The 72,089-nt window shown below is 44.8% G+C and overlaps 3 protein-coding genes across 6 annotated transcripts in view; 1 reads left to right on the forward strand and 2 right to left on the reverse strand.

Annotated features, from left to right (window-relative positions):
- Nucleotides 1-5,508: 5,508 nt before the first annotated feature.
- TMEM254 (transmembrane protein 254) lies at nucleotides 5,509-22,573 on the reverse strand. 4 transcript variants are annotated; one of them, XM_038743904.1, is made up of 4 exons: nucleotides 22,461-22,573; nucleotides 14,230-14,333; nucleotides 12,611-12,670; nucleotides 5,509-6,221 (listed from the first exon to the last, which is right to left on the reverse strand). In XM_038743904.1, exons 1-4 carry the CDS (start codon nucleotides 22,545-22,547, stop codon nucleotides 6,101-6,103), a joined length of 372 nt encoding a protein of 123 aa, XP_038599832.1. In that variant the 5' UTR covers nucleotides 22,548-22,573; the 3' UTR covers nucleotides 5,509-6,100. The 4 variants fall into 4 exon arrangements, with proteins under 4 accessions (XP_038599832.1, XP_038599831.1, XP_038599833.1 ...); XM_038743903.1 differs by having other exon boundaries at nucleotides 22,395-22,573; XM_038743905.1 differs by lacking the exon at nucleotides 14,230-14,333.
- A 7,152-nt stretch (nucleotides 22,574-29,725) lies between these two features.
- LOC119925209 (homeobox protein orthopedia-like) lies at nucleotides 29,726-37,791 on the reverse strand. The gene is made up of 2 exons (XM_038743302.1): nucleotides 37,657-37,791; nucleotides 29,726-30,699 (listed from the first exon to the last, which is right to left on the reverse strand). The coding sequence occupies exons 1-2, from the start codon at nucleotides 37,774-37,776 to the stop codon at nucleotides 29,869-29,871; spliced, it is 951 nt and encodes a 316-aa protein (XP_038599230.1). The 5' UTR covers nucleotides 37,777-37,791; the 3' UTR covers nucleotides 29,726-29,868.
- Nucleotides 37,792-46,870: 9,079 nt separating this feature from the next.
- Nucleotides 46,871-72,089, forward strand: part of LOC119925260 (double homeobox protein 4-like protein 4) — a 34,322-nt gene continuing 9,103 nt past the window's right edge. The window contains exon 1 of the mRNA XM_038743362.1: nucleotides 46,871-46,961. Coding sequence (XP_038599290.1) covers nucleotides 46,871-46,961 — 91 coding nt within the window. The remainder of the gene's footprint in view (nucleotides 46,962-72,089) is intronic.

Genomic DNA, 72,089 nt, shown 5'->3' on the forward strand with positions numbered 1-72,089 from the left:
TGGTTTCCTCATCAGCGCTTAGAACAGTGCTTTGCACATAGTAAGCGCTTCATAAATGCCATCATCATTATTATTATTATTTGTAAAATGGGGATTCATTCATTCCTTCAATCCCGCCCCTTCCCCGCGAAAATCGAGGCTCCGAGGTCCGCGCGCATCCTCTAATAATTATGGTAGTCGCTGAGCGCTCCCTTGGTGCCCAGCGCTGCAATAATAACAATAATAATAATAATAATAATAATAATAATGACATGTATTAAGCGCTTACTATGCGCAAAGCACTGTTCTAAGCGCTGGGGCCTCCTCCCCATCCCCCCTGCCTTACCTCCTTCCCCTCCCCACAGCACCTGTATATATGTTTGTACCAATTTACCACTCTATTTTATTCGTGCATATTCTATTGATTTTATTTTGTTAATATGTTTTGTTCTCTGTCTCCCCTTTCTAGACTGTGAGCCCGCTGTTGCCAACTTGGACTTCCCAAGAGCTTAGTTCAGTGCTCTGCACACAGTAAGTGCTCAATAAATACGATTGAATGAATGAATACAAGGTGATCAGGTTGTCCCACGTGGGGCTATTTTATTTTGTTAATATGTTTTGTTTCGTTCTCCGTCTCCCCTTTCTAGACTGTGATCCTTTTTAGACTGTGAGCCCACGTGGGGCTATTTTATTTTGTTAATATGTTTTGTTTTGTTCTCTGTCTCCCCTTTCTAGACTGTGAGCCCGCTGTTGGGTAGGGACCATCTCTAGGTGTTGCCAACTTGGACTTCCCAAGTGCTTAGTACAGTGCCCTGCACACAGTAAGCGCTCAATAAATACGATTGAATGAATGAATGAATGAATACAAGGTGATCAGGTTGTCCCACATGGGGCTATTTTGTTAATATGTTTTGTTTCGTTCTCCGTCTCCCCTTTCTAGACTGTGATCCTTTTTAGACTGTGAGCCCACTGTTGGGTAGGGACCGTCTCTATATGTTGCCAACTTGTACTTCCCAAGTGCTTAGTACAGTGCTCTGCACACAGTAAGTGCTCAATAAATACGATTGATTGATTGTTGGGTAGGGCCCGTCTCTACATGTTGCCAACTTGTACTTCCCAAGTGCTTAGTACAGTGCTCTGCACACAGTAAGCGCTCAATAAATGCGATTGAATGAATGAATATGAGGTGATCAGGTTGTCCCATGTGGGGCTATTTTATTTTGTTAATATGCTTTGTTTTGTTGTCTGTCTCCCCCTTTTAGACTGTGAGCCCACTGTTGGGTAGGGACCGTTTCTATGTGTTGCCAACTTGGACTTCCCAAGCGCTTAGTCCAGTGCTCTGCACACAGTAAGCGCTCAATAAATACGATCGAATGAATCTGAGCGCTTACTGTGCGCAGAGCACTGTACTAAGCGCTTGGGAAGTACAAGTTGGCAACATATAAAGACGGTCCCTACCCACCAGCGGGCTCACAGTAAGACACTTGCCTTCCCTTCCTCTAAGACTGGGAGCTTTGTGCGGAACAGGGACTGCGTCCCATCTGATTATCTTGTTCCTACCCCAGTGCTCCCCTCTCAGGGTCGCACCTGGAGACTTTCCAGTCCTCCACCAGTCTCGGCTACAATCAATCAATCAATCGTATTTATTGAGCGCTTACTGTGTGCAGAGCACTGGACTAAGCGCTTGGGAAGTACAAGTTGGCAACATATAGAGACGGTCCCTACCCAACAGTGGGCTCACAGTCTAGAAGGGGGAGGCAGACAACAAAACCAAACATAATAACAAAATATACAGGAGGGAGGGTCAAGCAGAGGCCTGTCCAATCAATCATATTTATTGAGCGCTTACTGTGTGCAGAGCACTGTACTAAGCGCTTGGGAAGTACAAGTTGGCAACATCTAGAGACGGTCCCTACCCAACAGCGGGCTCACAGTCTAGAAGGGGGAGACGGACAAAAAAAACCAAACATAATAACAAAATATACAGGAGGGAGGGTCAAGCAGAGGCCTGTCCAATCAATCAATCGTATTTATTGAGCGCTTACTGTGTGCAGAGCACTGTACTAAGCGCTTGGGAAGTCCAAGTTGGCAACATACAGAGACGGTCCCTACCCAACGGTGGGCTCACAGTCTAGAAGGGGGAGACAGAAAACAAAACCAAACATATTAACAAAATATACAGGAGGGAGGGTCAAGCAGAGGCCTGTCCAATCAATCATATTTATTGAGCACTTACTGTGTGCAGAGCACTGTACTAAGCGCTTGGGAAGTACAAGTTGGCAACATATAGAGACGGTCCCTACCCAACAGTGGGCTTACAGTCTAGAAGGGGGAGACGGACAAAAAAACCAAACATATAAACAAAATATACAGGAGGGAGGGTCAAGCAGAGGCCTGTCCAATCAATCAATCGTATTTATTGAGAGCTTACTGTGTGCAGAGCACTGTACTAAGCGCTTGGGAAGTCCAAGTTGGCAAGTTATAGAGACGGTCCCTACCCAACAGCAGGCTTACAGTCTAGAAGGGGGAGACGGACAACAAAACCAAACATATTAACAAAATATACAGGAGGGAGAGTCAAGCAGAGGCCTGTCCAATCAATCAATCATATTTATTGAGCGCTTACTGTGTGCAGAGCACTGTACTAAGCGCTTGGGAAGTACAAGTTGGCAACCTATAGAGACGGTCCCTACCCAACAGCGGGCTTACAGTCTAGAAGGGGGAGACGGACAACAAAACCAAACATATTAACAAAATATACAGGAGGGAGAGTCAAGCAGAGGCCTGTCCATTCCACTCCTAGCTTACTACATGAAGGCGGCAATAATAAACCACTTTCCATATTTTTACCAAGAAAACCCTCTGGCTACGCTACCGGAACCGATTGCCGATGGAAAGCGGGGCGTTCTAGCGCTTAGTACAGTGCTCTGCACACGGTAAGCGCTCAATAAATACGATTGATTGATTGATTGAGTGATGTGTCCGTGCTGTCGCTATGGATCGGCAACGACGCGACGGCATAAGACAAGACCCCATTGCTCGGCACTTCCTAAGCACTTAGTAAACCCGTTATTATTACTATTATCATCATTATTACTATTATAGTAGCCTATAGAGTTAGGCGTGGCGTAGCGCGTGGGCTTGGGAATCAGTAGGTCATGGATTCTAATCCCAGCTCCGCCACTTAATAATAATAATAATAATAATGACATTTATTAAGCGCTTACTATATGCGAAGCACTGTTCTAAGCGCTGGGGAGGTTACAAGGTGATCAGGTTGTCCCACATGGGGCTCACAGTCTTCATCCCCATTTTCCAGACGAGGGAACTGAGGCCCAGAGAAGTGACTTGCCCAAAGTCACCCAGCTGACAGTTGGCGGAGCCGGGATTAGAACCCATGACCTCTGACTCCAAAGCCCGGGCTCTTTCCACTGAACCACGCTGCACTTGTCTGCCGTCTGACCTTGGGCCAGTCACTTCCCTTCTCTGTGCCTCAGTTCCCTCGTCTGTAAAATGAGGATTGAGACTGTGAGCCCCACGTGGGACCAGGGGCTGTGTCCAGCCCCATTTGCTTGTATCCACCCCAGTGTTTAGTGCAGTGCCTGGCGCATAGTAAGCGCTTAACCATACCATAATTATTATCAGAGAAGCAGATGCCTTAGTGGAAAGAAGACAGGCTTGGGAGCCAGAGGTTGTGGGGCCTAATCCGGGCTCTGCCACTTTGGGCAATTCACCTCTCTGTGCCTCAGTGACCTCATCTGTAAAATGGGGATGAAGACTCTGAGCCCCACGTGGGACAAGCTGATTTCCTTGTATCTACCCTAGTGCTTAGAATAGTGCTTGGCACACAGTAAGTGCTTAACAAATACCAACATCATTATCAGTATTATTATTCTACTAATGCTTTAGAACTCCCAATTATGTATTTTGCTAATTTTTTAATCCTTCATATTCATTTATTCAATCGTATTTATAAACAAAGTCATTAGCACATTTACTCCGTAAAGGGAGATAAGTAGCTTATGCCTATGGAAATAAATCCCCATATTCTTTAGAGGCGGAAATAGAACCACTGGCTATCTTCCCCCAGAGTGCTAATGAGCTCTAATTTGGCTGATCTCTAATCTAGCCCTGCTCCAAAATCAATCAATCATATTTATTGAGCGCTTACTGTGTGCAGAGCACTGTACTAAGCACTTGGGAAGTCCAAGTTGGCAACACATAGAGACGGTCCCTACCCAACAGTGGGATCCAGCAAACTTCTGAACACTTACCTGGGGTCTGACGCAAATCCTCTCTCATTCCAGAGATTTATAATCGAAGCTTTGCACCCATTAGCTGGGCTGATTATCTAGCAGAATAGTAATAATAGCATTTGCATTTCTTAAACGTGCTACGGTAAACACAAGCTAATCAGGTCAGACACGGTCCCTGTCCCACACGGGGCTCAGGAGTCTAAATTGAAGGGAAAGTAGGTATAGAATCCCCATTTAACAGATGAGGAAATGGAGGCACAGAGCAATTAAATGATTTTGTTAGTATGTTTGGTTTTGTTCTCTGTCTCCCCCTTTTACACTGTGAGCCCACTGTTGGGTAGGGACTGTCTCTATATGTTGCCAATTGGTACTTCCCAAGCGCTTAGTACAGTGCTCTGCACATAGTAAGCGCTCAATAAATACGATTGATGATGATGATGATTGGCCCATGATTATACAACAGGCATCTGGGTCGAAATTAGAACCCAGATCTTCTGACTCGGGTCCCTACAACAAGACCCCTTCCCAGAGGGAAAACTCAAATTTTACCAATTTGAAATTTGGTTTATCATGTTGATGCAGAGTAGTGTTAGTACTTAATGCCACTTGTTCACACCTCATTATACTTGGTACCGTCCCCTCTGCACCAAAAGTCTATTATGTTTTTCCCCTCTTTTAGAACAATTTGGCGATAACGTTATCAGCTCTTTTTCGTCTCATTCTTCACTTTTTATTCCCCTAAGTGCTTAGTACGTTACATTGCAAAGTAGCCTCGGGGTAAATTTTGTTATAAAAGCCTGTTGGCAGACAATATCTTGAATGAATCAAGTACGCTTGGGATTCCTTCTATATCAATCCTGCTGTTTTTTCACACTGCAAGTCAATGTGAAGTAATCAAAGCCACTTTAAAGCCCTACTGAGAGTTCACCTTCTCCAGGAGGCCTTCCCTGACTGAGCCCCCTCTTTTCCTCTCCTCCTCCTCCCCTCCCCACAGAAATTGTGTATATTAGTACATATTTATTACTCTATTTATTTCATTAATGATGTGCACATAGCTATAATTCTATTTCTTCTGATGGTATTTATTGACACCCGTCTACTTGTTTTGTTCTGTTGTCTGTCTCCCCCTTCTAGACTGTGAGCCCCTTGTTGGGTAGGAACGCTCTCTACATGTTGCCGATTTGTACTTCCCAAGCGCTTAGTACAGTGCTCTGCACACGGTAAGTGCTCAATAAATACGACTGAATGAATGAATAGTAAACAGTACTCGATATTATAGGTGAGCAAACAGTATATTTATTCCAATACCAAAAGAGAGAGAGGTGGAAAATATGGTCCCTGTTTCAACCCAGAAAATCAATCAATCAATCGCAATTATTGAGCGCTTACTGTGCGCGGAACACTGTACTAAGCGCTTAGGAAGTACAAGTTGGCAACATATAGAGACGGTCCCTACCCAACAGCGGGCTCACAGTCTAGAATACAATCTCTGCATTACCGGAGCACTGACTGTCCTTACAGTAAGTACGATTCTTTGCCAATTGATTTCACCCGCTTCAGTGACAAGCTATAAATTTTCCCCCCTTTTCTGGCTGACTCTCAATCAACCTTCCTCAAGGCTCCCCAAGCGCTTAGTCCAGTGCTGTGCACACAGTAAGCGCTCAATAAATACGATTGAATGAATGAATGAAAGGCCTAATCCCAGAACAATCGCTCGGTCAGCAAGAGGAAAACTGACGGAAAACATTTTCTGAACGGAAATGATCCGAGAAGCCACACGCAGAATCAATTTCAAAGATTTTTGGAAGGGATGACGTTGCCCCGGATATACGGGAAAGCTCTCGTGAGTCGGCGTCTTCGGAGCTTTACTTCTGTTTCTGGCGAACGGGTCGGTAAGCAATCAAGAGGGAGAGAGACGCTATCCCGAAGAGGAAGGTTTGTACGAACCAGGAAAGGCGAGCCTGGCCGTTCGTGATGCCTTTCCGCCTGCAAAAGAACACGACGGGAGTTGACAGATTAGCCCACTGACCGCTTTTACGGTGCTGTATTTAATCGAAAGTGGATTTTCATTCAATCTCTATTTTACTTGTACATTTCTATCCTACTTATTTTATTTTGTTGGTATGTTTGGTTCTGTTCTCTGTCTCCCCCTTTTAGACTGTGAGCCCACTGTTGGGTAGGGACTGTCTCTATGTGATGCCAATTTGTACTTCCCAAGCGCTTAGTACAGTGCTCTGCACATAGTAAGCGCTCAATAAATACGATTGATTGATTGATTGGAGCAAAGATGGCCAGTTATTTGGGCCGGAAGGCTTCCCTTACTGGCTTTGACTCATTCACTCACGGGGCTGCGATGCTCGTGACTTTCTAGACTGTGAGCCCGCTGTTGGGCAGGGACCGTCTCTATACGTTGCCAACTTGTACTTCCCAAGCGCTTAGTCCGGTGCTCTGCACACAGTGAGCGCTCAATAAATACGATTGATTGACTGCCCCGAGCCTGCTGGGGAGTCGGGGGGCCTGTTCAATCAATCAATTCATTGATTGAAGCAGCGGAAGCAGCGTGGCTCAGCGGAAGGATCGCGGGCTTTGGAGTCAGAGGCCATGGGTTCAAATCCCAGCTCCGCCAATTGTCAGCGGGGTGACTTTGGGCAAGTCACTTCACTTCTCTGGGCCTCAGTCACCTCATCTGTCAAATGGGGATGAAGACTGTGAGCCCCCCGTGGGACAACCTGATCACCTTGTAACCTCCCCAGTGCTTAGAACAGCGCTTAATAAATGCCATCATTATTATCATTATTGTTATTATTGATCGATCCTAGACTGTGAGCCCGCTGTTGGGTAGGGACCGTCTCTATCTGTTGCCAACTTGTACTTCCCAAGCGCTTAGTCCAGTGCTCTGCGCACAGTAAGCGCTCAATAAATACGATTGAATGAATGAAATCGATCAATATTTACCGTATCCTCTAGACTGTAAATTCGTGTGAGGACAGAACATATCTACCAACTCTGCTACATTGTAGTCTCCCGCGCCTTCAGTACAGTGAGGAGCGCCTTGGCCTTGAAGAAAGAGCATGAGCCTGGGAGTTCTGGGTTCTCTGCCACGTGTCTGCTGAGTGACCTTGGGCAAGTCCCTTAACTTCTCTGTGCCTCAGCTATCTCATCTGTAAAATAGGGATTAAATCCTAATCCCCCCTACTTAGACTGTGAGCCCCATATGGGACGGGGACTGTGTCCAAACTGATTCTTTTATTACTCTATTTATTTATTCTATTACTCTATTTATTTTATTCCTCTATTTATTTTATTAATAGACCGTGAGCCCACTGTTGGGAAGGGACCGTCTCTATAGGTTGCCAGCATGTACTTCCCAAACCCTTAGTCCAGTGCTCTGCACAAAGGAAGCGCTCAATAAATACGATTGAATGAATGAATTACTCTATTTTATTACTCTCATTACTTTATTTTATTACTCTATTTTATTACTCTAATTATTCTATTACGCTACTTATTTATTTTATTTGTACATATTTATTCTATTCATTTTATTTTGATAATATGCTTTGTCTTGTTCTCTGTCTCCCCCTTCTAGACTGTGAGCCCGCTGTTGGGTAGGGACCGTCTCTGTATGTTGCCGACTTGTACTTCCCAAGCGCTTAGTCCAGTGCTGTGCACACAGGAAGCGCTCAATAAATACGATTGAATGAATGAATTAATTACTCTATTTATATATTTATTACTCTCATTACTCCTCTATTTATTTTATTACTCTATTTTATTACTCTATCATTACTCTATTTATTTTATTACTCTATTCTATTACTCTATTTATTCTATTACGCTATTTATTTTATTACTCTATCTTATTACTCTATTTATTTTATTACTCTATTACTCTATTTATTACTCTATTCTATTACTCTATTTATTCTATTACTCTATTTATTTTATTACTCTATCTTATTACTCTATTTATTTTATTACTCTACTCTATTACTCTATTTATTCTATTACTCTATTTATTTTATTTGTACATATTTATTCTATTTATTTTATTTTGTTAATATGTTTTGTCTTGTTCTCTGTCTCCCCCTTCTAGACTGTGAGCCCACTGTTGGGTAGGGACTGTCTCTAGATGTTGCCAACTTGTACTTCCCAAGCGCTTAGTACAGTGCTCTGCACACAGTAAGCGCTCAATAAATATGACAATGAATGAATGAATGACTATTTATTTTATTACTCTATTTATTTTATTACTCTATTTTATTACTCTATTTATTCTATTACTCTATTTTATTTGTACATATTTATTCTATTTATTTTATTTTGTTAATATGTTTCGTCTTGTCTCTGTCTCCCCCTTCTAGACTGTGAGCCCGCTGTTGGGTAGGGACCGTCTCTATATGTTGCCAACTTGTACTACCCAAGCGCTTAGTACAGTGCTCTGCACACAGTAGCACTCAATAAATATGACTGAATGAATGAATGAATTACTCTATTTTATTACTCTATTCTATTACTCTATTTTATTTGTACATGTTTATTCTATTTATTTTATTTTGTTAATATGTTTTGTCTTGTTCTCTGTCTCCCCCTTCTAGACTGTGAGCCCACTGTTGGGTAGGGACTGTCTCTAGATGTTGCCAACTTGTACTTCCCAAGCGCTTAGTACAGTGCTCTCCACACAGTAGCACTCAATAAATATGACTGAATGAATGAATGAATTACTTATTTTATTACTCTATTCTATTACTCTATTTTATTTGTACATATTTATTCTATTTATTTTATTTTGTTAATATGTTTGGTTTTGTTCTCTGTCTTCCCCTTCTAGACTGTGAGCCCACTGTTGGGTAGGGACCGTCTCTATATGCTGCCAAGTTGTACTTCCCAGGCGCTTAGTACAGTGCTCTGTGCACAGTAAGTGCTCAATAAACACGACTGAATGAATGAATGAATTACTCTATTTATTTATTTTATTACTCTATTTTATTTGTACATATTTATTCTATTTATTTTATTTTGTTAAAATGATCTGCCTTGTTCTCTGTCTCCCCCTTCTAGACTGTGAGCCCACCGTTGGGTAGGGACTGTCTCTACATGTGGCCAACTTGTACTTCCCAAGCGCTTCGTACAGTGCTCTGCACACAGGAAGCGCTCAATAAATACGATTGAATGAATGAATGATCTTGTATCCTCCCCAACGCTTAGAAGAGTGGTTGGCACACAGAAAGCGGTATTATATTATTATAGCGCTCTGAACACACAGTAAGAGCCCAACAAATATGATGGACTGATTGCTTCCAATCAATCAATCAATCGCACTTATTTATTTACTAAGCGCTTCCAGACAAAGTGGGGGTCACTGCACCAATAAATCGTTGGCCTCATTTCTCATTTCTTGTCACTAACTAACCCCTCATTTCCCCGACTCTTTCTCCATCAATCAATCAATCAATCGCATTTATTGAGCGCTTACTATGTGCAGAGCACTGTACTAAGCGCTTGGGAAGTACAAATTGGCAACACATAGAGACAGTCCCTACCCAACAGTGGGCTCACAGTCTAAAAGGGGGAGACAGGGAACAGAACCAAACATACCAACAAAATAAAATAAATAGGATAGAAATGTACCAGTAAAATAAATAAATAAATAAATAAATAGAGTAATAAATATGTACAACCATAGATACATATATACAGGTGCTGTGGGGAAGGGAAGGAGGCAAGATGGGGGGATGGAGAGGGGGACGAGGGGGAGAGGAAGGAAGGGGCTTCCTTCTTCTCCATCGCCTACGCACTTTTATCTGTGACCTTTGAGTACTTGATAGTCACCCCACCCTCGGCCCCACAGCACTTATGGAAATATCTATAATTTATTTTGATGTCTGTCCCCGCTTACAGATTGTATACTCCTTGTGGGCAGGGAAAATGTCTTCCGGATCTGTTGTACCGCATTTTCCTGAGCACTTAGTAATAATAATGATAATAATGATGGCATTTGTTAAGCGCTTCCTATGTGCAAAGCACTGTTCTAAGCGCTGGGGAGGTTACAAGGTGATCGGGTTGTCCCACGGGGGGCTCACAGTCTTAATCCCCATTTTACAGATGAGGTAACTGAGGCCCAGAGAAATTAAGTGACTTGCCCAAAGTCACACAGCTGACAGTTGGCGGAGCCGGGGCTTGAACCCGTGACCTCTGACGATGATGATGGTATTTGTTAAGCGCTTACTACATGCCAGGCACTGTTCTAAGCACTGGGGTAGATACAAGGTGATCAGGTTGTCCCACGTGGGGCTCACCGTCTTAGTCCCCATTTTACAGATGAGGGAACTGAGGCACAGAGAAGTGAAGTGACTTGCCCAAAGTCACACAGCTGACAAGTGGCAGAGCCGGGATTAGAACCCACGACCTCCGACTCCCAAGCCCGGGCTCTTTCCACTAAGCCACGCTGCTTCTCAGCGTAGTACAGGGCTCTGCATACAGTAAGTGCTCAATAAATGCCATTGATCAATCAATCAATCAATCAATTGTATTTATTGAGAGCATACTGTGTGCACAGCACTGTACTAAGCGCTTGGGAAGTCCAAGTTGGCAAAATATAGAGATGGTCCCTACCCAACAGTGGGCTCACAGTCTAAAAGGGGGAGACAGGGAACAAAACCAAACACACTAACAAAATAAAATAAATAGAATAGATATGTACAAGTAAAATACATAGAGTAATAAATATGTACAATTCCATCATCATCATCATCAATTGTATTTACTGAGCGCTTACTGTGTGCAGAGCACTGTACTAAGCGCTTGGGAAGTCCAAGTTGGCAACATATAGAGACAGTCCCTACCCACCAGTGGGCTCACAGTCTAAAAGGGGGAGACAGAGAACAAAACCAAACATACTAACAAAATAAAATAAATAGAATAGATATGTACAAGTAAAATAAATAAATAAATAGAGTAATAAATATGTACAATTCCATCACCTGCCTGCTCTGTGACCTTGGATAAGTCACGTCACGTTTCTGGACCTTTCCTCACCTGTAAAATGAGGATTAAATACTTGTTCTCCCTTATTTAGTCGGTGAGCTCCATGAGGGTCAGGGACTGTGTTTGCCCTGAATTATCTTTCCTTCGTTCAGTCGTATTTCAGTCATTCAGTCAGTCAAAATACGATTGATTGATCAATACGACTGATTGATCATATTGATTGAGCGCTTACTGTGTGCAGAGCACTGCACTAAGCGCTTGGGAAGGACAAGTCGGCAACATCTTGCATCTACCCCAGTACTTGGTAGAGTGCTTAGCATATCTAAGCATTTATATTCCACATTTATTATCATTATCACACCTCTCATGGAAATCATTTTCCTCATTACCGGTCACCTCTCTCTTTACTCCCCATCCCACATTTGAACAAGAACAGGCAGAAAGAATCTCTTATTACTGAAGAAGATTGAACCCTCGCAAAGTTCTCAAATGATCTAGCAACAAAAATGTGAAGAGCACGTAAAAGAAAGGGATTGAGAAATTAGGAAAAATACTTGGCAATGGATTACCTTGGCTCAGGATGACAGTACAGCATTGCAACGCTTAAACGGAAGCATTTCCAAAGTTCAGCTCACTATCGTCCGTCGATAGAAAACAAGGTTCTTCGGTGCAAGCCCCAAATGGATCATATTTCAGAAATTCCAATTCTTCTAAAGCATCAGTTTTCCCAGGCAGTTGGCAAATGAAAGCTCCCAGGAATCGACAATTAATCGATCCTCTTTTGGGAAGCGAGGCTGGTCAGGGATTATAACCACTGTGGGCTGTGCTCAGCACCCTAATCAATCAATCGTATTTATTGAGCGCTTACTGTGTACAGAGCACTGTACTAAAATCAATCAATAATTGTATTTATTGAGTGCTTACTGTGTGCAGAGCACTGTATTAAGCGCTTGGGAAGTCCAAGTTGGCAACATATAGAGACAGTCCCTACCCAACAGTGGGCTCACAGTGCTTGGAACAGTGCTCGGCACATAGTAAGCGCTTAACAAATACCATCACTATTATTATCTAGACTTCTAGACTGTGAAGTCTAGACTGTGAACTGAGAAGTTAAGTGACTTGCCCGAGGTCACACAGCAGACGACTGGCACATAGTAAGTGCTTAAATACCATTTTTTTACAAAAGGGCTACCATTGATAGAACGAATTGTTATTTAGTATTTATAAGACGCCTAAAGTACCAAAGGGGGGTTAGCTTTAAGCGCCAGTGCTTTGCAATGGCACACTGCACATTTATTTGCACATTTATTGCACATTTATTTGCGCATAGTAAGCGCTCAGTAAATATTGGATGAACAAAAGACCAAAAGCAAACAAAAATCACCTACCTGCACAGGACCAAGGCGTATAAGGATTCGAAAATATGGACCAGCCAGGCAAGCCAAAACCTGAAACAGAAAAACCAGGCCACGCTGCAGTTTGTTATCGGCTGCCAAAGGTGGATACAGAAATGCAAAATGAAGGGGAGAGAGGGTGAAGTACCACATGGGCGATTGTTAGAACGAGATTTTTAAAATGCAAATGGAACTACAAGTCCACCAGGCGAAGGTATTTATAATAATAATAATGGTAGTATTTGTTAATCAATCAAATTTATCGAGCGCTTACTATGTGCAGAGCACTGGACTAAGCGCTTGGGAAGTACAAATTGGCAACATATAGAGACAGTCCCTACCCAACATTGGGCTCACAGTCTAAAAAGGGGAGACAGAGGGAAAAAAAAACCAAACGTACTAACAAAATAAAATAAATAGAATAGATATGTACAAGTAAAATAAATAAATAAATAAATAGAGTAATAAATATGTACAAACATATATACGTATATACAGGTGCTGTGGGGAAGGGAAGGAGGTAAGATGGGGAGGAGCGCTTCCTATGTGCCAAGCGCTGTTCTAAACGCCGGGGGAGATACGAGGTAGTAAAGGTAGTATTTGTTGTCAATGTCAAGCGCTTAGTACAGTGCTCTGCACACAGGAAGCGCTCAATAAATACGATTGATGATGATTTGTTAAGCGCTTACTATGTGCTGTTCTAAACTCCGGAGGAGATACGAGGTAATCAGGTTGCCCCATGTGGGGCTCACAGTCTTCATCCCCATTTTCCAGATGAGGGAACTGAGGCCCAGAGAAGTGAAGTGACTTGCCCGAGGTCACCCAGCTGACAAGCGGCGGAGCCGGCATTAGAACCCATGACCTCTGACTCCCAAGCCTGGGCTCTTTCCACTGAGCCACGCTGCTTCTGTGTGTACAGAGCACTTTCATTTCATTCATTCATTCAATCCTATTTATTGAGCGCTTACTGTGTGCAGAGCACTGGACTAAGCGCTTGGGAAGTCCAGGTTGGCAACATATGGAGACGGTCCCTACCCAAAAACGGGCTCACAGTCTAGAAGGGGGAGACAGACAACAAAACAGAACATATTAACAAAATAAAAACAGACTATGTAAATAGTGTAATAAATACATACAAACATATATACATATATTCAACAGAGTTGGTAGGCGCCATCCCCACCCACAAGGAGCTTAAATCAATCAATCAATCAATCGTATTTGCTGAGCGCTTACTGTGTGCAGAGCACTGGACTAAGCGCTTGGGAAGTACAAGTTGGCAACATATAGAGACGGTCCCTGCCCAACGGTGGGCTCACAGGCTAGAAAGTCTTTAAGTCACTTAACTTCTCTGGGCCTCAGTGGCCTCATCTGTAAAATGGGAACGAAGACGGTGAGCCCCCACCATGGGACAACCCGATCACCTTGTAACCTCCCCAGCACTTAGAACAGTGCTTTGCACATAGTACGTGCTTAACAAATACCATTATTATTATTATTATTACAGTTTCCAGGCCTCCAAAGGTGGAATAAGACCTAATACCAAATTCCCAAACCCCCTCCAGAGGGTCTTCCTTGGGGACACGGATAGCGATTTTTCCGATCTCACTTACCCATTAACCAGAAGCGTGTGGTGACGATCCACCAGATACTGGGTGAAGGAGCCAAGAGGTCCCAGTTTCTGATATGGGATGCTCTGAGGCCAGAACACTGCCCACTGAAATGATCATCATCATCATCATCATTAATCGTCTTTATTGAGCGCTTACTGTGTGCACAGCACTGTACTAAGCGCTTGGGAAGTACAAATTGGCAACATAGAGAGACGGTCCCTACCCACCAGTGGGCTCACAGTCTAAAAGGGGGAGACAGAGAACAAAACCAAACATACTCACAAAATAAAATAAATAGAATAGATATGTACAAGTAAAATAAATAAATAAATAATTAAATAGAGTAATGAATATGTACAAACATATATACATATATACAGGTGCTGTGGGGAAGGGAAGGAGGCAAGATGGGAGGATGGAGAGGGGGACGTGGGGGAGAGGAGGGAAGGGGCTCAGTCTGGGAAGGCCTCATTATTATTATTAATAATAATAATATAATATATACATAATTATTATAATTATAATAATATATAATAATAATAATAATAATAATAATAATAATAATGGCATTTCTTACACAGTTCTAGACTGCGAGCCCACTGTTGGGTAGGGACCATCGCTATATGTTGCCAACTTGTACTTCCCAAGCGCTTAGTACAGTGCTCTGCACACAGTAAGCGCTCAGTAAATACTATTCTACTTATTTTATGTTGTTAATATGTGTTGTTTCGTTGTCTGTCTCCCCCTTCTAGACTGTGAGCCCGCTGTTGGGTAGGGACCGTCTCTATGTGTTGCCAACTTGTACTTCCCAAGTGCTTAGTACGGTGCTCTGCACACAGTAAGCGCTCAATAAATACGATTGATTGATTGATTGATTATTAAGCACTTATTATGTGCAAAGCACTGTTCTAAGCGCTGGGGAGGTTACAAGGTGATCGGGTTGTCAGTCTTCATCCCCATTTTACGGATGAGGGAACCGAGGCCCAGGGAAGTGAAGTGACTTGCCCAAAGTCACCCAGCTGGCAAGTGGCGGAGCCGGGATTTGAACCCATGACCTCTGACTCCAAAGCCCGGGCTCTTTCCACGGAGCCACGCTGCTTCTCCCAAACGCAACACAACGACAGGAATATTTACATCTGTGTGTTTTATAGCAGAGTAAGCACTCAATGAAGGTTGTTGATTAATGTGAAGCCTCTTTCTTGAAAATACAACTTCATTCATTCACTCATTCCATCGCATTTATTGAGCGCTTACTGTGTGCAGAGCACTGTACTAAGCGCTTGGGAAGTCCAAGTCGGCAACATAGAGAGGCGGTCCCTACCCAACAGTGGGCTCACAGTCTAGAAGGGGGAGACGGAGAACAAAGCATATTAACAGAATAAAATAAATAGAATAAATATGTACAAGTAAAATAAATAGAGTAATAAATACGTACAAACATATATACAGGTAATAAAAATGATGGTATTTGTTAAGCGCTTTCTATGTGCAAAGCACTGTTCTAAGCGCTGGGGGGTTTACAAGGTGATCAGGTTGTCCCACAGGGGCTCAGTCTTAATCCCCATTTTACAGATGAGGGAACTGAGGCCCAGAGAAGTGGGGAAGCAGCGTGGCTCAGTGGAAAGAGCCCGGGCTTTGGAGTCGGAGGTCATGGGTTCAAATCCCGGCTCCGCCAATTGTCAGCTGGGTGACTTTGGTCTCTATGGTCTCTTAGCAGCTCTAAGGTCACGGAGCACTGATAATAATTGTGATATTAAGCGCGTGGCTCGGCGGAAAGAGCCCGGGCTTTGGAGTCAGAGGTCATGGGTTCAAATCCCGGCTCCACCAATTGTCAGCGGGGTGACTTTGGTCTCTAAGGTCTCTTAGCAGCTCTAAGGTCACGGAGCACTGATAATAATTGTGATATTTGTTAAGCGCGCGGCTCGGCGGAAAGAGCCCGGGCTTTGGAGTCAGAGGTCATGGGTTCAAATCCCGGCTCCGCCTGTTGTCAGCTGGGTGAATTTGGGCAAGTCACTTCACTTCTCTGGGCCTCAGTTCCCTCATCTGTCAAATGGGGATGAAGACTGGGAGCCCCCTGTGGGACAACCCGATCACCTTGTAGCCTCCCCGGCGCTTAGAACAGTGCTTTGCACATAGTAAGCGCCTAATAAATGCCATCATTATCATCATCATATGCCAAGCACCGTGCTAAGCGCGGCGGTAGATGCGAGATCATCAGGTCCCACCTGGGGCTCACAGTCTAAGTAGGAGGGGGAACGCCAAATTAATCCCCATTTTTCTGATGAGGGAACTAAGGCACAGAGAGGTCAAGTGACTTGTCCAAGGTCACACAGCAGGCGAGTGGCAGAGCTATAGGGTCAGAACCCCGGTCCTCTGACTCTCAGGCTTATGATCTTTCCAAGAAGTCATGCTGCTTCACTAGTAGCAGTGACATTGTTAAGTTATTATTTCGTGCTGAGCACTGTACTAAGCCTAGGGAAAAAAAATACATAGGCAAGAATATGCTATAGCATATGTACATACTATATAGTATATACTACATACACATACTATATACACTATAGTACTGTATAGTACAGTATATACTGTATACATGTGCTATATACACTATACTATAGTGTATATATAGTATAGTATGTAGTATATACTATAGTATACTATATATAGTATACGTATGCTATAGTATACTAGTATACGTATACTATATATAGTATACTATAGTATATACTACATACTATACTGCATATATAGTATACTAGCATACTATATAGTATACTCGTTGGTATACTAGTATACTATATATACAGTATAGTATGTAGCATATACTATAGTACACTATATACAGTATACATATACTAGCATACTATAGTACACTAGTATACAGTATACTATATATACAGTATAGTATATAGTATATACTATAGTATGCTATATATAGTACATATATACACTAGTATGCTATATATAGCATATATATACTATAGTATACTAGTATATATATGCTATATATAGCATACTAGTATATAGTATACTATATACACAGTATAGTATATAGTATATACTATAGTATGCTATATATAGTATACTATATACTAGTATGCTATGTATAGTATATATATATATATATATATATAAACACGCTATATATATGGTATAATATATAGTATATGCTATAGTATGCTATATATAGTACATATATATACACACTAGTATGCTATATATAGTATATATATATATATACTATAGTATACTAGTATATATATACTATATATAGTATACTAGTTACCTCAGTTACCTCTGTCTCCCCCTTCTAGACTGTGAGCCCACTGTTGGGTAGGGACCGTCTCTATATGTTGCCAACTTGGACTTCCCAAGCGCTTAGTCCAGTGCTCTGCACACAGTAAGCGCTCAATAAATACGACTGAATGAATGGTTGAATATACTATATAGTGTAGTATATACAATATGCTATATTAATGGCATTTATTACTGGGGAAGCAGCATGGCTCAGAGGAAAGAGCCCGGGCTTAACAAATACCATTATTATTATTATTAATTTTCATCAAGTACTTACTGCGTGCAGAGCCCTGTACTAAGTGTTGGAAGAGAATTCAAAGGTGGGAATTATTATGTAATAATAATTATTATTATTATTATTCATTCACTCATTCAATCGCATTTATTGAGCGCTTACCGTGTGCAGAGCACTGTACTAAGCGCTTGGGAAGTACAAGTTAGCAACATCTAGAGACGGTCCCTACCCAACAGCGGGCTCACAGTCTAGAAGGGGGAGACAGACAACAAAACAAAACATATAAACCAAATAAAATAAATAGAATAAATATGCACAGGTAAGATAAAGAGTAATAAATATGTACAGACATATCTACAGGTATCTACCTATCCTAGCCTACCTACCCCCTACAGCGCCTGGCATGTAGTAAATGCCCGACAATGGGCTCACCGTCTAGAAGGGGGAGACAGACGACAAAACGAAACACAAAACGAAACACGGAGACAGGTGTCAAAGTTGTCAGAACGAATGGAATTAAAGCTGTGTGCACATCATTAACACAATAAATAGTAAATATGTACAAGTAAAATAAATAGAGTAATAAATCTGTACAGACATATGTACAGGTGCCGTGGGGAGGGGAAGGAGGGAGGGCAAGGGGATGGGGAGGAGGAGAGGAAAAACGGGGCTCAGTCTTCACCCAGCGGACAAGTGGCGGAGCCGGGATTCGAACCCACGACCTCTGCCTCCTCAGCCAAGCTCCTGTGAGCCCACTCTTCTAGACTGTGAGCCTGCTATTGGGTAGGGACCGTCTCTAGATGTTGCCAACTTGGACTTCCCAAGCGCTTAGTACAGTGCTCTGCACGCAGTAAGCACTCAATAAATACGATTGATCGATTAATAGAAATAAAGCTAAATGCACATCATTAACAAAATAAATAGAATAGGAAATATGTACAAGTAAAATAGAGTAATAAATCTGTAAAAAACATATATACAGGTGCTGTGGGGAGGGGAAGGAGGGAGGGCAAGGGGATGGGGAGGAGGAGAGGAAAAAGGGGGCTCAGTCTTCACCCAGCTGACAAGTGGCGGAGCCGGAATTCGAACCCACGACCTCTGCCTCCTCAGCCCAAGCTGCTGTGAGCCCACTCTTCTAGACTGTGAGCCCGCTGTTGGGTAGGGACCGTCTCTAGATGTTGCCAACTTGGACTTCCCAAGCGCTTAGTCCAGTGCTCTGCACGCAGTAAGTGCTCAATAAATACGATTGATTAATAGAAACAAAGCTAGATGCACATCATTAACAAAATAAATAGAATAGTAAATATGTACAAGTAAAATAAAGAGTAATAAATCTGTAAAAAAACATATATACAGGTGCTGTGGGGAGGGGAAGGAGGGAGGGCAAGGGGATGGGGAGGAGGAGAGGAAAAAGGGGGCTCAGTCTTCACCCAGCGGACAAGTGGCAGAGCTGGGATTCGAACCCACGACCTCTGCCGCCTCAGCCCAAGCTGCTGTGAGCCCACTCTTCTAGACTGTGAGCCCGCTGTTGGGTAGGGACCGTCTCTATATGTTGCCAACTTGGACTTCCCAAGCGCTTAGTCCAGTGCTCTGCACGCAGTAGGCGCTCAATAAATACGATTGATTGATTGATTGATTTTGACGGAGCCCCGCTCCAGATGCTTAAACCTCTCTCAGCCTCTGCCAAGCAGGGTTGAGTGCTGATGGATTGAAAGCCGTCTGAAGGGAGGAAGTGAAAAGCAGCGTGGCTCGGTGGAAAGAGCCCGGGCTTTGGCGTCAGAGGTCATGGGTTCGAATCCCGGCTCCGCCACTTGTCAGCTGGGTGACTTTGGGCAAGTCACTTCACTTCTCTGCGCCTCAGTTCCCTCATCTGGAAAATGGGGATGAAGACTGTGAGACCCCCGTGGGAAAACTTGATCACCTCGTAACCTCCCCAGCGCTTAGAACGGTGCTTGGCACATAGTAAGCGCTTAATAAATGCTATTATTATTATTATTATTATTATTATTATTATTATTATTAAACCTCTCTCAACCTCTACCAAGCAGGGTAGAGTGCTGATGGATTGAAAGCCGCCTGAAGGCAGGAAGTGAAAAGCAGCGTGGCTCAGTGGAAAGAGCTCGGGGTTTGGAGTCAGAGGTCACGGGTTCGAATCCCAGCTCCGCCATTTGTCAGCTGTGTGACTTTGGGCAAGTCACTTCACTTCTCTGGGCCTCAGTTCCCTCATCTGGAAAATGGGGGTGAAGCCGGTGAGCCCCCCGTGGGACAACCTAATCACCCTGTAACCTCCCCAGCGCTTAGAACAGTGCTTTGCACATGGTAAGCGCTTAATAAATGCCATTATTATCATTATTATTACTATTATAGAGCCCGGGCTTTGGAGTCAGAGGTCATGGGTTCGAATCCCAGCTCCACCACTTGTCAGCTGTGTGACTTTGGGCAAGTCACTTCACTGGGCCTCAGTTCCCTCATCTGTAAAATGGGGGTGAAGACTATGAGCCCCCCGTGGGACAACCTGATCACCTTCATTCATTCATTCAATCGTATTTACTGAGCGCTTACTGTGTGCAGAGCACTGTACTAAGCGCTTGGGAAGGACAAGTCGGCCACAGATATTCATTCATTCATTCAATCGCATTTATTGAGCGCTTACTGTGGGCAGAGCACTGTACTAAGCGCTTGGGAAGTCCAAGTTGGCAACATAGAGAGACGGTCCCTACCCAACAGTGGGCTCACAGTCTAGAAGGGGGAGACAGGCAACAAAACATATTAACAAAATAATTGGAATAAACATGCACATATAAAATAGAGTAATAAATACGTACAAACATATATACAGGTTGTCCCCCATGGGACAACCTGATTACCTTGCAACCTCCCCAGAGCTTAGAACAGTGCTTTGCACATAGTAAGCGCCTAATAAATGCTATCATTATTATGATTATACAGAGAATAGAGAGAGAGAGAGAGAAGCAGCGTGGCTCAGTGGAAAAGAGCCCGGGCTTTGGAGTCAGAGGTCATGGGTTCAAATCCCGGCTCCACAAATTGTCAGCTGTGTGACTTTGGGCAAGTCACTTAACTCCTCTGTGCCTCAGTTCCCTCATCTATAAAATGGGGATGAAGACTGTGAGCCCCCCGTGGGACAACCTGATCACCTTGTAACCACCCCAGCGCTTAGAACAGTGCTTTGCACATAGTAAGCGCCTAATAAATGCTATCATTATTATGATTATAGAAAGAATATATATATAGAGAGAGAGAGAAGCATTGTGGCTCAGTTGAAAAGAGCCCGGGCTTTGGAGTCAGAGGTCATGGGTTCAAATCCCGGCTCCGCCAATTGTCAGCTGGGTGACTCTGGGCAAGTCACTTCACTTCTCTGTGCCTCAGTTACCTCATCTGTAAAATGGGGATTAAGACTGTGAGCCCCCCATGGGACAACCTGATCACCTTGTAACCTCCCCAGCGCTTAGAACAGTGCTTTGCACATAGTAAGCGCCTAATAAATACTATCATTATTATGATTATAGAGAGACTATATATAGAGAGAGAGAAGCAGCGTAGCTCAGTGGAAAAGAGCCCGGGCTTTGGAGTCAGAGGTCATGGGTTCAAATCCTGGCTCTGCCAATTGTCAGCTGTGTGACTCTGGGCACGTCACTTCACTTCTCTGTGCCTCAGTAACCTCATCTGTAAAATGGGGATTGACTGTGAGCCCTCCCATGGGACAGCCTGATCACCTTGTAACCTCCCCAGCGCTTAGAACAGTGCTTTGCACATAGTAAGCGCCTAATACTATCATTATTATGATTATAGAGAGACTATATATAGAGAGAGAGAAGCAGCGTAGCTCAGTGGAAAAGAGCCCGGGCTTTGGAGTCAGAGGTCATGGGTTCAAATCCTGGCTCTGCCAATTGTCAGCTGTGTGACTCTGGGCACGTCACTTCACTTCTCTGTGCCTCAGTTACCTCATCTGTAAAATGGGGATTGACTGTGAGCCCTCCCATGGGACAGCCTGATCACCTTGTAACCACCCCAGCGCTTAGGACAGTGCTTTGCACATAGTAAGCGCCTAATAAATGCTATCATTATTATGATTATAGAGAGAATATATATAGAGAGAGAGAAGCAGCGTGGCTCAGTGGAAAAGAGCCCGGGCTTTGGAGTCAGAGGTCATGGGTTCAAATCCCGGCTCCGCCAATTGTCAGCTGGGTGACTCTGGGCTAGTCACTTCACTTCTCTGTGCCTCAGTTCCCTCATCTGTAAAATGGGGATGAAGACTGTGAGCCCCCCATGGGACAACCTGATCACCTTGTAACCACCCCAGCGCTTAGAACAGTGCTTTGCACATAGTAAGCGCCTAATAAATGCCATTATTATGATGATGATGATGATGATTAGGGCACGCTCCGCGTGCCAGGCGCTCAATTAGTAGCGCGGAGGCTGCGGAGGCTGCGGAGGCGGGGGTAGGCCCCGCCCGTCGCCATGGCAACGAGGCGCGCACGTGCCCCCTCTCTCTCTCCCCCCCCCCCCCCGCCACGGGCCTCCTGCGCCTGCGCGGCCGACCTCCCGGGGCCCTCAGGGAGCCCAGTGCGCCTGCGCGGCCGACCTCCCGGGGCCCGCGGGGAGCCCAGTGCGCCTGCGCGGCGCCCGGAAGGCGCGGGGGCCAGTGCGCCTGCGTCCCGGCTCCTCTCGCAGCGCCTACCGCGAAGTAGCCCATGGAGACGGCGATGACCGCAAACCACAGCGGCTTAACCCGCCGGAAATAGGTCGTCTCGGGGACCTTCTCCATGGCGACCCGCGCGCTCCTATGGGGCAGGGGCTCGGAGGGGGCGGGGCCAAGACAGGGCGGTTCCTATTGGGGAGGGGGCGGGGCCGAGAGGGCCGGTTCCTATTGGGCCGGGACTCCTAGGGGGCGGGGCCAAGAGGGACGGTTCCTATTGGGCCGCGGTTCGGAGGGAGCGGGGCCAGGAGGGGGCGGTTCCTATTGGGCCGGGGCTCGGAGGGGGCGGGGCCAGGAGGGGGCGGTTCCTATTGGGCAGGGGCCCGGAGGGGGCGGGGCCAAAAGGGAGCAGTTCCTGTTGGGCAGGGGCTCGGAGGGGCGGGGCCAAGAGGAAGCAGTTCTTATTGGGCAGGGGCTCTGAGGGCGGGGCCAAGGGGGGCTGTTCCTATTGGGCAGGGGCTCGGAGGGGCGGGGCCAAAAGGGAGCAGTTCCTATTGGGCGGGGCCCGGAGGGGGCGGGGCCAATAGGGGCTGTTCCTATTGGGCCGGGGTTCGGAGGGGGCGGGGCCGAAGGGGGCTGTTCCTATTGGGCAGGGGCTCGGAGGGGGCGGTGCCAAAAGGGGGCTGTTCCTATTGGGCAGGGGCTCGGAGGGGGCGGTGCCAATAGGGAGCTGTTCCTATTGGGCCGGGGCCCGGAGGGGGCGGGGCAAAGAGGGGGCGGTACCTACTGGGCCCGGGCTCGGAGGGGCGGGGCCAAAAGGAGAATGTTCCTATTGGGCAGGGGCTCGGAGGGGGCGGGGCCAAGAGGAAGCAGTTCTTATTGGGCAGGGGCACGGAGGGGGCGGGGCCAAGAGGGGGCTGTTCCTATTGGGCAGGGGATCTGAGGGGGCGGGGCCAAGATAGGGCGGTTCCTATTGGGCAGGGGATCGGAGGGGGCGGGGCCAATCGGGGGCGGTTCCTATTGGGCCGGGGCTCGGAGGGGGCGGGGCCTAGTGCTGGAATAATAATAATAATAATAATAATGACATTTATTAAGCGCTTACTGTGTGCCATGCACTGTTCTAAGCGCTGTGGGGGGATACAAGGTGATCAAATTGTCCCACGGAGGCTCGCAGTCTTCATCCCCATTTGACAGATGAGGTCACTGAGGCCCAGAGAAGTGAAGCGGCTTGCCCAAAGCCACACAGCTGACCAAGGGCAGTGTCAGGATTTGAACCCCTGATCTCTGGCTCCCAAGCCCGGGCTTTTTCCACTGGAGCCACGCTGCTGCTCTTCCTGTGTGCCAAGCACTGTTCTAAGCGCTGAGGTAGAGCCAAGGTGATTGGGTTGTCCCACGTGGGGCTCACAGACTTTATCCCCATTTTGCAGATGAGGTAATTAAGGCACAGAGATGTTCACTCATTCAATCCTACTTATTGAGCGCTTACTGTGTGCAGAGCACTGTACTAAGCGCTTGGGAAGTCCAAGTTGGCAACATCTAGAGACGGTCCCTACCCAACAGCGGGCTCACAGTCTAGAAAGTGACTTGCCCAAAGTCACCCAGCTGATGAGTGGCGGAGCCGGGATTAGAACCCACGACCTCCGACTCCCAAGCCCGGGCTATTAAATGCCATGATTATTATTATTACTTTCATTATTATTACTATGGGGGAAGTCTTAAATGCTTAAGGGGTGAGAAAGTGGATGGGTGAGACAGAAGGGAAGGAAAATAAGATGTGGAAGGTGTGAGAGCATGTGTTTATTACCCTATTTTATTTGTACATATTTACTATTTTATCTCTCCCCCTTCTAATAATAATAATAATGGCATTTATTAAGCGCTTACTACGTGCAAAGCACTGTTCTAAGCGCTGGGGAGGTTACAAGGTGATCAGGTTGTCCCACGGGGGGCTCACAGTCTTCATCCCCATTTTACAGATGAGGGAACCGAGGCCCAGAGAAGTTTAAGTGACTTGCCCAAAGTCACCCAGCTGATAAGTGGCGGAGCCGGGATTAGAACCCACGACCTCTGACTCCCAAGCCCGGGCTCTTAAATGCCATGATTATTATTATTACTTTCATTATTATTACTACAGGGGAAGTCTTAAATGCTTAAGGGGTGAGAAAGTGGATGGGTGAGACAGAAGGGAAGGAAAATAAGATGTGGAAAGTGTGAGAGCATGTGTTTATTACCCTATTTTATTTGTACATATTTACTATTTTATCCCTCCCCCTTCTAATAATAATAATAATGGCATTTATTGAGCGCTTACTATGTGCAAAGCTCTGTTCTAAGCGCTGGGGAGGTTACAAGGTGATCAGGTTGTCCCACAGGGGGTTCACAGTCTTCATCCCAGCGTGGCTCGGTGGAAAAGAGCCCGGGCTTTGGAGTGAGAGGTCATGGGTTCAAATCCCGGCTCCGCCAACTGTCAGCTGTGTGACTTTGGGCAAGTCACTTCACTTCTCTGGGCCTCAGTTCCCTCATCTGTAAAATGGGGATGAAGACTGTGAGCGCCCCTGGGACAACCTGATCACCTTGTAACCTCCCCAGCGCTTAGGACAGTGCTTTGCACATAGTAAGCGCTTAATAAATGCCATCATTATTATTATCCCCATTTTACAGATGAGGGAACTGAGGCCCAGAGAAGTGAAGTGACTCGCCCAAAGTCACCCAGCTGACAAGTGGCGGAACCGGGATCTGAACCCGTGACCTCTGACTCCAAAGTCCGTGCTCTTTCCACTGAGCCCCACTGCTTCTCTAACTTCTAGACTGTGAGCCCGCTGTTGGGTAGGGACCGTCTCTATATGTTGTCAACTTGTACTTCCCAAGCGCGTAGTACAGTGCTCTGCACACAGTAAGCGCTCAATAAATATGATTGATTGATTGATTTTATTTATTTTGTTAATATGTTTTGTTTTGTTGTCTATCTCCCCCGTCTAGACTGTGAGCCCTTTGTTGGGTAGGGACCGTCTCTAGATGTTGCCAACTTGTAATAATGATGGCATTTGTTAAGCGCTTACTATGTGCAAAGCACTGTTCTAAGCGCTGGGGAGGTGACAAGGTGATCAGGTTGTCCCACGGGGGGCTCACAGTCTTCATCCCCATTTTACAGATGAGGGAACTGAGGCCCAGAGAAGTGAAGTGATATGAGCAAGGTCACACAGCAGATGAGTGGCAGAGCTAGGATTAAAATTTATGGCCTTCTGCCTCCCAGGCCTAGGGAATAATAATAGTAATTATTATAATAATAATGATAATGATAATGATAACAGCATTTGTTAAGCACTTACTGTGTGCAAAGCACTGTTCTAAGCGCTGGGGAGGTGACAAGGTGATCGGGTTCTCCCACGGGGGGCTCACAGTCTTCATCCCCATTTTACAGATGAGGGAACCGAGACCCAGAGAAGTTTAAGTGAGTTGCCCAAAGTCACCCAGCTGACAATTGGCAGAGCTGGGATTTGAACCCATGACCTCTGACTCCAAAGCCCGGGCTCTTTCCACTGAGCCATGTACTTCCCAAGCGCTTAGTACAGTGCTCTGCACACAGTAAGCACTCAATAAATACGATTGAATGAATGAATGAATGTGGGAATTTCTTCAGCTTCTTAAAAATAATAATGGTGGCATTTAAGTGCTTATTAAGTGCTCACAGTCTTCATCCCCATTTTACAGATGAGGGAACTGAGGCCCAGAGAAGTTTAAGTGAGTTGCCCAAAGTCACACAGCTGACAATTGGCAGAGCTGGGATTTGAACCCATGACCTCTGACTCCAAAGCCCGGGCTCTTTCCACTGAGCCATGTACTTCCCAAGCGCTTAGTACAGTGCTCTGCACGCAGTAAGTGCTCAATAAATATGATTGAATGAATAAATGTGGGAATTTCTTCAGCTTCTTAAAAATAATAATGGTAGCATTTAAGTGCTTATTAAGTGTTCACAGTCTTCATCCACATTTTAAAGATGAGGGAACTGAGGCCCAGAGAAGTTTAAGTGACTTGCCCAAAGTCACCCAGCTGACAATTGGCGGAGCTAGGATTTGAACCCATGACCTCTGACTCCAAAGCCTGGGCTCTTTCCACTGATCCATGTACTTCCCAAGCGCTTAGTACAGTGCTCTGCACGCAGTAAGTGCTCAATAAATACGATTGAATGAATGAATGTGGGAATTTCCTCAGCTTAAAAATAATAATGGTGGTATTTAAGTGCTTATTAAGTGCTAAGCACTGGGGTATACATTCAGATCAGACAATCAATCGATCGTATTTACTGAGCGCTTACTGTGCAGAGCACTGTACTAAGCGCTTGGGAAGTCCAAGTTGGCAACATATAGAGACAGTCCCTACCCAACAGCGGGCTCACAGTCTAGAAGGGGGAGACAGACAACAAAACAAAACATAGTAACAAAATAAAATAAATAGAATAGACCTTCCCCGTCCCGCAGTTTGAGAGAGCAGGTATTTAATCCCCATTTTACAGTCAATCAATCGCATTTATTGAGCGCTTACTGTGTGCAGAGCAGGAAACCGAGGCCCACAGAAGCTAAATGACTAGTCCAGTGTCGCTCAGCAGATAAGTGGTAGAGGCTGGATTAGAACCCAGCTCCCCTGATTCCCAGACTCTGGTTTTTTCCACAGAACCACGCTGCTTCTCTGATATTGGGATAGGGACCGTCTCTATATGTTGCCAACTTGGACTTCCCAAGCGCTTAGTACAGTGCTCTGCACACAGTAAGCGCTCAATAAATACGATTGATGACGGATATCGGGATCATTTGTTACTCCAAATGATGTTGACTCCCCAGTGATCGTAAAAATAACATGAGCTGATCTCAAATAAGCCATAGCCTGCCTTTTTTGTTTTGTTTTCAGCTTTAAACATCCCTTTCGGTGTCAGAATCCTGTTGCAATTGTTTGTAAACTGATATTCCTTAAAAAAAATCTTCTCCATTTAAGAGGTCTGAATGTCTAGAGTGAGGATTAAGGAAAAAAAAACTTATACGTGGACGGGAAAATGGGTTTGTTCATTTTTAATTTTTGAGGGGAGGCCTGTGCTATGAAATCTATACAGAAAGGGGACAACAGTGGGTGGCTGTTTTAATCAATCGATCAATCGTATTGATTGAGCGCTTACCGTGTGCAGGGCACTGTACTAAGCGCTTGGGAAGTACAAGTTGGCAACATAAGAATTGGCAAATCTGAAAAATGCATAAAGAAGCAGCAGCATGGCTCAGTGGAAAGAGCCCGGGCTTTGGAGTCAGAGGTCATGGGTTCAAATCCCGGCTCCGCCACTTGTCAATCAATCAATCAATCGTATTTATTGAGCGCTTACTGTGTGCAGAGCACTGTACTAAGTGCTTGGGAAATCCAAGTTGGCAACATCTAGAGACGGTCCCTACCCAACAGTGGGCTCACAGTCTAGAAGGGGGAGACAGACAACAAAACAAAACATATTAAAATAAAATAAATAGAATAGATATGTACAAGTAAAATAAATAAATAAATAAATAGAGTAATAAATATGTACAAGCATAGATACAGGTCATTGTATATATACATTGTCAGCTGGGTGACTTTGGGCAAGTCACTTCACTTCTCTGGGCCTCAGTTCCCTCATCTGTAAAATGGGGGTGAAGACTGTGAGCCTCCCGTGGGACAACCTGATCACCTTGTATCCCCCCTCAGCACTTAGAACAGTGCTTGGCACATAGTAAGCGCTTAACAAATACCAACGTTATTATTATTGTTATTATTATTATTATTATTATTATTATTATTATTATGCCTCACTAGACCACTCCCCTCCCTGGGGTGGCATTTTTATTGGCTGAGAAGGGTGCTTCCAGGTTGGGTAAGGATTCCTTAACCAACCTTGGAATGCCCTGCTCCCCACCATCCTATCCCCACTTGTCCCTTAGTATGGATGAAGGGATATCATTTTATGTCCCTGAAGACAAAAAAACCCAGCTGCAATGCACCTGGATTGATTCTGGTTCCCAGAACGAAGTTATGGATACACAGTTTGATCAGTATCCTTAACGCTTTTAATACAGTTCATACATATATATACACACACACATATATATATATATATGTATGTATATGTACATACGCTTAATGCTTTTCATACAGTTCATACATATATATACATACATATATATATGTATATATGTTTGTACACGTTTATTACTCTATTAATTTATTTTATTTGTACATACTTATTCTATTTATTTTATTTTGTTATGTTTTGTTGTCTGTCTCCCCCTTCTAGACTGTGAGCCCCACGTGGGACAACTTCTCTCCCCCTCCTCCCCCTCTCCACCCCCTCCCGCCTTACCTCCTTCGCCTCCCCACAGCACCTGTATATATGTATATCTTTGTACAGATTTATTACTCTATTTTATTTGTACATATTTATTCTATTTATTTTATTTTGTTCATATGTTTTGTCTTGTTGTCTGTCTCCCCCTTCTAGACTGTGAGCCCGCTTTTGGGTAGGGACTGTCTCTAAATGTTGCCAACTCTACTTCTCAAGCACTTAGTACAGTGCTCTGCACACAGTAAGCGCTCAATAAATACAATTGAATGAATGAATACAGTTCTCCAATAACATGGAGTTTACATTCTTGACGACTTCCCCAACTAATTCATAATGACCCAGTCACGTGAGCCCAGCAAACACTTCTAGCACTTATTCTTATCATCAGCACTCATGTGGCTCAGTGGAAAGAGCCCGGGCTTGGGAGTCAGAGGTCCTGGGTTCTAATCCCGGCTCCGCCGCTTGTCAGCTGTGTGACCTCGGACAAGTCACTTCTCTGTGCCTCAGTTACCTCATCTGCAAAATGGGGATGAAGACTGTGAGCCCCACGCGGGACTACCTGATTACCTTGTGTCTACCCCAGCACTTAGAACCATGCTTGGCGCATAGTAAGCGCTTAACAAATACTATTATTATTATTATAATATTTATCTTTACATCTGTCAGTGATGGCAACTTTTCATTTGAAACACAAGGGTGAAGAAGGGGCAGGGATTTTAACGGGGGCGAGAGAGATGTGAACTTGGGGAGGACGAGCTTCAAAGAGCTAACAGTCCAGAAAGACACCATTTTGGGTGATTCGTTGATTAATAGTATTTATTAAGTGCTTACTGCATGCACAGCACTGTACCAAGCACCTGGGAAAGTGCAATACAACAATCAAAAGTGGCATTTCCTGCCCACAACGAGCTTGCAGTCTAGAAGGTGGATGTCCGTCCGATCGGAAACCGTCAGTTCCACTCAGAGTCACGGGATGACTGAGACAAGAAGTCCGGCCCAAATGGCTTCGGGGGCTTTCGGCCCCTTGCAATGGGCTTCTTCACAGCTTAGAGTCCCCACCACCTCACCAAAAAACAACCACGCAAAAGACTTAAAACTCTAAAAGGATAGATTGACCTCTGAATTAGCTTCATTGTGATTTCCAACCGCAAAGCCTAGAGTCAGGATCTCATGGTTTATTTCTGAAAAAGGAAGGTCTTCATCATCTAACAGATTGTCCAGAAAATGAAGCTGCGGGTTTTTCGTATCTGGAGACTCAGCATTCTGGCAGGCCGGGGAAACGGCCCGGTCTTGGGAAAAGAGCGAATGCAAGGGTTGGGTCTGCAGGCGCGGGGGTTGCGGCCACTGTGGCTGCTGAGAGGGGTGGGCTTGATGAGACTGGGGCCGATACTGATCCGGCTGCGGTGGCTGGGGCGGGAATCCCTCCAGCTGTTGGTACTGTTGGGAGAGCTCCCATCGCCGCTGCCCATCCTCCTGCAGATCCGCCCTGCTGGGATACAGAGTGGGAATGGCCGGCTGGTTTCCGTTCGGTGCTCTCTGGTAGCAGGGATGCAGTTGAGAGGCCGCCGGGGAAAGCTGGGCGGGCGTTGGGCTCCTGCTGTCACCCAGGAAGAACTGGAAAGCTTCCAGAGTCAGGAAACCTGAATCGGCAGGAGTTTCTATTTCCGTTCCCTCCGTCCCCGAGCCACCTAGGCCGGCTGGAGAGATGCCCGGCCCGGGCCCGAGGAACATGTCACCCAAGATGGGCCGAGCCGCGCGCTGCAGAAAGATGCCCGCGTCAGAGGAGAAGGCGGGAGCGGCAGCCTGCAGGCCTGGCCCGTCCGCGATCGACTGAGGCTGCCTCTGGATGTGGACTTGCTGTGAGGCGGCTAACGCTTCCAGTTTTTTCTTTTGGCCCAGTTGCCTGGCTCTTCGGTTCTGAAACCACACCTGGGAAGGCAAGAAGGAGATGAAGACGGGGGTCTGGTCGAAGTAACTTTTCCTTTTCTGACATACATTAGGAGGATTTGCTCCTGAGGAAGACATTCATTCATTCAATCGTTTTTATTGAGCGCTTACTGTGTGCAGAGCTCCGTACTAAGCGCTTGGGAAGTACAAGTTGGCAACATATAGAGACCGACCCTACCCTACAACGGGCTCACAGTCTAGAAGTCACAGTCACAGTCACAGCTCCGCTTTGCTTTGCTTTTGATTTACCCACAGGTTTCCATTTTGGAACTTGGATCATCCGTAAATCGAGCCAGTATGAGAGAACGAGGGTGAGAAAAATGCCGAATTGTTTTTGTCTGGGCATGTCCACCCCTTTTATTCTGTAAGAGAAACAGTAATTGGACAGGTAATGTTTTCAGTGCAGAATGAAGCAGCGTGACAGCTTTGGATCTCTTTACCCGCTGCCTTAGTTTAGGAGTATTCCGGACTTCCAATCTCTTGACTGCAGCCACAGGTTTCTTTGGGCATTTTACAAGGTTGGAGTTGTGCATTTGGATCGTTGGCTTGGAAACTCCTCTTTGGATTGTACCCTTTCCTTTCCTTCCTTCTTTCTGCATCCCTCCTACACTGATCCTCAGCAAGCCACATGAATTTTTCCGTTGACTTTTACGCTGACCATTTCCTCTCACTCATGAGCCAGTCATCTAAACCCGCTGCCTCGAATTCTTCAACTCCAACTCTCTCCTGGACCCCCTCCAATCTGGCTTCCATCCCCTTCACTCCACCGAAACTGCTCTCTCAAAGGTCAGCGTTCATTCATTCACTCATTCAATCATATTTATTGAGCACTTACTGTGTGCAGAGCACCGTACTAAGCGCTTGGGAAGTAAAAGTTGGCAACATATAGAGACGGTCCTATGCAACAACGGGCTCACAGTCTAGAAGGGGGAATAATCAGTGACCTCCTGCTTGCCAAATCCAATGGCTCCTACACTCCATCGTAATCCTCCTCGACCTCTCAGCTACCTTTGACACTGTCGACCGTCTCCTTCTCCTCAACACATAATCCAACCTTGGCTTCACGGACTCTGTCCTCTCCTTGTTCTCCTCTTACCTCTCTGGCCGTTCATTATCAGTCTCCTTCGGGGGCTCCTCCTCCCCTTCCCATCCCCTTACTGTAGGGGTTCCTCAACGGTCAGTTATTGGTTCCCTTCTGTTCTCCATCTACACTCACTCCCTTGGTGACCTCATTTGTTCCCATGGCTACAACTATCATCTCTACGCAGACGACACCCAAATCTACATCTCTGCCCCTTTTCTCTCCCCCTCCCTCCAGGCTCGTGTCTCCTCTTGCCTTCAGGACATCTCCACCTGGATTTCCACCCGCCACCTAAAACTCAACATGTCTAAGACTGAGCTCCTTATCTTCCCTCCCAAACCTTGTCCTCTCCCTGACTTTCCCGTCACTGTGGACGGCACTACCATCCTTCCCGTCTCTCAAGCCCGCAACCTTGGTGTCATCCTCGACTCCACTCTCTCTTTCACCCCCCAAATCCAATCCGTCACCAAAGCCTGCTGGTCTCACCTTCACATCACCAAGATCCGCTCTTTCCTCTCCATCCAAACTGCTACCTTGTTGGTACAATCTCTCATCCTATCTTGACTAGGTTACTGCATCAGCCTCCTCTCTGATCTCCCATCCTCCTGTCTCTCCCCACTTCAGTCTATACTTCACTCTGCTGCCCGGATTATCTTTGTACAGGAAACCCTCTGGGCATGTCACTCCCCTCTTCAAAAATCTCCAGTGGCAGCCTATCAACCTACGAATCAAGCAAAAACTCCTCACTCTCGGCTTCAAGGCTGTCCATCACTTTGCCCCCTCCTACCTCACCTCCCTTCTCTCCTTCTCCAGCCCAGCCCGCACCCTCCGCTCCTCTGCCGCTAACCTTCTCACCGTGCCCGTTATCGCCTGTCCCCTCGTCGACCCGCAGCCCACGTCCTTCCCCTGTCCTGGAATGCCATCCCTCCACACATCCACCAAATTATCTCTCTTCCTCCCTTCAAAGCCCTACTGAAAGCGCACCACCTCCGGGAGGCCTTCCCAGACTAAGCCCCCTTTTTCCTCTCCTCTTCCCCTCCCCATCACCCTCCCTCTTCCCTGCCCCACAGCACTTGTGTATATTTGTACATATTTATTATTCTATTGATTTTGTTAAGGATGTGTATATAGCTATAATTCTATTTATCTATTTTGATGCTACTGATGCGTGTCTACTTGTTTTGTTTTGTTGTCTGTCTCCCCCCTTCGAGACTGTGAACCCGTTGTTGGGTAGGGATTGTCTCTCTATCTATTGCAGAATTGTACTTTCCAAGCATTTAGTACAATGCTCTGCACACAGTAAGCGCTCAATAAATATGAATGAGTGAATGAATGAATGACCTCCTACTCCACCCCAGATCATCCACTCACCAACTTGGCTTCACACTCGATCTCATATTCTCTACTCGTACAATCCCTAAGTTCACCAACCTGCGTTATTATTATGATTATTATGTGCCGTCAAGTCGTTTCCGATTCACAGTAACTCCATGGCTATACTTCCTCCAGAACGTCCTGTCCTCTGCCATAATCCGCAACCTTTCTAACAGTTCTTCTGTTATCATTGTTATAATAATAATAATAGCATTTGTTAAGCGCTTACTACGTGCAACTGTTCTAACCTGCTGGGGAGGATACAAGGTGATCAGGTTGTCTCACGTGATGGTCACAGTCTTCATCCCCATTAGACAGATGAAGTAACTGAGGCACAGAGAAGTTAAGTGACTTGCCCAAAGTCACACAGCTGACAATTGGCAGAACTGGGGTTAGAACCCATGACTCCCGACTCCGAAGCCTGGGCTCTTCCCAATGGGCCACGCTGCTTAGCTGCTGATCTGCCTTGTCCACATTTTCCCTGGACTTTTCCTACCATTAATGTCTTCGGAGAATTAGTCGTCCTGATGATGTGTCCAAAATATGCCAAGTGGAATCATTTGGCCTTCCACTTTGGCTTAATTTGCTCTAAAATCCATTCGTTTATTTTTCGGGCAGTCAGCCTCAAAAGCCTTCTCCAACGCAACTCTGCAAAAGAATCGATGTTCTTTCTATCCTGTTTTTTCACTGTCCAGCTTTCAGATCCATACACTGTCACTGGAAACACCACAGAATTGACAATTTGTGTTTTTGTGGCAATTGTTACATCAGCACGCTTCGTGACTTCTTCCAGGCTCTTCATAGCAAGTCTCTCTAACATTAATCTTCGGCGTATTTCTTAACTACTAGTTCCTTTATTGTTGATTATCGATCCCAGGAAAGAAAAACTGTCAGATATTTCAATCTTCTCTCCGTCCACTACGAATGTGTTAAAACTTCTAGTTGTCATGATCTTTGTTTTCTTGACGTTCAAATGTAGCCCCATCTGTTTTCTGTGTTCCTTCACTTTTAAAAATAAGCCCTCAAGTCTCCTTCACTTTCTGCTAGTAGGGTTGTATCGTCAGCGTAACGAAGGTCGTTTATATTCCTTCCTCCAATCCTAACTCCCAGATGGTCTTCATCCAAACCGGCTTCTCTCATATTCAGTGTAAAGGATGAACATTTGAGGCGATAAGATACATCCTTGTCTTACACCCTTACTGATGGGAAACCAATCTGTTTCTCCATATTCCGTTCTTATTGCAGCCTCCTGTTTGTCATACAGGTTCCGTATTAATGCGATTAAATGGTCCGGCATGCCCATTTTCCTTAGTGTGCCCCAGAGTTTCTTGTTAAACTCTGGTTAAAGAACTTGGTTAAAGGACTGAGCCGGGAATTCCAGTGCTCTGCCGGGAAGGACAAACGGGAATATTATCACAGCATAGGAAAAGAAATTCATTCATATATTTGGTTGTATTTATTGAGACTTACTGTGTGCGGAGCACTGTACTAAGCCCTTCGAAAGCATAATTCCGCAAGAAAGAGACACAATCCCTGCCCACAACGGGTTTACACTCTAAAAATGGAAGTCAATAACAAATGTGGGCCGACAAGATCACTATTTCAGAAGATTAAGGTAATTAATAATAATGATGGCATTTATTAAGCGCTTACTATCAACTTGTACTTCCCAAGTGCTTAGTACAGTGCTCTGCACATAGTAAGCACTCAATAAATACAATTGAATGAATGAATATGTGCAAAGCACTGTTCTAAGCGCTGAATAATGATGGCATTCGTTAAGCGCTTACTACGTGCAGAGCACTGTTCTGGGGGGATACAAGGTGATCAAGTTGTCCCACGTGGGGCTCACAGTCTTAATCCCCATTTTACAGATGAGGGAACTGAGGCTCAGAGAAGTTAAGTAACTTGCCCAAGGTCACAGAGCAGACATGTGGTGGAGTCGGAATTTGAACCCATGACCTCTGACTCCAAAGTCCGTGCTCTTTCCACTGAGCCACGCTGCTGCTCTAAATGTTAAAGCGAAGATGGACTGATCTTAGTCCATCTAATTAGAGGGATGGGTATTATTCTCGTTTTACAGAAATTGAGGCATGGAGAAGTTAAGTGACTTGCCCAGGGTCACACCGCAGACATGTGGCGGAGCCGGGATTTGAACCCGTGACTTCTAACTCCGAAGCCCGGGCTTATTCCACTGAGCCACGCTGCTTCTCCGGTAGACACAGTCCTACCCCTGAGAGCAGGCAGAGAAACGGCTTATATTTACTATTCTGTTTATTTTATTATATTAACTATTCTGTTTAGTTTATCTTGTATATTTACTATTCTATTTATTTTATTTTGTTAATTTGTTTTGTTTTGCTGTCCGTCTCCCCCTTCTAGACTGTGAGCCCGTTGTTGGGTAGGGACCGTCTCTCTATGTTGCCAACTTGGACTTCCCAAGTGCTTAGTACAGTGCTCTGCACACAGTAAGCGCTCAATAAATACGATTGAATGAATGAATGAATGAATGGCAGGGGTAATAGAGCTAAGACTAAAACACAGATCTTCTGACACTGGTTTTGTCTGCCCTTTCCTACCAACACTTCCTGTTACCCTAATAATGCTCAAATAATGGAGAAGGAAAAAAAATTGTCGGAAAGCGAGACCACGTAGGATGCAAAAGACAACCGTCTACTACTGTATGCGACACGTCAACTTGTAAGGGATCTTTCAACTTCACTTTTCCATTAAACTGAAGTATTCAAGCTCTGTTCTTGGGACACCCCCTAATAATAATAATAATAATAATGGTATTTGTTAAGCGCTTACTATGTGCAAAGCACTGTTCTAAGCGCTGGGGAGGTGATCAGGTTGTCCCACGGGGGACTCAGAGTTTTAATCCCTGATTTTACAGATGAGGTAACCGAGGCACAGAGAGGTTAAGTGACTTGCCCAAGGTCAAACAGCTGACAGTTGGCAGAGCCGGGATTTGAACCTATGACCTCTGACTCCAAAGCCTGGGCTCTTGCCACTGAGCCACGCTGTGGTTAGCAACCTTGCAGAACGTTCATTCATTAAGTCGTATTTATTGAGCGCTTACTCTGTGCAGAGCACTGTACTAAGCGCTTTGGAAAGTACAGTACAGCAATAAAGAGAGACAATCCCTGTCCACAACAAGCTCAGAGTCTGGGGCCAGGGGAGGCAGACATCAATACAAGTAATAATAATAATAACATTAATAATAATAATAATAGAGAAGCAGCGTGACTCGGTGGAAACAGCACGGGCTTTGGAGTCAGTGGTCATGGGTTCAAATCCAGCTCCTCCAACTGTCAGCTGTGTGACTTTGGGCAAGTCACTTCACTTCTCTGGGCCTCAGTTACCTCATCTGTAAAATGGGGATTAAGACTGTGAGCCCCCCGTGGGACAACCTGATCACCTTCTAACCTCCCCAGCTCTTAGAACAGTGCTTTGCACATAGTAAGCACTTAAAAAATGCCATCATTATTATTATTATTATTATTATTACGTGCCATGCACTGTTACATCAATGCAAGTAAACAGGCATCAATATAAATAAATAAAATTACAGCTATATACATTAGCGCTGTGGGGGCGGGGAGAGGGGCTGGGAGAGAGCAAATGGAGCCAAAGTAACGCAGAAGGGAGTTCTCTGGTAGTAAAATCTCCTTGTATTTCTTTTTGTTTCTACTTTGGGTTGAGAAATCCCAAAGCTCTACTGGATCTCAAAAACCCAAGATATCCTTAAGAATCTACTCTTCAATTATCCTTCCATCATTCTAGCATTCCTCCTTGAAGGTCAATCCTTCCCCAGTTCAATTTGAGCTATTTCAGTGGATCAGAAATGATTCCCTTTTTAGCCATTTTAGTCCAATAGCAATATTTGTGTCATGAGGAAATGACATAAATGAGGAAATTTTTTTGAAGAAATCAATGGAAAGGGAACAAAAATCATCTGGTACATTTTTCCGACCCTCTCAGGATCCTAACTGGAGAGTTTCCAGTCCTCTACCAGTCTCGGCAATGGGAGGGAGAGTCGGCGGAGGCCTGTCCACTCCGTTCCTAGCTTGGCCAGTGGCTAGCGAGCGAGAGAGTCGAGGACAGAGATTCATGTTTAATAATAATAATAATAATAATAATAATAATAATAATAGCATTTATTAAGCGCTTACTATGTGCAAAGCACTGTTCTAAGCGCTGGGGAGGTTACAAGGTGATCAGGTTGTCCCACGTGGGGCTCGCAGTCTCAATCAAAGAGGCAGTTGGTAAACCTCTTCCGTATTTTTCCCAAGAAAACTCTACGGATACCCTACCAGAACGATCGCAGATGGAAGTGGGGGGTTCTGGAAGAGATGTTTTCCATGGAGTCGCTATGGGTCGGAAAAGACTTGACAGCACAAGACATTTTTCAGAGCACCCGGATCACAGCTGTCGTATAGTAAAAATGAGTTAAAAAATAATGAAGTTACCGGTCCACGTACCTGAATCCTAGACTCGGGAATCTTAATGAGGGAAGCTAGATGCTCTCGGATCCCGATGCCAGGGTAAGGATTCTGGTTAAATGACTGAACAAGAATCCCCAGTTGAGTTTTGTTGAACATGGTGCGTTTCCTCCTCGCCCCTCCTCTAGTGATAGCGGGAGAGATGGAGACAGGGCAGTCTGGGAAAAGGAAAAATGGAAAAAATCACGGTAAGGAAAAGTGCTGAAGAGTTCTCTCCTTTCCTCACTTCACATTCCAGTTTACATTCATCTCCGAGATTCTTCTCCACTCTTCTCCCACTGAGACCTCACTTCCTCTTTTTATTTTTTTAATGGTATTTGTTTAACGCTTACAATGTAGAACCAGGCACTGAACTCTGCTTCTCAGAGAAGCAGCGTGGCTCAGTGGAAAGAGCCCGGGCTTGGGAGTCCGAGGTCATGGGTTCAAATCCTGCCTCTGCCACTTGTCAGCCGCGTGACTTTGGGCAAGTCACTTCTCTGGGCCTCAGCTACCTCATCTGGAAAATGGGGATGAAGACTGTGAGCGCCGTGTGGGACAACCTGATCACCTTGTATCCTCCCCGGCGCTTAGCACACAGTAAGTGCTTAACCAACACCGTCATTATTATTAGATACAAGCTAATCATTTTGGAGATAGTCCACGTCCCATGTGAAGTTCCCAGTAATTCCCATTTTACAGATGAGATAACTGAGGTCCTTCTGATTCTTATCTCACCCCCTCCTTCATCACCCTTGCATTTGGATTCACCCCTCCCTCAGCCCAACAGCACTTCGGTGCACATTGGTAATTTATTTATTTAAATTGGTGTCACTCTCCCTCTCTAGGCTGTCAGTCAATCAATCGTATTTATTGAGCTCTTACTGTGTGCAGAGCACTGTACTAAGCGCTTGGGAAGTACAAGTTGACAACATATAGAGACAGTCCCTACACAACAATGGGCTCACTGTCAAATTGTGGGCAGAGAATGTGTCTACTCACTCTGTTATACTGTCCTCTCCCAAGCACTTAGTACAGTGCTCTGCATGCAGTAAACTCTCAATAAATATGAATTGATCAATAGATCTGAATGGAAAGAGCCCGGGCCCAAGCGCTTAGTACAGTGCTCTGCAAACAGTAAGTGCTCAATAAATACAATTGAATGAATGAATAAATAAATACGATTGAATGAATGATTGAATAAATACGACTGAATGAATGAATGAATGAATGACCACCTGGTAAGGACGCCCCTCGCTGCCATTCCTGTGAGCCTCTATATATGTTTGTACAGATTTATTACTCTATTTATTTATTTTACTTGTACATATCTATTCTATTTATTTTATTTTGTTAATATGTTTTGTCTTGTCATCTGTCTCCCCCTTCTAGACTGTGAGCCAGTTGTTGGGTAGGGACCGTCTCTCTGTGTTGCCGACTTGTACTTCCCAAGCGCTTAGTACAGTGCTCTGCACACAGTAAGTGCTCAATAAATACGATTGAATGAATGAGGGACCGTCTGTGTTGCCGACTTGTACTTCCCAAGCGCTCAGTACAGTGCTCTGCACACAGTAAGCGCTCAATAAATACGATTGAATGAATGAATGAATGAATGAATGAGTCAGAGGTCATGGGTTCTAATCCCTGTATATATGTATATACCTGTATATATGTATATATGTTTGTACATATTTATTACTTTATTTATTTATTTTATTCCCCTTCTCCCCCTCCCCCTGCCTTACCTCCTTCCCCTCCCCAAAGCAACTGTATATATGTATATATGTTTATATGTATTTATTACTCTATTTTCTTTGTACATATTTATTCTATTTCTTTTATTTTGTTAATATGTTTTGTTTTGTTGTCTGTCTCCCCCTTCTAGACTGTGAGCCAGCTGTTAAGTAGAGACCGTCTCTCTATGTTGCCAACTTGGACTTCCCAAGCGCTTAGTACAGTGCTCTGCACACAGTAAGCGCTCAATAAATACGATTGATTGATTGATTGATATGGGGCTGGGAGGGAGGACGAGCAAAGGGAGCAAGTCAGAGATGCAGAAGGAAGTGGGAGGAGAGGAAAGGAGGGCTTCGTCTGGGAAGGCCTCTTGGAGATGGGCTTTCAATAAGGCTTTGGAGAAGGGAAGAGTAATTGTCTGCCGGATTTGAGAAGGGAGGGTATTCCAGGCCAGAGGCAGGACGAGGGGTCAGGGGCGAGACGGACGGGATTGAATAATAATAAAATAATAATAATAATAATGGTATTTATTAAGCACTTACTATGTGCAAAGCACTGTTCCAAGCGCTGGGGGGGAATACAAGGTGATCAGGTTGTCCCACGCGGGGCTTACAGTCTTAATCCCCATTTTACAGATGAGGTCACTGAGGCTCAGAGAAGGTAAGTGACTTGCCCAAGGTCACACAGCAGACATGTGGTGGAGCCGGGATTCGAACCCATGACCTCTGACTCCAAGCCCGGGCTCTTTCCAGTGAGCCATGCTGCTTCTCATGAAGCACAGTGGGTTGTAGCAGGAGAGTAGCGGAGTGAGGTAGGAGGGGGCAAGGTAATTAATCCACATGGGGGTCACAGTCCAAGTAGGAGGGAGAACAGGGATTGAATCCCCATTTTGCAGGTGAGGGAACTGAGAAGTGACTTGCCCAAGGTCACACAGTGGACAAGTGGCAGAGCTGGAATTAAAACCTCGGTCCCTAGACTCCAGGCCCTTGCTCTACCCACTAGGCCACACCGCTTCTCATGATCATCACCGTAAAGGTTTTGGCTGAAGGTATATGAGAGAATGGATGATGGGGATGTGGAACAAGATAAATAATAATAATAATGGCATTTATTAAGCGCTTACTATGTGCAAAGCACTGTTCTAAGCGCTGGGGAGGTTACAAGATTATCAGGTTGTCCCTCATGGGGCTCACAGTCTCAATCCCCATTTTACAGATGAGGTAACTGAGGCCCAGAGAAGGGAAGTGACTTGCCCAAAGTCACACAGCTGACAATTGGCGGAGCCGGGATTTGAACCCATGGCCTCTGACTCCAAAGCCCGGGCTCTTTCCTACTGAGCCACGCTGCTTCTCATATGCGAGACAAGAAGCAACTCACGGTATCGCCGGGAAAAATGAACTAAAGCATTAGTAAAACAAGGGCCACCTCCAGAAGTCACTCAGGTTTTTCATTTTTGGAGAGCTAATTCTCCCCATTTTAAAAAAGCGGAAAGCACCCAACCCCAGTCTGAGTTTTTTATTCTCACACGTGATTGTTTTTTTTTCCAACACAAATTCAGAAATAGCAATAATTCGCTCTATGTGAAGCATCAGGATTTTTCCCCGAACTAGACCAAAGGAGAGCGCGGCTTGTCAGTATCAAAATCAAATCGTTTTGGGAAATCATGCAAGCCTCTCCCACCCAATCTAACAACCTAAAAGGCAGATAAACCAACCGTGCCTTCATTCATTCGATCGTATTTATTGAGCGCTTACTGTGCGCAGAGCACTGTACTAAGCGCTTGGGAAGTACAAGTCGGCAACATATAGAGATGGTCCTTACCCGACAACGGGCTCACAGTCTAGAAGAGGGAGACAGACAACAAAACAAAACATGTGAACAGGTGTCCAAGTCATCAGAATAAGTAGAAGTAAAACTAGATGCACATCATTAACAAAATAAATAGAATAGTAAATATGTACAAGTAAAATGGGGTAATAAATCTGTACTAATATATACAAGTGCTGTGGGGAGGAAAAGGAAGTAGGGTGGGGGGGATGAGGAAGAGGAGAGGAAAAAGGGGACTCTGACCAAGTACTCTCTCCTGGACAAAATCATCATAAGTATCATGGTATTTGTCAATTTGTACCAATTGACATGGTAATTTGTACAATTTGTACAATTGACATTTGTACAAATTGACATTGACAAATTGACATATTATCGTGGTATTGGTTAAGCACTTACTGTATGTCAAGCACTGTACTAAACTCTGGGATAGACTTTTAGATAATTAGGTTCGACACATGGTTACTGCCCCACTTGGGCTCACAGTCATCATCATCATCAATCGTATTTATTGAGCTCTTACTGTGTGCAGAGCACTGTACTAAGCGCTTGGGAAGTCCAAGTTGGCAACATATAGAGACGGTCCCTACCCAACAGTGGGCTCACAGTCTAAAAGGGGGAGACAGAGAACAGAACCAAACATACTAACAAAATAAAATAAATAGATATGTACAAGTAAAATAAATAAATAGAGTAATAAATATGTACAAACATATATACATCTATACAGGTGCTGTGGGGAAGGGAAGGAGGTAAGATGGGGGAGATGGAGAGGGGTACGAGGGGAAGAGGAAGGAAGGGGCTCAGTCTGGGAAGGCCTCCTGGAGGAGGTGAGCTCTCAGTAGGGCCTCACAGTCAAACTGGAGGGAGTAGATTTAATCAGATTTTACAGATGCAGAAAACGAAGCTCAGAGACATTAACTGACTTGCCCAAGGACACACAGAAGGAAGTAGCCCGCTGTTGGGTCGCGACCGTCTCTAGATGTTGCCAGCCTGTACTTCCCAAGCGCTCAGTACAGTGCTCTGCACACCGTAAGCGCTCAATAAATACGATTGAATGAATGATGATGATGATGGCATTTGTTAAGCGCTTACTATGTGCAAAGCACTGTTCTAAGCGCTGGGGGGATACAATGTGATCACGTTGTCCCACGTGGGGCTCACAGTCGTAATCCCCATTTTTCCAGATGAGGTAACCGAGGCTCAGAGAAGTGAAGTGACTTGCCCAAGGTCACACAGCAGACTTGTGGTGGAGCCGGGATTCGAACCCATGACCTCTGGCTCCAAAGCCCGGGCTCTTTCCACTGAGCCACGCCGCTTCACGGGGCTAGGATTAGAACCCAGGTCATCTGCCTCCCAACCCCGCGTGCTTTCCGCTAGGCCACGTTGACTGTCGGAGAGCAGAGGAGTCAAGACGAGGAGCATATTTACCCAGCATGGCAGCCTTCATCCTGGCACAATGAGACACTGGACAAATCCCCAGCATTGGCGAAGTCGATAAAGTGTCACCTTGGTGGCTTTCCCTTCTATTTAACCCTCTCAACCCGGAGTCTCCACCCCATTTCCCACAGCCACGCCTCCCTGGGGCCTTTTCACACCTCCCCGTAGGTTTCCAATCCAGCAGCGGGGCCTAATTGTATCAGTTTCTCTCAAAAGCCCACCACATTCTCCTTAGAACCATTTTTGATTTGATTTTCCCACCCTGGCGCTTGGCGTAGATGTCAATAGCAGCTATGGAGGACTTTGGAAATCCTTTGGGGGCAGGAATCATATCCAACTTGTACTTCCCAAGTTTTTCTTTTAGACTGTGAGCCCACTGTTGGGTAGGGACTGTCTCTATATGTTGCCAACTTGTACTTCCCAAGCGCTTAGTACAGTGCTCTGCACACAGTAAGCGCTCAATAAATACGATTGATTGATTGATTCCCAAGCTCTTAGTACAGTGCTCTGCACACAGTAAGCGCTCAATAAATACGATTGATTGATTGATTCCCAAGCTCTTAGTACTGTGCTCTGCACACAGTAAGCGCTCAATAAATGCGACATTGATTGATTCCCAAGCTCTTAGTACAGTGCTCTGCATACAGTAAGCGCTCAGGAAATACGATTGAATGAATGAATCAATGGACTAATGAGTGAGAAGGGCCAAAAACATTTTAAAAAAGAAAATATACAGGCATGAAAGCGGTATATTGCGGAGTTTTCCTTTCACCGGGGAATATGCGATAGAGCCAAGGGCCGCACGGAAAACCGAGCCCGTTAAGATATTGCCCGAAACTAGGCTTCTGGAGGATTTAGCCATCAAATTTAGATAATAATAATAATAATAATAATAATAATAATGGCATTTATTAAGCACCTACTATGTGCAAAGCACTGTTCTAAGCGAGGTTCAATCCCTTGAATCACAGCCATGCTGTTGCTGATGATGATGGTATTTGTTAAGTGCTTACTATGAGCCAGGCACTGTATTAAGCGCTGGGGTAGATACAAGCAAATTGGGTCGACTACAGTCCCTGTCCCACGTGGGGCTCACAATCTTAATCCCCGTTTTACAGATGAGGTAACTGAGGCACAAAGAAGTGAAGTGACTTGCCCACGGTCACACAGCAGACACGTAGCAGAGCCGAAATAAGAATCTATGACCTCTTTGAGTCCCAGGACCCTGTTCTAGCTGCTATCTGTGCAGCTTTCCTTCTTAAACATACATATATATATATATACATATATATATATGTATGTATATATGCCTGTACATATTTATTACTCTATTTATTTATTTATTTTACTTGTACATATCTATTCTATTTATTTTATTTTGTTAGTATGTTTGGTTTTGTTCTGTCTCCCCCTTTTAGACTGTGAGCCCGCTGTTGGGTAGGGACCGTCTCTATATGGTGCCAACTTGTCTTTCCCAAGCGCTTCGTACAGTGCTCTGCACACAGTCAGCGCTCAATAAATACGATTGATTGATTGATTAAACAGAAATGACCCTCAAACTCGGAGGGATTTTAGAATCATGGCCAGAACGTATTCAAAAGTTGTCGTATTTGATGCATCCCAGTGCCACGTCCATTTCTCCCCCTAAAAAGACCACAATTCTGAATTCCCGACGCCCCTATGGAACATTGACTGTCGTACGAATCGCCGTGTTGGATGTTAGTTCTCAGATGCAGATTGTCCTCAGCCCCATTTTGCCGATGATAAAACTAAGGCACCGGATAAACGATTGAGCATTTAGCACCTGTGTAATCGCAACTGTTAAACCCCGGGTTTCCTGAGGACTTTATTTTTCTTCCATACCCTGTTTTCCGTATCTCCTGCCCCAGATTCTAGCTCCAAAGGGTCTCCTCTGATGTCACGGACAAAGCAGAATGGAAAATGGCATTCAGGAGGGAGGTAGAGAGATTTTAATAAACATTCAAAGATCCAAAAATCGGAAGGGTAGATAGTGAAAAAGCCCATGTTAACAGTGGAGAAAACGGAGGCCTCTCTAGAAATCGTGTTAACGACAAATGATGAGGTTTTAAACGTGTGGACAGTGATAACAGAGGCTGAAGGGAGCACTCACCGGTTAACACATAATTAGGAATTTCAGGACAAGGCCCTATATTTGAGTTAAAGGTGACAACCCCCATTTAACCCCTCCAGAAAAAAAAACTAACTTCACTCTCTGGCCTGGGAGTGAGAAGGTCATGAGTTCTAATCCTGATCCCTCCACTTATCCTCTGTGTGACTTTGGGTAAGTCGATTCTCTTCTTTGGGCCTCAGTTACCTTATCTAATAATAATAATAATAATAATGGCATTTGTTAAGCGCTTACTACGTGCAGAGCACTGTTCTAAGAGCTGGGGGGGATACAGGGTGATCAAGTTGTCCCACGTGGGGCTCACAGTCTTAATCCCCATTTTGCAGATGAGGGAACTGAGGCTCAGAGAAGTTAAGTGACTTGCCCAAGGTCACACAGCAGACATGTGGCAGAGCTGGGATTTGAACCCATGACCTCTGACTCCAAAGCCCGGGCTCTTTCCAATGAGCCACGCTGCCTCTCCATTTTATCTGTAAAATGGGGATTGAGACTGTGAGCCCTACATGGGACAAGGGACTGTGTCCAACCTGATTTGCTTGAATTCCCCGCCATGCAACGCTTAGTACAGTGCCTGGCACAGTAAGAGCTTAACAAATACCATTATTAATAAGCAGCATAGCTAAGAGAAGCAGCGGGCCTCAGTGGATAGAGCACTTAGTGGGAGTCATTCATTCATTCATTCAATCGTATTTATTGAGCGCTTACTGTGTGCAGAGCACTGTACTAAGCATTTGGGAAGGACAAGTTGGAGTCAGAAGGACGTAGATTCTAATCACGAGAAGCAGCGTGGCTCGGTGGAAAGAGCCCGGGCTTTGGAGTCAGAGGTCATGGGTTCAAATCCCAGCTCTGCCAATTGTCAGCTGTGTGACTTTGGGCAAGTCACTTCACTTCTCTGGGCCTCAGTTACCTCATCTGTAAAATGGGGATGAAGACTGCGAGCCCACCGTGGGACAACCTGATCACCTTGTTACCTCCCCAGTGCTTAGAATAGTGTTTTGCACGTAGTAAGCGCTTAATAAATACCATCGTTATTATTATTTTTAGTCTATGTATTTTATTTTGTTCATAAGTACTTCTTCTCCAACCTGTAGTCTATTTATTTATTTATTTTATTTGTACATATTTATTCTATTTATTTTATTTTGTTCATGTGTTTGGTTTTGTTGTCTGTCTCCCCCTTCTAGACTGTGAGCCCGCTGTCGGGTAGGGACCGTCTCTAGATGTTGCCGACTTGGACTTCCCAAGCGCTTAGTACAGTGCTCAGCACACAGTAAGTGCTCAGTAAATCAATCAATCAATCAATCAATCGTATTTATTGAGCGCTTACTATGTGCAGAGCACTGTACTAAGCGCTTGGGAAGTACAAATTGGCATCACATAGAGACAGTCCCTACCCAACAGTGGGCTCACAGTCTAAAAGGGGGAGACAGAGAACAGAACCAAACATACCAACAAAATAAAATAAGTAGGATAGAAATGTACAAGTAAAATAAATAAATAAATAAATAAATAGAGTAATAAATATGTACAACCATATATACATATATACAGGTGCTGTGGGGAAGGGAAGGAGGTAAGACGGGGGGATGGAGAGGGGGACGAGGGGGAGAGGAAAGAAGGGGCTCAGTCTGGGAAGGCCTCCTGGAGGAGGTGAGCTCTCAGCAGGGCCTTAAATACGATTGAATGAATGAATAAATGCTGTGAGGAGGGGAAGGAGGTAAGGAGAAGGGGGGGTATGGGGAGGGAGAGGTGGGGAACATATAGAGACGGCCCCTACCTAACAACAGGCTCAAGTCACTTCACTTCTCTAGGCCTCGGTTACTTCATCTGTAAAATGGGGATTAAGAACGTGAGCCTCGCGTGAGACAGGGACTTTGTACAACCTGACTAACTTGTATCTACCCCAGTGCTTCGAACAGATGAGAGGGGATGAGGCCCAGAGAAGTTAAGTTGACATATGTTGCCAACTTGTACTTCCCAAGCACTTAGTACAGTGCTCTGCACACAGTAAGCGCTCAATAAATACGACTGATTGATTGATTGATTAAGTGACTTGCCCAGGGGTACATGGCCAACAAAGAAATGAAGCGGATTGCCAGCTTCCCCCTCCCCACTCATTCCAGCCTAGAGGTGTCGTTCCCACAGCTCACGGGTCTTGGCATGTCAGGCTCCTCAAAAATCAATCAATCAATCAATCAATCAGTCGTATTTATTGAGCACTTACTGTGTGCAGAGCACTGTACTAAGCGCTTGGGAAGTACAAGTTGGCAACATATTGAGACGGTCCCTACCCAACAGTGGGCTCACAGTCCTTTCCTCTTCCTGAGCTACAGCACAGCCATTACTGCTTGTAACCCCATTGGTGAACCCCAAGAATCCCTTGCAGCGCTAGTCGATAAATAATACATTCATTCGTACAGCAGTTGTATTTATTGAGCGCTTACTGTGTGCAGCCCACTGTTGGGTAGGGACCGTCTCTATATAATAATGATGGCATTTATTAAGCGCTTACTATGTGCAAAGCACTGTTCTAAGCGCTGAAGAGGTTATAAGGTGATCAGGTTGTCCCACGGGGGGCTCACAGTCTTAATCCCCATTTTTCAGATGAGGGAACTGAGGCACAGAGAAGTTAAGCGACTTGCCCGAAGTCACACAGCTGACAATTGGCAGAGCCGGGATTTGAACCCATGACCTCTGACTCCAAAGCCCGGGCTCTTTTTCACTGAGCCACGCTGCTTCTCTATATGTTGCCAACTTGTCCTTCCCAAGCGCTTAGTACAGTGCTCTGCACACAGGAAGCGCTCAATAAATACGATTGAATGAATGAGTGAATGCAGGGCATTCAGTACAGTGCTCTGCACACAGTAAGCGCTCAATAAATACGATTGAATGAGTTGAGTTGTGTGCAGAGTGCTTGGGAAGTACAAGTTGGCAACATAGAGAGACGGTCCCTCCCCAACAGCAGGCTCACAGTCTGGAAGGGGGAGACAGGTGACAAAACAAGACATATTAACAAAATAAAATAGATAGAATAAATATGTACAAATAAAATAAATAGAGTAATAAATCCATGCAAACATCTATACATATATACAGGTGCTATGGGGAGGGGAAGGAGGTAAGGCGGGGTGGAGGGGGGGATGGGGAGGAGGAGGAAGGAGAGAGGAAGGGGGGGGAAATTCAGGGCACTGTACTAAGCACTTGGGAGAGTACAATACAACAGTAAGCAGACACATTCCCTGCCCACAACAAGCTTACAGTTTAGAAGGGAGACAGACATTAATATAAATAAATATATATATAGAAGCAGCGTGGCTCAGTGGAAAGAGCACGGGCTTGAGAGTCAGAGGTTATGGGTTCAAATCCCCGCTCCACTGCTTGTCAGCTGTGTGACCTTGGGCACGTCACGTCACTTCTCTGTGCCTCAGTTACCTCATCTGTAAAATGGGGATTAAGACTGTGAGCCCCACATGGGACAACCTGATCACCTTGTATCCCCCCCCAGCACCTAGAACAGTGCCTTGCACGTACTAAGTGCTTAACAAATACCAAAATTATTCATCGCTTAGAACAGTGTTTTGCACATAGTAAGCGCTTAATAAATGCCATCATTATTATTATTATTACATAAATGCTATGGAGCTGGGAGGGGGGTGAATAAAGGGAGGAAGTCAGGTCGATGTAGAAGCAAGTGGGAGTCTTCTAGACTGTGAGCCCACTGTTGGGTAGGGACCGTCTCTATATGTTGCCAACTTGTACTTCCCAAGCGCTTAGTACAGTACTCTGCACACAGTAAGCGCTCAATAAATACGATTGATTGATTGATTGATTGGGTAGGGACCGTCTACGTTGCCTTATTGTACTTCCCAAGCGCTCTGCACCAGTAAGCGCTCAATAAATACAATTGAACGAACGAACAAGCTAAGTGGCAAGGTCAGGATTAGAACCCATGTCCTTCTGACTCCAAGGCCCACACTCTGTCCATGAATAATAATATTGGCATTTATTAAGTACTTACCATGTGCAAAGCACTGTTCTAAGCGTCGGGGAGGTTACAAGGTGATCAGGTTGTCCCACCGGGGGCTCACAGTCTTAATCTCCATTTTACAGATGAGGTAACTGAGGCCCAGAGAAGTTAAGAGACTTGCCCAAAGTCACACAGCTGGCAATTGGCAGAGCCGGGATTTGAACCCATGACCTCTGACTCTATAGCCCGGGCTTTTTTCACTGAGCCACGCTGCTTCTCGTTCTAAGCCACAGCTAGCCGACGGACTCCCTTGGCACCGCTGTGGGTTTAGACTCATCCTCGGCACTTGAGTTTTACACATCCCTTATTCCGGTGGCGCGGCCCGCTCCGTCCCTCCAATTAATCAATCAATCGTATTTATTGAGCGCTTACTGTGTGCAGAGCACTGTACTAAGAGCTTGGGAAGTCCAAGTTGGCAACATAGAGAGATGGTCCCTACCCAACAGTGGGCTCACAGTCTAGTTTGTGCAGATTTATTACTCTGTTTATTTCACTTGTACATATTTACTGTTCTATTTATTTTGTCAGTGATGTGCATCTAGCTTTACTTCTATTTATTCTGATGACTTGACACCTGTCCACAAATTTGGATTTGTTGTCTTGTCTCCCCTTTCAAGACTGTGAGCCTGTTGTTGGGTAGGGACCGTCTCTAGATGTTGCCGACTTGTACTTCCCAAGCGCTTAGTACAGTGCTCTGCACACAGTAAGTGCTCAATAAATAGGATTGAATGAATTTACTCCCCTGTTAGGATGGATGCTCCGGGGGTCAGGGGTCACGCCTGGAGCTTCTGCTGGGCGATTCCAATTTGTACATATCTATTCTATTTATTTTATTTTGTTAGTATGTTTGGTTTTGTTCTCTGTCTCCCCCTTTTAGACTGTGAGCTCACTGTTGGGTAGGGACTGTCTCTATATGTTGCCAACTTGTACTTCCCAAGCGCTTAGTACAGTGCTCTGCACACAGTAAGCACTCAATAAATATGATTGATTGATTGATTGATTCCAAGGGCTCTATCCCTCGCATCACACCCAGAAGCAGCTCTATAAAAACCTTTCCAGGATTCTTCTCCCTCCGACTTGCTCCGTGCGACCCCGGGGGAAAGTCACTGCCCTGCAGTGACCTCGCACCTGTGTGACCTCGAGCAAGTCACTTCACTTCTCCGTGCCCCAACTTCCTCCTCTGTAAAATGGGGATTAAGATCGTGACCTTCGTGTGGGACAGGGACTGTGTCTGACCTGATTAATAATGAGGATGGTATTTATTGAGCGCTTACAATGTGCCAATTCATTCATTCATTCATTCAACCGTATTTATTGAGTGCTTACTGTGTGCAGAGCACTGTACTAAGCGCTTGGGAAGTCCAAGTTGGCAACATAGAGAGACGGTCCCTACACAACGCGGGCTCGCGGTCTAGAAGGGGGAGACAGACAACAGAACAAGACATATTAACAAAATAAAATAAATGGAATAAATACGTACAGGTAAAATAAACAGAGTAATAAATCTGTACAAGCATATATACAGTCATTCAATCGTTCATTCAATCATATTTATTGAGCGCTTACTGTGTGCAGAGCACTGTACTAAGCGCATGGGAAGTACAAGTTGGCAACATATAGAGATGGTCCCTACCTAACAGTGGGCTAGAAGGGGTCTAGAAGGTCTAGAAGGGTCTAGAAGGGGGAGACAGACAACAAAACATATTAACAAAATAAAATAAATGGAATAAATATGTACAAGTAAAATGAATAGAGTAATAAATATGTACAAACATATATACCTATATATTCATTCATTCAATCATATTTATTGAGCGCTTAGTGTATGCAGAGCGCTGTGCTAAGCGCCTGGGAAGTACAAGTTGGCAACGTTGTAGAGATGGTCCCTACCCAACAGTGGGCTCACAGTCTAGAAGGGGGAGACAGAGAACAAAACCAAACATATTGACTAAATAAAATAAATGGAATAAATATGTTCAAGTAAAATGAATCAATAGAGTAATAAATATGTACAGACATATATACATATATATTCATTCATTCAATCGTATTTATTGGAAGCTTTACTGTGTGCAGAGCACTGTGCTAAGCACTTGGGAAGTACAAGTTGGCAACATCTAGAGATGGTCCCTACCCAACAGTGGGCTCACAGTCTAGAAGGGGGAGGCAGACAACAGAACAAGACATATTAACAAAATAAAATAAATGGAATAAATATGTACAGGTAAAATAAATAAATGAATAGAGTAATAAATCTGTAGAAACATATATACATACATATAGGTGCTGTGGGGAGGCGGAGGAGGGTGCAGGCTCCGCGGGCCCCTGACGTGAACCTCAGTTCTGTACTAAGCGCTGGAGTGGATAGAAGCAAATCGAGTTGGACACAGTCCCTGTCCCACGTGGGGCTCACGGCCTCAATCGCCATTTTACAAATGAGGCAACTGAGGCGCAGAGGAAGGGAAGTGACTTACCCAAGATCATACAGCAGAAAAATTGGAATTAGAACCCCTGACCTTCTGATTACCAGGCCGGTGCTGTTTCCACCAGGCCACGCTGCTTCTCGTATCTAGTATGGATATGTACATGAGAGCTGCGGGGGCTGAGGGTGGGGTGAATAATAATAATAATAATAATAATAATGGTATTTATTAAGTGCTTACTATGTGCCTTTAAAGCACTGGGGAGGTTACAAGGTGATCAAGTTGGCTCGCAGTCTCTTAATCGCCATTTTACAGATGAGGGCACTGAGGCCCAGAGAAGTGAAGTGACTTGCCCACAGTCGCACAGCTGACAATTGGCAGAGTCAGGATTTGAACCCATGACCTCTGACTCCAAAGCCCGGGCTCTTGCCACTGAGCCACGCTGCTTCTCTGCTGCTCTGAATAGCAAGGGCTTAAAAGGTACAGGTAATCAATCAATCAATCAGCCAATCAATCGTATTTATTGAGCGCTTACTGTGTACAGAGTACAGGTACAGAGAAGCAGCTTGGTCAAGTGGAAAGTCAACCAGCCTGGGAGTCAGAGAATCTGGGTTCTAATTCCCCTGGCCGGGAATAATAATAATTTCATTCATTCATTCATTCAATCGTATTTATTGAGCGCTTACTATTATCAGGCACAGAACAGTGCTTGGCACGTCGTAAGCACTTCACAAGTACTATAGTTATTATTAATTATTATTATTATTAGCTAGGCTTGAATTTGATGAGGCAGAGGAGTGGAAGAGGAGAAGAAACAGAGTGGCTCGGTGGAAAGAGCCCGGGCTATGGAGTCAGAGGTCATGGATTCAAATCCTGACTCCGCCAATTCATTCATTCAGTCAGTCGTATTTATTGAACACTTACTGTGTGAAGAGCACCGTACTAAGCGCTTGGGAAGTACAAGTTGGCAACACAGAGAGACGGTCCCTACCCAACAGCGGGCTCACAGTCTAGAAGGGGGAGACGGACAACAAAACAAAACATATTTACAAAATAGAATAAATAGAATAGTAAGTATGTACAAGTAAAATAGAGTAATAAATCTGTACAGATATATATACAGGTGCTGTGGGGAGGGGAAGGAGGTAGGGCCGGGGGAGAGGAAGGAGGGGGCTCAGTGTGGGAAGGCCTCCTGGAGGAGGTGAGCTCTCAGTAGGGCTTTGAAGGGAGGAAGAGAGCTAGCTTGGCGGATGTGTGGAGGGAGGGTGTTCCAGGCATAATAATAATAATAATAATAATAATAATAATAATGGCATTTGTTAAGTGCTTACTATGTGCGAAGCACTGTTCCCTCCACACATCCACCAAGCTAGCTCTCTTCCTCCCTTCAAAGCCCTACTGAGAGCTCACCTCCTCCAGGAGGCCTTCCCACACTGAGCCCCCCTTTTCCTCTCCTCCTCCCCATCCCCCCCAGCCCTACCTCCTTCCCCTCCCCACAGCCCTTGTGTATATTAGTACAGATTTATTACTCCATTTTACTTGTCCATATTTACTATTCTATTTATTTTGTTAATGATGTGCACAGAGCTATAATTCTATTTGTTCTGACGATTTTGACACCTGTCTACATGTTGTGTTTTGTTGTCTGTCTCCTCCTTCTAGACTGTGAGCCCGTTGTCGGGTAGGGACCGTCTCTATATGTCGCCGGCTTGTACTTCCCAAGCGCTTAGTCCAGTGCTCTGCACACAGTAAGCACTCAGTAAATACGGTTGAATGAATGAATCTAGCTTTACTTCTATTTATTCTGATGACACCCGTCCACATGCTCTGTTTTGTTGTCTGTCTCCCCCTTCTAGACTGTGAGCCCATTGTTGGGTAGGGACCGTCTCTATACGTTGCCGACTTGGACTTCCCAAGCGCCTAGTACAGTGCTCTGCACACAATAAGCGCTCAATAAATACGATTGAATGAATGAATGATTGGAATGCCTTCCTCACCTTCCTCCTTCCACAAGTGGTGGAGTCAGGAGTAGATTAAAATAGATAGCCAGGATTAAAATACTCTCCTAAGAGCCTAGTACAATGTTCTGCACACAGTAAGCTCCATAAATTCAACTGAATGAATAAATTCATTCATTCAACCGTATTTATGGAGCGCTTACTGTGAATAAATTCATAAATTTATGAATTTATTCATTCAATTGAATTTATGGAACGCTTACTGCGTGCAGAGCACTGTATGAAAATAGAAACACATCTTCACGTATGGCCTGGTGGATAGAACACGCTCCGGGGAGTCAGAAGGTCATACGTGTTAATCCTGCTCTGCCACTTGTCGGCTGTGTGTCCTTGGGCAAGTCATTCCATTTCTCCGTGTTTTAGTTCCCTCAGCTGTAAAATGGGGATTAAGAGTGTGAGCCCCATGTGGGACCGGGAGTGTGTCCAACCCAATTTGCTTGTATTTCCCCAAACAGTACAGTGCCTGGCACATAATACTAATACTACTACTAATAATAATAATGGCATTTATTAAGCACTTACTATGTGCAAAGCACTGTTCTAAGCGCTGGGGAGGTTACAAGGGGATCAGGTTGTCCCACGGGGGGCTCACAGTCTTAATCCCCATTTTACAGATGAGGTAACTGAGGCACAGAGAAGTTAAGTGACTTGCCCAAAGTCACACAGCTGACAATTGGGAGAGCCGGGATTTGAACCCCTGACCTCGGACTCCAAAGCCCAGGCTCTTTCCACTGAGCCACACTGCTTCCCCATGAATAATAATAAAACATAATAATAAAACATAATAATAATAACAGTAATGGTATTTGTTTAGCACTTACTAGGTGCCAAGCACTGTTCTAAGCACTCGGGTAGATTCAAGGTAATCAAGTTGGATACAGTCCCTGAGCCATATGGGGCTCACACTCTTAATCCCAATTTTACAAACGAGGGTAACTGAGGCACAGAGAAGTTATATGGCCTGCTCACGGTCACACAGCAGACAAGTGGCAGAGTGGGATTAGAACCCACATCCTCTGACTCCCAAGCCCGGGCTCTTTCCACTAAGCCACACTGCTTCTCTGACCCAAATAATAATAATAATGATGATGGCGTTTGTTAAGTGCTTAGTATGTGACAAGCACTGTTCTAAACGCTGGGGAGAATACAAGGTGATCGGGTTGTTCCACGTGACGCTCATAGTCTTCATCCCCATTTTACAGAGGGAACTGAGGCTCAGAGAAGCGAAGTGGCTTGCCCAAAGTCACACAGCTGACAAGTGGTGGAGCAGGGATTTGAACTCATGACCTCTGACTCCTCCTCGACCCTTCAACTGCTACTGGCACTATGGACCATTCCCACCTCATTCATTCATTCATTCATTCATTCATTCATTCAATCATTCATTGATATTTATTGAACGCTTACAGTGTGCAATGCACTGTAGTAAGCGCTTGGGAGAGTACAATATAAGAACAAACAGATACATTCTTGCTCACAAGGAACTCACAATCTAGAGGAGCTTTCATACCTTGGTTTCACTGACATGACACTTGCTTAATCCCCGTCCTACTTTACCACTCTGTTTCAGTTCATTCAATCGTATTTATTGAGTGCTTACTGTGTGCAGAGCACTGTAATAATAATAATAATAATGGCATTTATTAAGTGCTTACTATGTGCAAAGCACTGTTCTAAGTACTGGTGAGGTTACAAGGTGATCAGCTTGTCCCACGGGGGGGCTCACAGTCTTCATCCCCATTTTCCAAATGAGGGAACTGAGGCCTGGAGAAGTGAAGTGACTTGCCCAAAGTCACACAGCTGACTTTTGGCGGAGTCGGGATTTGAACCCGTGACCTCTGACTCCCAAGCCCGGGCTCTTTCCACTGAGCCACGCTGCTTCTCTAAGCGCTTGGGAAGTACAATGTCACTTGCTGGATTTCTGGACTATGAGGGTTCCCCAAGGCATTATTCTTTGTTCTCTATTGATGATGATCATGATGATGACGGTATTTGTTAAGCGCTTACTATGTGTCAAGCACTGTTCTAAGCGCTGGGGTAGATACAAGGTCATCAGGTTGTCCCACGTGGGGCTCTCAGTCTTAATCTGTGACTAAGAGAGAAGCAGCGTGGGTCAGTGGAAAGAACCCGGGCTTTGGAGTCAGAGGTTGCGGGTTCAAATCCCGACTCTGCCAATTGACTTTGGGCAAGTCTCTTCACTTCTCTGGGCCTCAGTTCCCTCATCTGTAAAATGGGGATTAAGACTGTGAGCCCCATGTGGGACAATCTGATCACTTTGTAACCTCCCCAGCGCTTAGAACAGTGCTTTGCACATAGTAAGTGCTTAGTAAATACCATCATCATCATTATTATTATTATTAATCAGCGTGGCTCAGTGGAAAGATCCCGGGCTTGGGAGTCATCTGATCGCCAGGCAGAGTCACTGGGGAGGGCTGGAGTCCACAAGGACATTTTTCCTCTGCTGGAGTAAGCCAGATTCCCTCTCATGGACACTCTCTGTCTCAGTACAGATGCAGGAAGTTTATTCAGGAACAACTATATAATCGAGTCCCTCATTCTGGTCATTTTGGTAGAAATAACCCCCTTTTTAACATTCCTTTGAGAAACCTTGTTCCGAATTGATAACGTATTGACTTAAGATGCAGTTTTCAGGAACCGTGTTGCAAGTCTGAGTAATAATAATAATAACGATGGCATTTGTTAAGCGTTTACTATGTGCGAAGCACTGTTCTAAGCGCTGAAGACTTTGGGTATCCTCCTGAGCTTCTCAGGGTTCAAATCTCAGGGTTCTCATGGGTTCGAATCCCAACTCCGCCACTTGACAGCTGTGTGACTTTGGGCAAGTCACTTCACTTCTCTGGGCCTCAGTTCCCTCATCTGTAAAATGGGGATGACGATTGTGAGCCCCACATGGGACAACCTGATCACCTTGTATCCTCCCCAGTGCTTAGAACAGTGCTCGGTACATAGTAAGTGCTTAATAAATACCTAAATTATTATTATGATTATTATTAATCCCCATTTTCCAGATGAGGGAATTGAGGCAGAGAGAAGTTAAGTGACTTTCCCAAAGTCACACAGCTGGGTTCCGCCCTCACCTTGAACTCACCCTCTCAGGGAGTTCCTCAGCTCCCATGTTGCCAATTTGTACTTCCCAAGCACTTAGTACTGTGCTCTGCACATAGTAAGCGCTCAATAAATACGATTGATGATGATGGCTTCAGATGTCATGTCTATGCATGTTTGAGAAGCAGCGAAAAGAGCCCGGGTTTGGGAGTCAGAGGACGTGGGTTCTAATCCCGCCTCTGCCACTTGTCTGCTGTGTGACCTTAGGCAAGTCACTTCCCTTCTCAGTTCCCTCATCTGCTCTTCTGCGGCTTCTGACTCTGGGTGCGTTTGGAAAAAGTGAGGGGAAGTTTAGGGGCGCATACTAGTGTGCTGGGGGAAGGAATTCATTCATTCAATCGTATTTATTGAGCGCTCACTGTGTGCAGGGCACTGTACTAAGCGCCTGGGATGTCCAAGTTGGCAACATCTAGAGATGGTCCCTACCCAACAGCGGGCTCACAGTCTAGAATGGCTGTGAAGGTCAGTTAGGAGCCAAAAACTCCTTCCATCGGGATGCAAAACCACTTCAGAGAGCGGGAATTGGGTTTTTTTTTTTTTTTCCCGGAGGGATGAAATGCGGGTTGTCGCCTTTTCCAGAAACCGGGCCTTGCCCCGAAATTCCTAACGAAGTGATAACTGGTGACTGTCCCCTGTAGCCTTTGTTATCACTGTCCACACGTTTAAAACCTCATCATTAGTCGTTAACACGGTTTCTAGAGAGGCCCTTCCTCAGTTTTCACCATCTACTTAGTGCATTTTTGAATATATATTAAAGATCTCTCCCCCTTCTAGACTGTGAGCCTGCTGTTGGGTAGGGACCGTCTCTCTATGTTGCCAATTTGTACTTCCCAAGCGCTTAGTCCAGTGCTCTGCACACAGTAAGCGCTCAATGAATACGATTGAATAAATGAATGAATATATATATGTCTGTATATATGTTTGTACGTATTTATTACTCTATTATTTTATTTTATGTGTACATATTTATTCTTTTTATTTTATGTTGTTAATATGTTTTGTCTTGTTGTCTGTCTCCCCCTTCTAGACTGTGAGTGAGCCCGCTGTTGGGTAGGGACTGTCTCTATACGTTGCCAATTTGTACTTCCCAAGCGCTTAGTCCAGTGCTCTGCACACAGTAAGCGCTCAATAAATACGATTGAATAAATGCATGAATATATATATTCCTGTATATATGTTTGTACGTATTTATTACACTCTAATTTTATTTTATGTGTACATATTTATTCTATTTATTTTATGTTGTTAATATGTTTTGTTTTGTTGTCTGTCTCCCCCTTCTAGACTGTGAGACAGCTATTGGGTAGGGACTGTCTCTATATGTTGCCAATTTGTACTTCCCAAGCGCTTAGTATAGTGCTCTGCACACAGTAAGCGCTCAATAAATACGAATGAATGAATGAATGAATATATATATTCCTGTATATATGTATATATGCTTGTACGTATTTATTACTCTATTTTATTTGTCCATATTTATTCTATTTATTTTATTTTGTTAATATGTTTTGTTTTGTCGTCCGTCTCCCCCTTCTAGACTGTGAGCCCGCTGTTGGGTAGGGACCGTCTCTATATGTTGCCAATTTGTACTTCCCATCATCATCATCAATCGTATTTATTGAGCGCTTACTATGTGCAGAGCACTGTACTAAGCGCTTGGGAAGTACAAATTGGCAACATATAGAGACGGTCCGTACCCAACAGTGGGCTCGCAGTCTAAAAGGGGGAGACAGAGAACAAAACCAAACATACTAACAAAATAAAATAAATAGGATAGATATGTACAAGTAAAATAAATAAATAAATAAATAGATAGAGCAAGCACTTAGTACAGTGCTCTGCACACAATAAGCACTCAATAAATACGATTGATTGAATTAATGAATGAATGAATATATATATATATTCCTGTAAATATGTTTGTACGTATTTATTACTCTATTTATTTCATGCGTACATATTTATTCTATTCATTTTATTTTGTTGATATGCTTTGTTTTGTTGTCTGTCTCCCCCTTCTAGACTCTGAGCCTGCTGTTGGGTAGGGACCGTCTCTACATCACCTTGTGTCCCCCAGCGCTTAGAACAGTGCTTTGCACATAGTAAGCGCTTAACAAATACCATCATTGTTATTATTATTATGTTGCCAACTTGTACTTCCCAAGCGCTTAGTACAGTGCTCTGCACACAGTAAGCACTCAATAAATACGATTGAATGAATGAACATATATATTCCTGTATATATGTTTGTGCGTATTTATTTCTCTATTTTATGTGTACATATTTAGTATTCTATTTATTTTATGTTGCTAATATGTTTTGTTTTGTCGTCTGTCTCCGCCTTCTAGACTGTGAGCCCACTTTTGGGTAGGGACTGTCTCTAGATGTTGCCAACTTGTACTTCCCAAGCGCTTGGTACAGTGCTCTGCACACAGTAAGCGCTCAATAAATACGATTGAATGAATGAATGAATATATATATTCCTGTATATATGTTTGTATGTATTTATTACTCTATTTTATCTGTACATATTTAGTATTCTATTAATTTTATGTTGTTAATATGTTTTGTTTTGTCGTCCGTCTCCCCCTTCTAGACTGTGAGCCCGCTGTTGCGTAGGGACCGTCTCTAGATGTTGCCAACTTGGACTTCCCAAGCGCTTGGTACAGTGCTCTGCACCCAGTAAGCGCTCAATAAATAGGATTGAATGAATGAATCATCATTATTATTACGCGGGGAGAAATCATCATCATCAATCGTATTTACTGAGCGCTTACTATGTGCAGAGCACTGTACTAAGCACTTGGGAAGTACAAATTGGCAACGAAATGCATGTGACATTGCGATGCGTTAAACACGACAACTCTGAGGCATGTTCCGGCATGCTCCCAAATCCCTCGGATTTTGAGGGTGGCTGCATTTAGGACCCTATTAACAGTTCGTTCAGTTCTCTGTGATTCAAGGAACTGAGCTCAATTCGTCCACCAAATGGTCCGGCGGCCTGGCCTGGGGCACTGTCTCAGAGGCCTCGGTTTTCCGGTGAAAGGGAAATTCCTTAGTATTCTGCTCTAATTCCTTAAGATTCTGCTAAACAGTGCTTTGCACATAGTAAGCGCTTAATAAATGCGATTATTATTATAATAAACCTGTTTCAGAGGCACTATCCGCAAAGTGAGGCCCAACCGACGATCGCAAGCCTGCAGCGCGTTTTCTAGAGGCCTTGTTAATCAATCAATCAATCAATCAATCAATCAATCAATCAATCGTATTTATTGAGCGCTCACTGTGTGCAGAGCACCGTACTAAGCGCTTGGGAAGTCCAAGTTGGCAACATATAGAGGTGATTGCCAGATGGAATTGTATTCTCCGAGAAGGCCAATGGGCCTTTATTCATTCATTCATTCATTGTTGTATTTATTGAGCGCTTACTGTGTGCAGAGCACTGTACTAAGCGCTTGGGAAGTCCAAGTTGGCAACATATAGAGGTGATTGCCAGATGGAATTGTATTCTCCGAGAAGGCCAATGGGCCTTTATTCATTCATTCATTCATTCATTCATTCATTCAGTTGTATTTATTGAGCACTTACTGTGTGCAGAGCACTGTACTAAGCGCTTGGGAAGTCCAAGTTGGCAACACATAGAGACGGTCCCTACCCAACAGTGGGCTCACAGTCTAGAAGGGGGAACAAAACAAAGCATACTAACAAAATAAAATAAATAGAATATATACAAGTAAAAGAAATAAATAAATAGAGTAATAAATACGTTTAGAGGAGCAGCGTGGCTCAGTGGAGAAGAGCACGGGCTTTGGAGTCAGAGGTCATGGGTTCGAATCCCGGCTCCGCCACATGTTTGCTGTGCGACCTTGGGCAAGTCACTTAACTTCTCTGAGCCTCAATTACCTCATCTGTAAAATGGGGATTAAGACTGCAAGCCCCATGTGGGACAACTTGATCACCCTGTATCCACCCCCAGCGCTTAGAACAGTGCTCTGCACATAGTAAGCACTTAACAAATGCCATCATTATTATTATTATTATTATTATTATTATTATCCTACCTCAGCAGACAATAGTACTTTTTGAGCGCTTATTCTGTGCAGAGCACTTGGAGTTAGTTGATTCTAGACTGCAAACCCGGTGTGGGTGGGGATTGTCTCTTCTTGGTTGCTGAATTGTACTTTTCAAGCGCTTAGTGCAGTGCTCTGCCCACAGGAAGCACTCAATAAATATGGTAATGAATAAATAAATACGACTGAATCGATGAATTAATATAATAATAATAATGATGGTATTTGTTAAGTGCTTACTGTGTGCCAAGCACTGTTCTAAGCTCTGGGGTAGATACAAGATTATCAGATTGTTCTACATGGGGCTCACTGTCTTCACCCCCATTTTACAGATGAGGTAGCTGAGGCCCAGAGTAGTGAAGTGGCTTGCCCAAGGTCACACAGCAGACAAGTGGAGGATTCCCCATCCTCAAAGTGTTTCCCAAGGCTAAGGGAAGACATCCTCCAAAGCTCCTGATGGTTTTGTTTTTTCGTCTGTCTCCCCCTTCTAGACTGTGAGCCCACTGTTGGGTAGGGACCGTCTCTATATGTTGCCAACTTGGACTTCCCAAGCGCTTAGTACAGTGCTCTGCACACAGGAAGCGCTCAATAAATATGATTGATTGATTGATTGATTGTACTAAGCGCTTGGGAACTACAAGTCGGCAACATATAAGGACCGTCCCTACCCTACCCAACAACGGTGAGCCCGCTGTTGGGTAGGGACCGTCTCTATATGTCGCCGACTTGTACTTCCCAAGCGCTTAGTACAGTGCTCTGCACACAGTAAGCGCTCAATAAATACGATTGAATGAATGAATAATAATAATAATAATAATGGCATTTATTAAGTGCTTACTATATGCAAAGCACTGTTCTAAGCGCTGGGGAGGTTACAAGGTAATCAGGTTGTCCCACGGGGGGCTCACAGTCTTAATCCCCATTTTCCAGATGAGGGAACTGAGGCACGGAGAAGTGAAGTGACTTGCCCAAAGTCACACAGCTGACAATTGGCAGAGCCGGGATTTGAACCCCTGACCTCTGACTCCAAAGCCCAGGCTCTTTCCAGAGCTCTTTCTAGACTGTGAGCCCGCTGTTGGGTAGGGACCGTCTCTAGATGTTGCCAACTTGGACTTCCCAAGCGCTTAGTACAGTGCTCTGCACACAGTAAGCGCTCAATAAATATGACTGATTGATTGATTTCCACTGAGCCACGCTGCTTCACAGTCTAGTACAGCTTAGTACAGCGTGGCTCAGTGGAAAGAGTGTGGAAGGCAGAGGTCATGGGTTCGAATCCCACCTCCCCCACATGTCTGCTGTGTGACCTTGGGCAAGTCACTTCACTTTTCTGTGCCTCAGTTCCCTCATCCGTAAAATGGGGATTAAGACCGTGAGCCCCACATGGGCCAACCTCATCTCCTCGTGTTCCCCTCAGCGCTTCGAACAGTGCTTTGCACATAGTAAGCGCTTAACAAATACCACCATTATTATCATGATTGCAGTGCCCTGCACACAATAAGCGCTCAATAAATACGGCTGAATGAATCTCTGCCAAGCGCCACGACGGGGAAGTGGCTTGGCAGCGCCCAGTAGGCGCTCAACAAATACCACCACCGCCAAAGCAAACCAGAAATGATTCCATGGAGGAAGAGGATGGGCTTTGGAGAGAAACTGATACAATTAGGCCCCACTTCGGGATTGAAGACCGATGTAGAGGTGTGAAAAGGCCCCAGGGAGGCGTGGCTTTGGAAAAGGGGGAGGAGAGTCCGGGTGGAGCCGGTTAAATAGCAGGAAAAGCCCCCAAGGTGACACTTTATTGAGCTCTCCAGGGCCGGGAATCTGCCCTTTGTCGCGTTGTGCCAGGATGAAGTCTGCCATGCTAGGTAAATACGCTCCTCGTCTTTACGTCGCTGTTTATTTTTTTGTCTTTCTGCCCGGGAAAGAGATTCCCTTCCTATGTTGCCAACTTGGCCTTCCCAAGCGCTTAGTACAGTGCTCTGCACACCGTAGGCGCTCAATAAATACGATTGATTGATTTCTTGGCCCGAGGCACGTTCGGTTTTTGTGTTTGAAGACACGGAATATATATGTTTGTGCATATTACTCTATTTTATTTGTACATAATAAATGTATGGAAGCCACGTGGCTCAGTGGAAAGAGCCCGGGCTTTGGAGTCAGAGGTCATGGGTTCAAATCCCGGCTCCGCCACTTATCAGCTGGGTGACTTTGGGCAACTCACTTCACTTCTCTGGGCCTCCGTTCCCTCATCTGGAAAATGGGGATGAAGACTGGGAGCCCCCCATGGGACAACCTGGTCACCTTGTATCCTTCCCCAGCGCTTAGAACAGTGCTTTGCACATAGTAAGCGCTTAACAAATGCCATCGTCATTATTATTATTATTACATATTCTATTTATTTTGTTTTGTTAATATGTTTTGTTTTGTTGTCCGTCTCCCCCTTCTAGACTGTGAGCCCGCTGTTGGGTAGGGACCGTCTCTATATTTTGCCAACTTGTACTTCCCCAGTGCTTAGAACAGTGCTGTGCACATAGTAAGCGCTTAACAAATGCCATCATCATCATTATTATTATTACATATTATATTTATTTTATTTTGTTAATATGTTTTGTTTTGTTGTCTGTCTCCCCCTTCTAGACTGTGAGCCCGCTGTTGGGTAGGGACCGTCTCTATATTTTGCCAACTTGTACTTCCCAAGCGCTTAGTACAGTGCTCTGCACACAGTAAGCGCTCAATAAATACGATTCAATGAATTAAATGACTCGCCCAAGGTCACACAGCAGAGGAGTGGTGGAGCCGGGATTAGAACCCACGACCTCCTGACTCCTACTTCTGACTTCCCTCTTCTCCGACTCCCTTCTGCGATCCCTGGACTTGGTCCCTCAAATAATAATAATAATAATGGTATTTGTTAAGCGCTTACTATGTGCAAAGCACTGTTCTAAGCGCTGGCAATATAATAACGGCATTTGTTAAGCGCTTACTATGTGCCAAGCACTGTTCTAACCGCTGGGGAAGATACAACGTAATTAGGGCTGTGGTAGGGACTGTCTCTATATGTTGCCAATTTGTACTTCCCAAGCGCTTAGTACAGTGCTCTGCACATAGTAAGCGCTCAATAAATACGATTGATGATGATGATGATGGTAAACCCATAACAAGCTGCCTTATTAGTGACTGTTTGTGAAAGCAGCGTGGCTCAGTGGAAAGAGCATGGGCTTGGCAGTCAAAGGTTATGGGTTCTAATCCCGCCTCTGCCATTTCTAGACTGTGAGCCCGTTGTCGGGTAGGGACCGTCTCTATATGTTGCCAACTTGTCCTTCCCAAGCGCTTAATACAGTGCTCTGCCCACAGTAAGCGCTCAATAAATACGATTGAATGAATGAATTTATCAGCTGTGTGACTTTGGGCAAGTCACTTCACTTCTCTGGGCCTCAGTTACCTCATCTGGAAAATGGGGATGAAGACTGGGAGCCCCACGTGGGGCAATCTGATTATTTTGTATCTACCCCAGCGCTTAATAAGTATCATTATTATTTTTCTGCTGTTACGTTTCTGGCTTTGGGTGGGAGAGGTTTGCAGGGTTTACTCTCCTCTAGACTGGAAACTCGTTGTGGGCAGGGAATGTGTCTGGTTATTGCTATATTGTACTCTCCCAAGCGCTTAGTACAGTATTCTGCACACACAGTAAGCACTCGATAGTCAATCAATCGTATTTATTGAGCGCTTACTGTTTGCAGAGTCAATCGATATATAGGATTGACCGACGATTTTCAAAAACAATTTGGATTTGATGCTCTCTCAGGCTGCCTTGGCCCGATTGTCCTTCCCAGGCGTTTAGTACAGTGCTCTGCACACAGTAAGCGCTCGATAAATATGATTGACTGACGATTTTCAAAAACAATTTGGATTTGATGCTCTCTCAGGGTGCCTTGGCCCGATTGTCCTTCCCAGGCGCTTAGTACAGTGCTCTGCACACAGTAAGCGCTCAGTAAATACTATTGAATGAATGAATGTGGGTCAAACCTTGACCCTTCACTTGGATCGTAAACAGGTTGTGGGCAGGGAACGTATCTGTCAACCCAAGCGCTTAGCGCCAATTGTCAGCTGTGTGACTCTGGGCAAGTCACTTCACTTCTCTGGGCCTCAGTTCCCTCATCTGGAAAATGGGGATGAAGACTGTGAGCCCCCCGTGGGACAACCTGATCACCTTGTATCCTCCCCAGCGCTTAGAACAGTGCTTTGCGCATAGTAAGCGCTTAACAGATGCCACCATCATCATCAATCGTTATTTATTGAGCGCTTACTGTGTGCAGAGCACTGTACTAAGCGCTTGGAAAGTACAAGTTGGCAACATATAGAGACAGCCCCTACCCAACAGTGGGCTCACAGTCTAATAACAGTCATTGTTATTATTCATTCAATCGTATTTATTGAGCGCTTACTGTGTGCAGAGCACTGTACTAAGCGGTTGGCAACATATAGAAACGGTCCCTACCCAACAGCGGGCTCACAGTCTAGAAGGGGGAGACAGAGAACACAACAAAACATATTAACAAAATAAAATAGACTAGATATGTACAAATAAAATAGAGTAATAAATATGTACAAACATATATGCATATATACAGGTGACTTAATACAAACATATATACATATATACAGGTGACTTACTTAATATACACTTAATGTGTGTCAAGCACTGTTCTAAGCACTATTATTATTATTATTACAGAACACTGCACATAGTAAGCGCTTCAAGCAGTGCAAAAAAAACCTACACTAAAAAGCCAACTTGAAAATGGCCTGTGTGGGTCTGGATGATTTTCATTTTTTTAAAAAACGGGAAGAATTCAATCTCAAGTGCACACGCGTGTGTCTGTGTGTCTTTGTGTGTCTTTGTGTGTTTGTGTCCTGTCTCCCACCAGGCAGACTGTCCCCCCTCCCAAGGGCAGGGACTTTCTCCTTCTGTTTGAGAGAGAGGGTCAATCATAATTTTGTGCAGAGCACTCAGCTAAGCATTTGGAAAAGTACCATGGCTCAGTGGAAAGAGCACGGGCTTTGTAATCCCGGCCCTGCCAATTGTCAGCTGTGTCACTTCAATCAATCAATCATATTTATTGAGCGCTTACTGTGTGCAGAGCACTGTACTAAGCGCTTGGGATGCACAAGCTGGCAACATCTAGAGACAGTCCCTACCCAACAGCGGGCTCACAGTCTAGAAGGGAGAGACAGAGAACAAAACCAAACATACTAACAAAATAAAATAAATAGAATAGATAGGTACAAGTAAAATAAATAAATGAATAATAGAGTAATAAATCTGTACAAACATATATACATATATACAGGTGTTGTGGGGAAGGGAAGGAGGTAAGATGTGGGGGATGGAGAGTCACTTCACTTCTCTGGGCCTCAGTTCCCTCATCTGTAAAATGGGGATGAAGACTGGGAGCCCCCCGTGGGACAACCCGATCTCCTTGCCAACTTGTACTTCCCAAGCGCCTAGTACAGTGCTCTGCACACAGTAAGCGCTCAATAAATACGATTGATTGATTGTAGTGGAAAGAGCCCGGGCTTTGGAGTCAGAGGTCGTGGGTTCAAATCCCGGCTCCGCCAATTGCCAGCTGTGTGACTTTGGGCAAGTCACTTCGCTTCTCTGGGCCTCAGTTCCCTCATCTGGAAAATGGGGATTAAAACTGTGAACCCCTCGTGGGACAACCTGATCACCTTGTAACCTCCCCAGCGCTTGAAACAGTGGTTTGCACATAGTAAGTGCTTAACAAATACCATTATTATTATTATTATTGTATCCTCCCCAGCGCTTAGAACCGTGCTTTGCACATAGTAAGCACTTAATAAATACCCCCGTCCCCCCTCCATCCCCCTCATCTTACCTCCTTCCCTTCTCCACAGCACCTGTATATATGTCTATATGTTTGTACATATTTATTACTCTATTTATTGATTTATTTTACTTGTACATATCTATTCTATTTACTTTATTTTGTTAGTATATTTTGTTTTGTTCTCTGTCTCCCCCTTCTAGACTGTGAGCCCACTGTTGGGTAGGGACTGTCTCTATATGATGCCAATTTGTACTTCCCAAGAGCTTAGTACAGTGCTCTGCACATAGTAAGCGCTCAATAAATACGATTGATTGATTGATTATGTACATATCTGTAATTTTGTTTATTTGTATTGATGTCTGTTTCCCCCACTGTAGACTGTGAGCTCACTGTGGGAAGGGAATGTCCCTTTATTGTTGCATTATACTTTCCATACAGTGCTCTGCACACAGTTAAGCCTTCAATAAATACGATTGAATAAATGAATAAAGATTCTGGAGAGGGGGATCTTGTTTTATAAATGTATTCATCCATTCTTTTTCGACAAGTTTGTGAGGTTTTTTTGTCTCACATCCTCCTACGCTGGGCGTTCCTTGTCCCCATTTCTCGTTTCACATTCACTTTCTCGGGCAGTTTATCTGCTCATCAGCTTCAACTACCACCTCGATGTGGATGATTCCCAAATCTCTCCAGCCCCCGACCCTTGATTTGATGTGCAAATCGCACTTCCTCTTCGAAACTATGAGCCCACTGTTGGACCGTCTCTCTGTGTTGCCAACGTGGACTTCCCAGGCGCCTAGTACAGTGCTCTGCACACAGTAAGAGCTCAATAAATACAATTGAATGATTGATTGAATGGACTGTGAGCCCACTGTTGGGTAGGGACCGTCTCTCTATGTTGCCAACTTGTACTTCCCAAGCGCTTAGTCCAGTGCTCTGCACACAGTAAGCGCTCAATAAATACGATAGAGTGATTGATTGATTGATTGAATGGACTGTGAGCCCACTGTTGGGTAGGGATCGTCTCTCTATGTTGCCAACTTGTACTTCCTAAGTGCTTAGTACAGTGCTCTGCACACAGTAAGCGCTCAATAAATACGATTGAATGATTGATTGATTGATTGAATGGACTGTGAGCCCACTGTTGGGTAGGGACTGTCTCTCTATGTTGCCAACTTGTACTTCCCAAGCGCTTAGTACAGTGCTCTGCACACAGTAAGAGCTCAATAAATACAATTGAATGATTGATTGAATGGACTGTGAGCCCACTGTTGGGTAGGGATCGTCTCTCTATGTTGCCAACTTGTACTTCCGAAGTGCTTAGTACAGTGCTCTGCACACAGTAAGCGCTCAATAAATACGATTGAATGATTGATTGATTGATTGAATGGACTGTGAGCCCACTGTTGGGTAGGGACCGTCTCTCTATGTTGCCAACTTGTACTTCCCAAGAGCTTAGTACAGTGCTCTGCACACAGTAAGAGCTCAATAAATACGATTTAATGGTTGATTGATTGATTGAATGGACTGTGAGCCCACTGTTGGGTGGGGACCGTCTATGTTGCCAACTTGTACTTCCCAAGAGCCTAGTACAGTGCTCTGCACACAGTAAGCACTCAATAAATACGATTGAATGATTGATTGATTGATTGAATGGACTGTGAGCCCACTGTCGGGTAGGGACCGTCTCTCTATGTTGCCAACTTGTACTTCCCAAGCGCTTAGTACAGTGCTCTGCACACAGTAAGCGCTCAATAAATACAATTGAATGATTGATTGAATGGACTGTGAGCCCACTGCTGGGTGGGGACTGTCCCTCTATGTTGCCAACTTGTACTTCCCAAGCGCCTAGTACAGTGCTCTGCACACAGTAAGCGCTCAATAAATACGATTGAATGAATGAATGCTTCCCAGACATCTCCGCTTGGAAGTCCTGCTGGAATCTGTGAGCTGGAATCTGTGAATAGACTGTGAGCCCACTGTTGGGTAGGGACCGTCTCTGTATGTTGCCAACTTGGACTTCCCAAGCGCTTAGTACAGTGCTCTGCACACAGTAAGCGCTCAATAGATACGACTGAATGAATGAATCTCAAATTTAATAATCTAGAGAAGCAGGGTGGTATGGTAGATAGACCACAGGCCCGGGAGTCAGAAGGTCATGGGTTCTAATCTCGGATCTGCCACTTGTGACCCTGGGCAAGTCATTTCATCATCAATCGTATTTATTGAGCGCTTACTGTGTGCAGAGCACTGTACTAAGCGCTTAAGTCATTTCCTTCTCTGTCCCTCAGTTACCTCGTTTGTAAAATGGGGAGTGCGACCCTGAGCCCCCTGCGGGACAGGGACTGTGTCCAATCCTATTTGCTTGTATCCACTCCAGCGCTTAGTACAGTGCATGGCACATAGTAAGCGCTTAACAGATGCCACAGTTATTGTTGAAACCGAGCTCCTCATCTTTCCCCCTACATCTCCTCTTCCTTCTCCTATCCTCTCCATCTCAGTAGACAACACAAACGTGCTCCCCGTGCCGGATGCCTGTCTACTTGTTGTGTTATGTTGTCTGTCTTCCCATTCTAGACTCTGAGCCCGTTGTTGGGTAGGGATTGTCCCTATCTGTTGCCGAATTGTACTTTCCAAGCGCTTAGTACAGTGCTCTGCAAACAGTAAGCACTTAAATACGATTGAATGAATGAATGTACTATAGTGTCGCCCTCCATTCTTCACAATCATAATCAAATCTCGCATTTTCCCCCTCTTTCAACGCTTATATTCCTTCTGTGTCCAAAACCCATCGATTTGATCTCTGCAGCAATTCCCCTCCACTCAAAAGGCTACCATGTAGTACAGAAGCAGCATGGCTCAGTGGAAAGAGCTTGGGCTTTGGAGTCAGTGGTCATGGGTTCATGGGTTTAAATCTGCCAATTTTCAGCTGTGTGACTTTGGGCAAGTCACTTTACTTCTCTGGGCCTCAGTTACCTCATCTGTACAATGGGGATTGAGATTGTGAGCCCCACATGGGACAACCTGATCATCTTGTAACCTCCCCAGTGCTTAGAACAGTGCTTTGCACATAGAAAGCACTTAATAAATGCCATTTTTTAGACTGTGAGCCCACTGTTGGGTAGGGACTGTCTCTATATGTTGCCAACTTGTACTTCCCAAGCACTTAGTACAGTGCTCTGCACACAGTAAGCGCTCAATAAATATGATTGATTGATTGATTATTATTATTATCACAAGACCTGGCCTTCCCATGCCTAGACTATTGCATTAGCCTCCTCGCTAGTCTCCTGACCTCCACCCTCTTCCCACTTATTTAATAATAATGATAATGATAATTTTATATTTAAGTGCTTACTATGTGCCAAGCACTGTTCTAAGCACTGGGAGGTACGAGGGATATTCATTCATTCAGTCACATTTGTTGAGTGCTTACTGTATGCAGAGCACTGTACTAAGCGCTTGGGAAGTACAAGTTGGCAACATATACAGACGGTCCCTACCCAACAGTGGGCTCACAGTCTGGAAGATACAAGGTAATCAGGTTGTCCCACATGGGGCTCACAGTCTTAATCCCCATTTTACAGATGAGGTAACTGAGGCCCAGAGAAGCTAAGTGACTTGCCGAAAGTCACGCAGCTGACAAGTGGTGGAGCTGGATTAGAACCCATGACCTGTGACTCCCAAGTCCAGGCTCTTTCCAGTCACTGCTTCTCCACGCTGCTGCCCTCATCTCCTCCTCCTCCTCCTCCTCCTCTTCTTCTTCTTCTTCTTCTTCTTCTTCTTCTTCTTCTTCTTCTTCTTCTTCTTCTTCTTCTTCTTCTTCTTCTTCTTCTTCTTCTTCTTCTTCTTCTTCTTCTTCTTCTTCTTCTTCCTTCCTTCTTCTTCTTCTTCTTCTTCTTCTCTTCTTCTTCTTCTTCTTCTCCTCTTCCTTCTTCTCTCTTCTTCTTCTTCTTCTCCTTCTCCTTCTCCTTCTTCTCCTTCTCCTCCTCCTCCTTCTCCTCCTCCTCCTCCTCCTCCTTCTCCTCCTCCTTCTCCTCCTCCTTCTCCTCCTCCTTCTCCTCCTCCTCCTCTTCTCCTCCTTCTTCTCCTCCTTCTTCTCCTCCTCCTTCTCCTCCTCCTCCTCTTCTCCTCCTTCTTCTCCTCCTTCTTCTCCTCCTTCTCCTTCTCCTTCTTTTCTTCTCTTCTTCTTCTTCTCCTCCTCCTCCTCCTTCTCCTTCTCCTTCTTTTCTTCTCTTCTTCTTCTTCTTCTTCTCCTCTTCCTTCTTCTCCTCCTTCTCCTTCTCCTTCTTTTCTTCTCTTCTTCTTCCTCTTCTTCTCCTCCTCCTCTTCTCCTTCTCCTCCTTCTTCTCCTCCTTCTTCTCCTCCTTCTCCTCTCCTTCTCCTTCTCCTCTCCTTCTCCTTCTCCTCCTCCTTCTCCTTCTCCTCCTCTACTTCTTCTTTTCTTCTTCTTCCTCCTATCCATTTGAGGATCTCTACTATCCGGTCCCTCCTTACCTATCTGCTTTCTTTTGCTATTCCCCAACTCCTTATCTTCACCTTCTCATGCCAACTTTCTAGCTAGTTCATATCGTTTCCAACCTTCTACACATTCAGAGACTCCCCAAACCCCACCTTCTCTGAGAAGCTTTCCCTGATTATTATCTCAGCACCCTAAATCTGAGCGTGGCTCAGTGGAAAGAGCCCGGGCTTTGGAGTCAGAGGCCATGGCTTCAAATCCCAGCTCTGCCAATTGTCAGCTGTGTGGCTTTGGGCAAGTCACTTCACTTCTCTGGGCCTCAGTTCCCTCATCTGTCAAATGGGGCTGAAGACTGTGAGCCCCCCATGGGACAACCTGATCAGCGCTTAGAACAGTGCTTGGCACATAGTAAGCACTTAATAAATGCCATCATTATTATTATTATTATTATATCATACTTCCAGCCAACTTTAGCACTTGAGAACTTATGCCCTCCCTAGCAGTCCTAGTTACAAAGATTATTTTTATTTTTCTCTCGCCTGTTAGAATATAAACTCCTTGGGGTAGAGAATCTGTCTCTAAGTTATTCATTCAATCGTATTTATTGAGCACTTATTGTGTGCAGAGCACTGTACTAAGCGCTTGCTCCTCAGGACCTAGTAATAATAACAATAATTAATAATAATTATTATGGTATTTGTTAAGTGTTTCCTCTGTGCAAAGCACTATTCAAAGAGCTGAGTTAGATACAAGGTAATCAGATTGGACACAGTCCCTGTCCCATATGGGGCTCCCAGTCTTAATCTCTGTTTCATAGATGAGGAAATTAAGGCACAGAGAAATGAAGTGACTTGCCTAAGGTCACACAGCAGATAATTGGCGGAGCCGGGATTAGAACCCACATCCTCTGACTCCAAAGCCCGGGCTCTTGCCACTAGGCTATGCTGCTTCTTATTCATTCGATAATAATAATAATAGTAATGACAATGATGGCATTTATTAAGCGCTTACTATCTGCAAAGCACTGTCCTAAGCGCTGAGAAGGTTACAAGGTGATCAGGTTGTCCCACGGGGGGCTCAGTCTTCATCCCCATTTTACAGATGAGGTAACTGAGGCCCAGAGAAGTGAAGTGACTTGCCCAAAGTCACACAGCTGACAATTGGCGGAGCCGGGATTCGAACCCATGAACTCTGACTCCAAAGCCCAGGCTCTTTCCACTGAGCCACGCTGCTTCCCCGATTGTATTTATACAATCATAAATTTATACAATTTAATGGGTGAATGTATACATTTATAAAGTTTTTAATAGTTTAATG

The sequence above is a fragment of the Tachyglossus aculeatus genome, chromosome 3, assembly GCF_015852505.1.
Source record: "Tachyglossus aculeatus isolate mTacAcu1 chromosome 3, mTacAcu1.pri, whole genome shotgun sequence".
Classification (NCBI taxonomy): Eukaryota; Metazoa; Chordata; class Mammalia; order Monotremata; family Tachyglossidae; genus Tachyglossus; species Tachyglossus aculeatus.

Coding starts and splice junctions, on each gene's coding strand:
- TMEM254 (XM_038743903.1), bottom strand. CDS start 22,547: ATGGAGAAGGTCCCCGAGACGACCTATTTCCGGCGGGTTAAGCCGCTG. Junction 14,334..22,394: donor GCCTTCCGGGCGCCGCGCAG/GCGCACTGGGCT, acceptor TGATCATTTCAG/TGGGCAGTGTTCTGGCCTCA. Junction 6,222..12,610: donor TACGCCTTGGTCCTGTGCAG/GTAGGTGATTTT, acceptor GTTCTTTTGCAG/GCGGAAAGGCATCACGAACG.
- LOC119925209 (XM_038743302.1), bottom strand. CDS start 37,776: ATGTTCAACAAAACTCAACTGGGGATTCTTGTTCAGTCATTTAACCAG. Junction 30,700..37,656: donor TTCCCGAGTCTAGGATTCAG/GTACGTGGACCG, acceptor TTGCCTTCCCAG/GTGTGGTTTCAGAACCGAAG.